A 70,873-nucleotide genomic window follows, 5' to 3' on the forward strand; every position below is an offset into this window, starting at 1 on the left:
TATGTCAATTTGATGATTTAGAACAAATTTTAAATTAATTTTATTAAATAACCTTAATACTTATATCAAGAATTAAATAATACATTTTAAGTCTACAAGTTAATTATAATTTAATTTAAAGTCAATTTAAGTCATTAAATAAGTATTAAGTTTTACTAAACTTCTTCTTAATTTAAATAAATAAAAACATAGATTTAAATTTGGGAATGAGACTTCTATACAAATTGAGAATTGAATAATTGGAAAAAAAATATTGAAAGATATTAGCGATAATATATTGGTTATAATTTTATTAGGAATATTATTTAATTTTATTATTTATAAATAATTACTTTTTTTACCAATGTTATGATAGATGGATTAAGAATTTGAGTAATTTCTCTCCTTAATAGTATAACATGTTATTTTATAACTTATTATTTATTTTTCATCTATTTTTTTTTAAATGAAAATTATTAAATTCCTTAGAATGGATTTGGCAATATTTTTTTAAATATAATCTAATTTGTTTGTTATATTATAAAAAAATAAATAAAAATTGGCAGTATCTTATTTGCTTGTTATAATTTTTATTTTATTCTATTATAATTATTTTGAAACTTTAGTTATCAATAACTCTAGTTGATAAGAGATTAATTGTTGTAATGGGTAGTGATGTAGCACAACCTGTTGGTATATGACCAATAATGTCTTTTCCGATTAACTTCTTTAGAGCAATCGACGATTGTACTTACAATAAGATGTGTTCAGATGGTCTTGACTTGGGTTTTGATACCCGACGGCTATTTATCTTAACTGAGTTACAACGTTTTCCATGCATTTTAGTTGCTTTAAATGTCAATAATTTGCTTTATAAATAATGGTTTCTCGGCTTAAAGTCAAACATTTGAGTGACCTTGATGTAATAATATAACACTTAATACTTTGGTAATTAATGCCCACAAAATAATAATTAGAGTTCGTTTGGTAATGATTTAAAAGGTGTTTTTTAACCTTTCGAATACTTAAAAAATTTTATCTTTCCAGCATTAGAAGGAATAAAAATATTTCTTAAAATCATTACCAAATAAACTCTTAATGATGTTTGAATAACTTTTCGTCATATGATACTAAGATGGAGAGAGATCTATGATGGATGGATGCAAGGATCCCACAAAACCCAATATAATTATTAACATTTGATATACTATTGATGGTAAATCATTTATGTATGAAGAGAAGTAATTGCGATTAAAGATTACATTTGGTAGTGTTTTCATTTTTTTTTTTTAATATAAGTATTTTCTTTATAAGTGCTTTTTGAAAAATCGTCTATAAAGTGTTTTTTCAGGAAACACTATAAGTGATTTTCTAGATTTTTAAAAATGTTTTATAATTTTTTGTCAAACACTTATTTTTAGAAACACTTTTCAAGATAAAAGTGTTTCCTAAAATTATTATTAAATGAACTCTAACTACTTAATGTAAAAGTGTATTTGACAATATTTTTATTCAAAAGTGTTTTTATTAAAAGTATTTTTTTAAAGTGTTTTATTGAACAGTCACCTATCAAGTGTTTTCTTCATAAAATATTATAAATGATTTTTTCAGATTTTAAAAAATACTTCCCAAATTTTGCAAAACACCTTTTTTTTTTTTTCAAAAACACTTTTTACAATTCTAAAATCATTATCAAATGGATTAAAATAAAATATTTTTTATGTAAATTTTTTAATATGAATTGATTTGCATCGTTTTTTTTTAAATTAATTTTTGAACCACATTGAAAATAAATTTATGTCATTTGTCGGTGCTTATTTTTCTAAAAAAGAGAAATTTATTATAAAACTAAATAATTTTAATTTTTAACTGATTTTTATAAAAGTGTGATTCTTATCCACCATCCTTTTTATGTGCTATTTCTCTTCACCCCTTAGGAATCATGTAATCCATCATTTCTAAAATTATTATTTGAAGTGTTTCAACTTAAATCAAATTAAGGTAGATTCATATTGGCAACTAAAGCACATAAATTTCTGTGACTATTTCAGTATTTGCTCTTCCACTGGTTTCATAATTTCCAAGCCCAAGCCCATCTGTGACGCTGCTGGATCTTTGAACTTGTATAGTCATTGGGCCCTATTTGTTGGGGGCCTTCCTCAGACACCCATAGTTGTTTAAAGAGGCCCTAAAAGACCCAGGCAGCCCAACCGAGAAACCCAAGAGGCTCTTTGGAGAAAGCCCTCGTGACGGCATACAATACAACAACCAACATGGGCTTCCAGTGAAAGTAATCTATACCACACATGAAAGTCTTAAAAAAGTCAAAAACCAAGGGAATGGATAGCAATTTTTAAAAACAATTTGTAAAAGAGTGATTAATTATTTGCGAGAATAAAGTTTAATTTGAAAATTTAAATATAAAAATAATTTTTTTCGCTTCTTCCCTATGAAGTTGTAGGCGTAATTCAAAAAATTTTAAAACATAGTTTTTTTTTTTTTTAAAAAAAAACTATTATTATTTTGTCTAATTTTTTGGACTTAATATTATTTAATTTTTATAGGATGTCAAGATAACAAATAAATAAGACTTAATAACTAAAATATCAACCCTACTTCTATCAAAACAGTAGAACACATTATTTTTATTTTTATACAATATTGCACTTAGATTTCCAATTTGATAAATTTGAATAACTAAAAAAATAATAATAAATACTAAAAATATTAAAATAGAGGATAGTAATAATATATCATATGTTGATGTATTTAACAAATATTAATTAGATATTTTACGGTTAATTAATGAAAATAATAGTTTGATAAATTATAAATATTTTTATAAGTTATCATTAATTTGAGTTATAAATATCCTTTTAGAATTATATTTTTTTTTTCCTTTTTTTAATAGTAGTATAACTTTTTGTGCACATTTGGATATATTTACGGTTTTTTATTTTAAAAAATAGAATTTCTTTTCATATAAAATATAAAAACTCTTACAAGTTTACATTAAAAATATAATAAGTTTTAAAAATTAAGATATTTTAAAAAATTAAAAAATTTTAAGGCATATATATATTGGGATCATACTTTTATCTATAGACAATTTTATTCTTTTTCATTCTAATATAAAAACCTTTTTATATAATGATTTATTTTCCATCCAAAATTTAAGGTTGTTATTTATTGATCAAATTATTATAGGTAAGTCTAAAAAAGTTTGTCAATGAGAATTTAGTTTTTTTAATAAGGTAGGATTGAATAAAAAATTTTAAAATTGAGCTAAAATGTCTTTATTATTTTTTTTTTGTGACAATTTTCAGATATTATTTTTTAAGAAAGTTCTTTTCTTAATTAATTAAATTTTAGAAAGTTGATATTTTATTTTTTTAATGAAAATTATTTTTTAATTAATTTTTTAAAAGTTGAGATTTTATTTTTTAAAAGAAAATTTCATTTCTAACTCTCTAGGCTCTCACCATATACTCTACCTAAACATGTTTTTAGGTTGGATGCTTAGAAAAATCAAATCTCAACTTAAGAATTAGTTGTGTTGAATTCTAAGTTGTTGGAAAAACCTACATCTTTTCGAAAAACTGAGACAAATAGTATTAGAGGTGTTACTGTGGACTTTAATATATATCATATACTGGATTATTAAATTAGAGACATCCTGCGGTTTTTATCTCCATAATTATTGTTAGGGTTTTTCATATATATATATATATATATATATATATATATATATATAATTTTTTTATATTAAAATTTTAACTAAAAATCTCCATGGCAGGATTTACCAGTTTGTTTAGAAATAAGAAAAGATAGTGAGATGCATGGATTTACAAAAAGAGACTTATCTTCACAGAATCTGAAGCTCTCCAACCTTAACCACCAATGTGATAGTCCACCAATCTTCTCCACCCATTCTATAATCCACTCAAAAATGTTTTTGTCATTTTTCACTTTTTGTTTCTTTCTTCTTAATTCTTCTTCTTCTTCTTCCGATCCTCACAACCCCACCGAAATTCTTCTCTCTCTCATTTTCTTCAACAAAAAATCATGGCTACCGCTGTCAATGCTGCAGTCTCTCTTCCATCATCGAAGTCATCTTCTCTCCCCATCAGAAACCATATAATAGTCTCCCCAGAAAGAATTAACTTCAATAAGGCATGTTTAAATATTGATGGGAATTTGATGTTCTTCTCTGGGTTCTTGTTTTTCTTTTGTTTCTTCTGGAACTTACGACATGGGTTTTGTTTCTGCAGTGTTTCTTGTACTCGAGAAACGTCTGTGTTGGCCGGAAAGTAGTTACCATTAAAGCTCAGGTCACTACAGAGGCTCCTGCAAAAGTAGAGAAGGTTTCTAAGAAAAACGATGAGGGTGTGGTTGTTAACAAGTTCAGACCCAAGAATCCTTACATCGGAAAATGTCTCCTCAACACCAAGATTACTGGAGACGATGCTCCAGGAGAGACCTGGCACATGGTATTCACCACTGAGGGTCAGCTTCTTTACCATGCCTATCTCTCTTGATAATTGAAGGATTTTTTTTTTTCTTTTTTCTTTTATAATTTTTTAGTAGTTGTGAATAAATTATGGGATTATTCTTGCATTTGATTGTTGGGTTGGATAATCTGATAAAACAGGGGAAGTCCCATATAGAGAGGGGCAATCTATTGGTGTGATTCCGGATGGTATAGACAAGAATGGGAAACCCCACAAGCTTAGACTCTACTCTATTGCCAGTAGTGCTCTTGGAGACTTTGGGGACACAAAAACTGTAAGGATTTGTTCATAAAATTGCGCATTTTTCTACTTTATCATTTCCTTTTGTTAGAAGCTCCTGAATCATTCAAACCTCATGCTGCCTTTTTGGACATTCTATGTTTGGGAACCTGCCGTTGTTATGAATATGCTGGGAGATCATCCTTGTCATTTGAATTGACCTGGGTAAGTGCGTTTTGGCAGGTTTCATTGTGTGTAAAAAGGCTTGTCTACACCAATGACCAAGGAGAGATAGTTAAGGGAGTTTGCTCAAATTTCTTGTGTAAGTCTCTGAGAACACTTGATTCTTTCAGTTTAGTTTTTCTAACAACGCATTTGATATTTTGGTATTTTCTTAGCCCACCCCCACTCTCCCTCATCTCACTACTTTTTAGGAGCACATGAAAATTGGCACATTGTTGAGTAGAAAATTGGTATCCCTTCTTAAACATTACTAATACAATATGCAGATCCTAATTTGTAAGCCACTTTACTTCATCTGTTGAATTGTTTCTCCGTATTTTCAATTGCTACCCTGTTTTCTGCTGGGTTTGCCTTGTGATGCACATGATCTAGCTTAATATCAGCAGTGGAATGTATGTAATTCCATACTACTTGGATAGCAGATTATCTTCACCAAGATGCATTCATTCTTCACCCCACAATGTCCATATAATCATACTACATTCTATTTCCTGTTAGATTATGCAGTATTGTTTCTAAAATTTCCATTTTACAAAAGTACTAAACAAATCAAGACTATTCCTTTTGAGTTCTTCAGCGATCGTTTGTTAGCCAAAAGCATTGGATTGATTGCAACAGTCACAAGAGCCACTTTACTTCCTCTCATATTTTAAAGAAAATTTATCCGATATATAGTTGAGGACATCTATATTATGTGAAAGGTTCCAATTAAACTTTTGTCCTCCCCTCAAAATTTAGCATTTTCTTTTAGACAAAGGCTTCCATAGAAACAAATGGAACCTGTGAAAGTTGTTTGTATAGAATCAGCTCTATCAGCATCGGTGCTACGATGGGGCCGAGTTTAGGAAATGCTTTGATTATCGTCCTAGCAACTCTGATCCTTTTGTTTCAGGTGACTTGAAGCCTGGGGCTGATGTCAAAATCACAGGACCTGTTGGGAAAGAAATGCTTATGCCAAAAGATCCAAATGCCACTGTCATAATGGTAAGTTCTGCTTCAGTGTCACCAACCATCTTCTGTTGTGTCAATCAGCTGTTTCTTTGAGAAAGTAATGAAAGCAATCATCTTGCAGCTTGCAACTGGTACTGGCATTGCTCCTTTTCGCTCATTCTTGTGGAAAATGTTCTTCGAGAAATATGAAGACTACAAGGTAGATGAGATATCCATAGATTATGTATCAAAGCACTGAATTGTGAATCTTGTGATCATGTTAGAGACTTGTTTCAACTTGTCATGCAGTTTAAAGGGTTGGCTTGGCTCTTCTTGGGTGTCCCAACAACTAGCTCCCTGCTGTACAAGGACGTGAGATATCTTCTTACATTTTCCTGGTCTTCACTCCCCTTTTTGGTGCTAGTCTACCATGTATTAAATATTATACGTAATGTATTTTATTCTTAAAACAGGAGTTTGAGAAGATGAAGGAGAAGGCCCCAGAAAACTTTAGGGTTGACTATGCTGTCAGCAGAGAGCAAACAAATGAGAAGGGCGAGAAAATGTACATTCAAACCCGGATGGCTCAATATGCAGAGGAGCTATGGGAGTTACTTAAAAAGGATAATACCTATGTGTATATGTGTGGGCTGAAGGGAATGGAGAAGGGAATTGATGACATAATGGTGTCTTTGGCTGCTAGAGATGGTAAATATATCCATGCAAAAGTTGACTCTGATTTTTCTGAATAAATTACTAATCATTTTGCAACTGCTCTCTTCTTCTTCCTGGTTTTCAGGTATTGATTGGACCGAATACAAAAGGCAATTGAAGAAGAGCGAGCAGTGGAATGTTGAAGTCTATTGATATCAGTTGCATAGGGGGTTTACAAACATCTATTTACTGAAGAATATCCATTGTTGTATGATTGATTTCTTCCTGTAGTGGGGATAGGTGAACTTCTCTTGATTTGCCTTTTTCTTTTTCTTTTTTTTTTTTCTCCATTTGGCGATTGTATTATTTTGCTTTACATGAGGAGGACATGGATGATAAAATAAGTTGCAAAATGAATTCAAGCTCATGAAAATATGATTAGATTCTGGCATTCTGCATAGAGATGTTTCCAATGTTATGGCAACTTCTGGTTCCTGAACAAGGAAGATCATATAACCCACTGAGCCGAAGAATGACTGGTCCATTATCTCTGGACTAGCACGGATCGAGAATAATCCAGTCCGCCTAAAGAATGGATCATCCACTCAAGATTTCAGCCCATAAAAGTTGTTCAGCTCAGGAACAGCGCAGGATAGGCCTGGACAGAGTTTGGGCCGAGCCTAAATCACATTGACTGTCAAACCTTCAAACCATTATTGTTGAAATAATATCAACATTTGAGAAAAAAAAACTCAGATTTATATTTAATTTATGAATAGATGACAAGTTTTATTTATTATTTTCTAAATAAATATCCTCAAAAATATTAAATTTTCACACATGTATAGAAGCTGGAAAGTCAAGTTTGGGCTAAAGGTGGTCCAAAACCCTACCTGGCCTGTTAAGCATGGGCCGATTTGGGTTTAATTAGCTGAGGCGGCGTCGGGAGAGGAGAGGAGAGGAGGAGAATGGCTCATCAGCTGATACGCCCCCTGAGGCAGTGGCCGAGATTGCAGTACCACTGCATCTCTACCCCGACACTCCATCATTCTCTCTCCTCCCCTTCACTCTTCTCCACCAAAGCCATCTCCCACCTTCTCTCATTCACCAAGCCTCCATCTCTTCATAGCAACCGCCATTTCCGATCGTACGGTCTCAGATTGCCGAACGATCCGGCGCCGTCACATCTCCAAGAAACCGCCGGCGAGCAGGATTCCGATGCCAAAAGGAGCCGCAACGAAAGGAAGCGAGAAGCTCGGCGCGCCGTCCGTTGGGGGATGGAACTCGCCGCCTTCTCAACCCCTCAAATCAAACGAATTCTCAGGTATTCAATGCATATTTTTTTCGAACAAGTCGATGTAATCTTGAAAATTACGAGTAAAGAACTTGAAAACTGGACCTTTATGTTCTTTCAGAATGGCTTCGCTTGAGAGAGAAGTCTTCGATGCTCTCATGTTGGTCAAGGTGTTGTGAATGTAGTTTCTTATCTTCTTTTTTAAAGTTTGTAAAAGAGTATTTGGCTGTTAATTGTTCGTATAAATGTGACAGAGACTAGGGCCTGACGTTCGTGAAGGAAAGCGGAGACAGTTCAATTATATAGGTAATGGAACCATTCCATTGTGATTCCTATTGCATCTGAAATGAATTTATTTCATGTGTCCCTGGTGTTGGCTATAGGCTATACAATCATTAATCATTGGGAACCGAAATGGTAGGCATGATATGAATTTTTATACATCTTCAGTGAGTTTACATGCAATGTGGTATTAATTGTATCATCAATGCATGTTAGGAAGACTGCTAAGGGGAGTGCAACCTGAATTGATGGATGCTTTGATCCAGGCTTCAAAAGATGGTGACCAGAGTAGGCTGCAGGCTTTATCTGGTCTAGATACAAGGGTTGTTGAGGAGGATGGCGAAGAAGATGAAGCAGACGAAGAAGATTATGAGGAGGAAGATGAGGTACACTATAGTCACTTTATCTATAACTGTCTGTTAATCATTAGTAAAAGTGCTTCTTGGAGGTTACATCGGTAACTTGTTAGCAGTTTATTGGTGGTTCGGTTTTGGTTCATTTTAAATTTGGGAGATCCAGAGTGTAATCTCATTTTTTCAACTGTTACTTCTCCTTTCTTCCAATGCATGAACAGTACAAGCCTTCCTCATTCATATACTATATATTTGAATTTTATTTTGTTTAATGTTAGGAGAATATAATGAACCTTTTTTATTGAGGGTAGTTGTCTATTTGAACATCATAACCTTAGGGGTGGTCCATGGAGATATTAAGAAAGGCTTCTAAATTTTGACAACAATGTTGTAGCAGTGGAAACTATGGAATCACAAGTTGTGCAATAATAATAAAGATAGAGCAAATTCACATACAAAGGAACACAAAGTTTAATATGGATGACATGCTTAAATCCTGAGATAAGAGAGAATCAAACTGTTATACCAGAGGGCACATTACAAAGAAAACACAAAAACAAATTCAACGCCTAATTCCAAAATAAATTCATGTTTCCTTCTTGTATCTATAAACCTAAGCCTGATTGTCTTATCTCCTCCTCACATCTTTACATGCCCAGAATATACTCTATGGGCCCATTTCAGTTTTACAACTTTTCCCCTCCAAAACGCAGGATATTTATAAGGATATTCCTAACATTTTTCCCTATGGAAGATGGAAATCTATTTCTAAAGTAGATGTCAATTGAGATAAAAAGTTCTAGATCTCAATGGATCCAATGCTTTTTCCACCTTTTACAATTCAAGAAGTGTATAGGAGTAACATTTATTATGGATCAACTTAGTACATGGCCCCTTGCATCACATGATAAGAGAACAACAAATTTCACCTTCAGTCAAAATTCCTTTTACGATTTGTTTTTATCTTGAGTCTCTTGTACTGTTTTTATATTCTAATTATACAGTTCAAATCTCACCATGTGTAAGAATTGGATGAAATCCATCTCAAATTTTCTCATGCTTTCTTATCTTGGCTTAGAACTCTTCACTTCAGTTTTGCAACAATTGTCCTCCAAGACTTCTAATGTATTCTCCAACCTAGGCTGTTCCAAAATTCTCTAATTTGTTGTGTAAAGCTTTGAACTCATAAGTGGTGCAATAGTAATAAACAAAATCTAATCACAAAGAAACACAAAATTTAATGTGGTTGAGAACATGCCAACATCCGACGATGAAGGAGAATTAATCCATTATAATATAGAGAATATTGTAGATTTAAGAGAAAAAAGATGCAAAACCAAGGCTCAAAACAATCTCATATTTCTCTACTTATGGTATCTCCATCCTAAAAATGAACCCTAGAACATCCCATGTTGTCTTGTTCCATCAAGTGTCTCTCGTCTCTTCCATATATCTCTAACCCAATGCAGCCTTACTAGTCCATCTCCATCTTATAATTTTTCCCCTCATAATTTAAAGTATCATTTCTTAAAGCAATTCCCTCTTCAACAAGAAAACCTATTTCTTCAGCAACAAATAAATAAATAAAAGAAAAGGTCCCCTATGCATTATTCTCTACTAAAAGGAATTACTATGAAATCATCGATTGAACCAAATTAGGAATTTTAGACACCTTCCATCAACTAATTCTAATGGAAGAGAGATCTCCCTTCCCCCTTTCATGTTCTCATAAAAAACTAGTAAAGTTTATTCAATTTTTGTCTCTGAGGACCTGATTGGTCTTATTTCATCTACATTGTTCATAGGAATCTAATACCTACATTGACATAGCAACCAGATGGTCTGACGGGCTAATCAATAAGGACATTGATGTTACCAATGAAGTTTATTCAGTTCACAGTGTTGAGTTTGATCGTCAGGTATGTTTACTGCCTGAAATATGAGACTTTTTTGTTGGTGCATGACCACTCCCTGAGAAAAAAGATTATGAAAGATGGGTTGTATCAGTTTCTTCTCTCCATTCATTTTGTGCTTTTCAGTAGTTATAACTTATATGCTGTTGTTGTATTGAACAGTTGCATTTCTTGTTTAAGAGTTCAGAGTTAGATGACTTCCTCTCTCTGGTTAGGGAGGTGAGGTTTTACCTCATAAACCGACAAACATTTTGAGCTAAAAGGGTTTCACACTTTATTAACATCAATCCCAATAATAATTGCCATCAATTTGCACTCGTGAACTCACGAAACGTAGGATACCAATAAACATTGACAGCCATTATAGTAGCACTGCTTTCTGTGATTTAGGGTTTATAAATTAGTTGCCAGATTCTGTGAATCCAGTTGCCTTTTATTTGTCATTTGGCTCCATGAGTCCTTTGGCCCAACTGGAAGCATTATTTTCCAATGTCCTCCCTTCAGTAAATGTTAGTATTCCATTTTTTATTATATCTCCCAGCACTTGTTCTTTCAAATGTCATCAAATTTAAGTTCCTAATCTTGCCTTATCTTGGTCTTCAATACAATCAACATTGTTTTTTCTAAAATCATTTGAAGTTTGTTTATTTGCTTTGGTAACGCTTGGTGATGGCATGATTACTTTCATGAGGAGAGTCACATCATGCACATGCATATGGGATTGTTCTTGTGCTCTCTTGACATGAACTCTTGTGTCCAACAGAACTTCAGGCAACTGATTATCCTTGTTTTGGTTTTTTCCTTTAATCATCCTCTTAAATAGATTCTTTAAATATCATATGGTTGTGTGAAAAAAATAAAAGTAAAAATAAAATAACAAAAAAGGAAGAGGAGTAGAGTAGTTAGAATGTGAAGTTGACATCTGAACTGCTGAATGAATGGCAGTACTTCTCCTAAAACTTGTCATTGACTTTTTCCATGTTGGGAAAAATTATAATGTAGGGGAAAAAGGCATTACAGTATGAGAGATATAAGAGGTAACAGCAAGTTGCTTATGGAATCTTATTGGAAGCAGAGTGAGAAAATGCCAAAGGACAATGAAATAATACAAGGCATTGCTACCTACCTCTTGAACTGTATGTATTTGTTCTATGCATGCAGTATTGATGTCTATTCTATTAATTTTAGACATTATAAATTCTCTATAGGAACTGTGTAAAAAATTTCTCACGATAAGTTTAGAACTTTTTCCCCTGCCATAGTTTCTTTCCACATCTCGCATGTCTACTTTTGCCTTATAAACCCTGTTTAGTTTCTTATTAGCATGCTGTTTGCTTCTACAATCAACTTTGTTATTTAAGACAACTAGATTATCCAAATTTACTCTTTAACTTTTTTGGTCTCTTTGCCAACTACTTCTGCCGTCCAAAACATTATGTAGCATTCTTTATTTATGTGATGACATATAATCAAAATTTACATTTCTGCTGTCAATTGCACTATTTGTTGTTGTTCACTGTGCAATACTAATTTTTATAGTCCATTTGTCTATCTGGAATTACCATATTATCTCAAACCCTAGTCCATCATTAATTATTTGTATAATGTACTTTCCATTGAAAATCACTGATTTTACTCATATGCCTGTCTTTCCCTTAGGAATGATTGCGAAGGCAACATATGGGACAACTGTACCCCACAATAATTGAATTACTGGTAACTCAAATGAAACTGTCAAAAAGTAAAGTAACTAGTTTTGGTGACATCCACTTCAGATAAGTGTTGGGTCTGGTTTGGAATATAATTATGATCCTCCAGATTTCTTTTTTACTTTAACTTGGTTAACCAATGTTTTTGCTTTAACTTGATAACCAATGTTTAAGATCTTAAATTATGCATTAAATAAAATACGAAATATGATGACAAGGCTATCCTTCCTGAAGGTGCCGGTGGCAGCTTTCACTTAGATATTTTCAGTGGATAGGCTTGGTTGGGCCTCAGGGTCTCAATCTTTAGGCCCAGGTTCAACCTGGCCATGATATAGGATATATGGCTGTAATAGTTTGCTTTGTACAGCATTATCTTAATAGCTTGTTCTATGTTTTGCATGCTACCTATCAGGAAAACAAAAATGTTTTGCATGCTTCCTCCAATGTTGGTCATTTGGTATTTTAGATAGTTGTGGAGGGATGCATGCTCTATTTCCAGACTATTTTTTTTCCTCCTGTGCATGTCACCTTAATATCAACTTCTGCAAATTTGGAGTTGATCCATTACACTGTATCTTATGAATAAATTGAAGTGCGTAAACTGTATCATTTCTTGATATTCAAAGGTTGCATGATAACCATGGTTAAATTGAAATGCTAGTCCTCATACTAACTATTGTAGAAGCTATCTCTGTCTGGCTTTTTGATGCTTTTGTGCTTTCGAGCTATCAAACAGTGCAGCATATCCTAAGCTGAGTCTTGAGACATCTGAGTTTTCCTGTTTTGATACAAAATTGTCTGACTCAAAGTTTCTAAACTATGATGTTTCACCTGCATGGTTGCTTAAATTGTCACCTGCATAGTTTTTATTCTTGTTGTTTCTTATAGTAGCATCCTTCAACAGGAGTTGCGTAAACTTGTACGGAAAGTGCACTCAATTCAAGACCATCAAGCCATTATCAAGGAAGAAGAAGATGTGGCGCTACTTGGTGCAAAAAAGTCCCTATTCCAATTCCTTCACACCCTTGCAAAGCAGTTGCCAACTGAATAAGACATGATCATGTTGATTTATGTCATTTTTTTGTGCCATCATGTATTTTCACCAGAAGCATGTCATATTTGCCTTATAGTTGCACGATAGTGAGTCTCTCCAATTGGTAGGTTCCCAATGTTTGCAGACAACAAACCAATGACACCTAACAAGGCAAGGAGTCAAGGGAGATCATAGATTATGGACGCGATAAGACACATTTGTCTTGATTGAAAATTACAAGGGTGGCTGCTAAAATATTCAATCTCTTATACTACATAATGGCATTATTTTTCCAAGTTGGCTTGCTTTTTATGCCAACTGATGTGATTAAAAACTGGAGAGCTCACATCAAGATTGCTTAAACATTATTATCACTCCCAGGAAGGAAGAATCCAAAGTGAATGGTTCCATTTGTTTCAGGTATTCTTATATCAGCTGACGTTCTAAGTTTTCATAATTTTGGTAATTGACAGAAGACCCTAGTTCTGTGAGGTTTCCACACTGTGAACTAGATCCTTAAGAAAGGCATATCTTTATGGTTGTGATTGTATATCATTTGATGCTATAACACCATTTACTCTCGCTTCAGTCACATTCAAAATTCAGCAATAATTCAATCTTGTCCATTTGTATTGCTTTTGTTATTCAATTCCAAATTTTCATTCAGTTTCAACCTTTTGTGTAAAGATTATTTTTTTTTCCCCCTTTTTTTACCAATTGGATTCATAATGATTTCACAGCAGAGAGGATTTCCACTCGGAGCTGTTGTTTTCCCCTTTGTGATGCAGATGATTCATTGTGTTGAAAGTATTTGCCATTTGGTTCATGCATGCGTATAGGAGTGTTATATCAGGATTGCTGTTTGGTCAAATTGGGCCCATGTTGTTGGGCTTTTGCTAGGATTTTCATCATCGAAGAAAAATTTAATTAGCCGGCTGTAAACTTTTGAGTTCTATTGGTTTGAATAAGAATAAGAAAAATAGCCGGTCATTGATTGTGATGTCCTTTTCTTTGTTAATTGGCAATGCCAGCTGCATAGCATCTTTTATTATTATGATAAAGTGGAAATGCTTTATGACAAATGACAATCATATTAGTATCCTTAGACGACCCCAACGGCCCAACAGTGAATGAGACCCTCTTCTGCTTCTGCCCTCAGAATTTACAAATGGGGTTGGAAGGCTAGCACAGCACACCTTATGATTGGTTAAATGTCAAAGGAGAGAGAAAGAGGAGAGTCAAAAGAGAGAGGATGAACCAGTGAAGTAGAACTTCAACTGATCTCGCACCTGGTTATGGGCTATGGCTTAAAAAAATGCGCCCGCCCCACTCGGAATATGTTCCATTGGAGTGTTTTGTGTCAAAGTAGAAAGAGGCGTAGCATCTGGAAACTCATTCTCTAGAGGAGGGTGTTAGGTTTCTCTTGTACCGTGGCCCAACGCCAAAACAGATATACATATACCCCACCGGGGAGAGGATAAGAGGAGATGCATTGAATGGTACAGCGCTGCTTTTGCTGTTCCACCCTTTTTGCTTTCAGACAGACCCCCCTCCAATTCTCATCGTGGTGATATTATTGCCACCAATTTAAAGGACAACTATGGCAATGCCATTTCTCTTTCTCAATATTTTTTTTTTGTTTCTTTTTCCTTTTTAATCCATAATACATTTAGGCTAGGTTTGTTTATGGAAAATTTGAAGAAAATATAAGAGAAACAAAATAAAAAGGAAAAAGTTGAAGAAAAAAAAAGAGATTTTAAATCAATAAACTATTTTTTTAATGTTATTTTAAACTTGTTTTTATTTATTTTAACTATTTAATATAAAAATGAAATAATTTAGAAATACATAAGTTTTTAACTATGTAAATTATATTTAATGTTTTTTTTATATTTTTATGGTACAATTAATCATTGGAAAAAAAAAATCATTTTTTAAACTTTTTTAAAATTCTTTAGTAGTGTGTTTCCCTAAATCATAGCTTAAGGATGCCCTTTTGATGGCTTTTTCCAGTTGGATGCAAAATTTTCTCAACTCCAAGGGAAATGGAAAGTTGATTATAGTCCTCATTTGGGGATAGAATCAAAATTGCCAGAACTTAATAGTCCTTCAAACTTGGTATCCTGGGCCTTATTAAATCTCCATGATATTACGAGTTCCAGTTCAATTCATCTAGTTTTAGGCAAAAGTCAAAGAAATAATATTTTATAATTCAATCACCAAATGGCACCAAGATCTGGGCCTAGTCGGCATGCTAGGTTTACTGGTCTCTGCAGGTGAGGATGACACCATGCCCAATCAGGTTGGAACGAGAGTTACGTTTGGTCTACTGAGTCTATAGCAGCCTGAAGTCGGTAAGACGGACAAGGCATTCTCCTTAGTTGAGAAAAAGATACTTTGTTTGAGGAAATACAATATCTAATCGGAGGAGGTTGACATATATGTAATAGAACAAGTGTCTTCTAAAACAGGTGGCCGAAACTGTTGAATTTGTTGGGGGTTAAGTGGGAACATTTATTAATGTGCCTCATTTCTACAGTTGAAGCTAACACTAACTGCCTCTCGGGAATGTTGAATGTTGTATTAAGATCACGATATAGACCCTTCCAGTTTGGCTTATTCAAACTTTAGCCAAATAAGACTCTTTCTCCAGGTAGTTAGTATCTGCTACCCACATTTGACTTTGTCCAATTTAGGATTCATCTGCTTTAATTTCTTTTTTTTGATATAATTTAGGTCTTTAAACTTAGAAAAGCATATATAAACCACTTATTTCAGAAGAAGAAAAATAACAAAAAGATATAAAAATTAAGCCTAAACTTAATAAATTCCCTTTTTATTGTTATTGGAAGTCATTATTTAAATAGAGTGGGTTACTTTCTCCGTTTGTTAATTTTTCTATCCACGAGCTCAATATGATATTGTTGGGTTAGTGAACAGTTCATGTAAAATGATAAAATCGTTGGTAAAGTATATGAACAAATACCCATGGAATCGCATCTTTTACACGTGAAATGACCTGCATTAATAAGAATACGATTGAGCTGAAGCGGTGGCAGGCCCTGCCGCCTGAGGTAGGTGGCTTTGTTTCCCGTTCCTCCAGTAATTGCCATGTGCTGCCCACGTACTCAACTCCGCGCAACAGCGACTGAATGGGCCAGACATCTACATCTCGTTTCAGTTCCATCGAGTTCTCATTGCGTCTCAAAAGAATAAAAAGAAGAAGATTAAAAGGGGAAAAACGAAGTGGTAAGGGTGTCGTTTCTGAGTACTTTTCAGAAATCCTTCACTTATTTTGATCATTTGACGCAGATTCCAACGTCAAACGGATGAGGATTTGAATAAGACAAATGCCTGGAAAAGGGGATTTTTCATTTCACCTAGGGGGGTGAAAAGAGAAAATGAATCATGGTGGTGATTTTTGACCGTTACAAGGTTGTCCAGGATTTTCTGACATTGCGAACGTTAAAAGGGAAAAGTGGCACTTCATTCTTTCATTACAGCGCGTCCCTCGATTCTTGTTCCCTTGCCTTGTCTCACTTCACTGGTTCATTACTGTCTTATCATCCAACTCATAAATTAAAGTATCAGCGACCGACATTAACCGTTAGTATATACAAAGATATATCTTCCTCCCACCTACCATTCTGCCACTCAAAAACTACTGAAAATGAGAGGTTTTCTGAAACTGCATTTTGCTGCAAAATTTTGATTAAAACCCCACATGCGGTTGCACCTTCAATACTCACCATGAGTAAGTCGTGACTTTCTTCCTCATTCCAATTTCGCTTGTTTTTATGCGCAACTCCAAGGTCACTTTTAAGAAACCCAAAATCGTATAAATACGTATATCCCTTAGATAATTATTTTTTTATATTTTATAAAATAAAATTTTATTTAAAATTTTAAAATATTTTAAACTTATTTTAAAAATCATTTATATATTTAATATTTTATTTTTAATCATTCCACGTAAAATTATTTTTTAAAGCCAGTAAAAAATAATTAAAAGATATTTTTCGAAATTATTATATTTTTTGTTTTTGAAAATATAAAATAAAAAATAGTTTTTAATTAAAAAAAATATTTTCTTAGTTTTTCATTTTAAAATATTAAAAAACTATTCTAAAAAATAATTATTAAACAAACTTTATATCCCTTTACTTCAAAAACAAAACTGACATTTTTCCATTTTTACCTTTTTCAACCATTTCCTATATTAAATCAGTTGTATCACATCCAAATTATATAATTCGAAAACTTTAATAAATTAACAATAGAGGCATTAAATACTATTACTCTTTTTAAAAAATTACATAAAAATGTATTGTAATAAGTATCGTATTAATTTTTAAATTAGAGAATCAAATATTATGCTCTTGATTTATAAAAAATATTGTCCAAGTGGATTCTATTATGTTATTAATTCTATGCATTTCTTTAATTATTATTACTTCTTATTATTTTCTCATTGTGTTATTTTTTATCATCTTCATTCTACCATTTTATGTACTTTTATAATTATTTCCCTTAATACAAATCATATCTAAGCCAAGATTCGGTAAACTTCTAGTCGAAGACGTCTAGTTAGACAAGAGTTCATTTTGAATATGACCACATCCTCCCAACTCGATATATCTAAAATGGAGCATAGAATAAGCTTGTGTCCATCAAGCTTTTTGTTAACAAGCCACCAGTCCCTACGGCTCATATGTGCTTCACGATAATGAAGAAAATTATTGCATATGTTTAAATTAAAATTAAGGGGCAATAAAGAATCCCCAAATAATTTTCAAATTTCCTCAAATTAGCCATATCAGACTCACTAAATAAAATTTTAGGCCTACAATTGCCACTTGTGACTTTTCAGTATATCACGGACTCACTATATTAAAGCGTCATGTAGGATATATTTTTATGAAAGTCCTGGCGCTGTCAAAACGATTTGGGAATAGTCAAGATATTGAAACTAAGAGTAATTAGACACGTGACTGAATAATTCAGTCAAAGTATTTAGCTTCCCTCGCATTGACTAATATCAAATACCGTAATGACTGTATTAATCGTGTGGTTACCCTAAAATAAAATAACTGGAGAGAGTAATGTGCTCATCAATACGTTATATTTTCATTCGGTTCAGGTGGGCCCAGAGCACACGTAAGCGCCTCTTGTATAAATGCCCGTCCCACCCTGCGTTACAGAACCCCCCATCCCATTCTTGCTTCATTTCAAGAAAGACAAGGAGTCAATTTGAAGGCACGGCACTAGCTGATTCTTCTTCATCCTTCATTTCCTCCATTCTTCTTCTTCTTCTCCCTTTTTTTTTTTTCTTCAATATTTTTTTCTTTCTTTTCTTTTTTGTCTCCTCTTCATTCTTTCTAGCTTCAAATGGCTAAGTTATCAATAATGTTAATTTCTGTCTTCACAATTACTATTCATCATGTGTGCATATCAGGTAAAAATAACACCCCAATGACTACAACAAATTTCTGCAAATATTTTCCTTTTTTGAACTCTAATATTCACTACAATATTACACGCTTACAGGAGTGTTATCAGCAACTTACACTATAGTAAACAAATGCGACCAAACGGTATGGCCGGGCATTCTTTCAAACTCTGATTCAGCACAGCTCTCAACCACTGGTTTTACCCTTCAGAAAGGCGAGTCCAAGACCATAACAGTGCCTTCCTCATGGGGCGGTCGCTTCTGGGGCAGGACCCATTGTACCCAAGACTCTAACGGAAAGTTCTCTTGTGTCACCGGTGACTGCGGATCCGGAAAGCTAGAATGCGCAGGTGGTGGCGCTGCTCCCCCTGCTACACTTGCGGAGTTTAAGCTCAACGGCTACGGAGGCCTCGACTTCTACGACGTGAGCTTGGTTGATGGGTATAACCTTCCTTTGATGGTGGTCCCACAGGGCGGCACCGGGGGGAACTGTACCAAAACCGGGTGCGAGGTGGATCTGAACGGCGCATGCCCCTCTGAGCTCAAGGTTACGAGCACCGACGGAAAAGAGAACGTTGCGTGCAAGAGCGCGTGCGAGGCGTTCCGGGAACCTCAATACTGCTGCAGCGGCGCGTATGCGACTCCCGATAAGTGCACTCCCTCTTCGTACTCTCAGCTGTTCAAGAGCGCCTGCCCACGCGCTTACAGCTACGCATACGACGATTCCACCAGCACATTCACTTGTGCCGGCGCAGATTACATGATCACCTTCTGCCCCTCTCCTAAAACCAGGTACCACCGCCTACCCTTTTTAGCTGTATCACTTTTTTTCCTCAATCAAGGGCATTTTCGTCCCAATATTTTTTATAAAACCGGACAAAACAAGCGATTAATCTCCCTTCACGGCTTCGCTTTTTTCATGCTGCCAAAGAATCTATTTCGTCAGCTCTTTGGTGTTTCTTGCGATGCATTTATGTCAACCGACAGTTGCGCCATTTTTAATGAAATGAGTTAAACTCGAGGGCAAAACAGTCCTTTTGTATAATTCATTTTATTGATTGAAAATAGGATTCCAAAAAATAAATTAATATGCACGTCGTTCGACTGCCGACTCTCCTAGAGATGCGCTTCACTTTCTGTTCAGTTTTCACATACCACCCAAACCGGTTTTTCCTTTTTCGTTTTTTTTTTCTCCAAGTGGGAGTCGAGTCAAAATTGCTAACATTAAGTTTTATGCACTACAGCCAGAAAGCATCGCAAGGGCAGAACGAGGAAACGCCGGCGACGACTCAGATCAACAGCACAATGGTGTACGAAGGCGCTCTAGAGGATGACAGCGCTTCAGCGTCACCCCCCACGTGTACAGGATCAGGACTGATTGCCGGTGCCGTATCCATCGGGACCGCTCTTCTAACTTCCTGGCTGACCTTATAGAACATGCCCATATCTAACTTTGTCGGAAACGGGGTGTTGAGTGACGTGTGGACCTTGTGGTGAGGTGGGTTGGGCTTGGCCCCACAGAGTTAGGCCTCCCTGACGAGGAACTGACTCAGGCTGTCACACCAACCATGCCCTCTCATTTTCATTTATGCTTATAATGGAGTATGGGTGAGAAGCTACTCTCATGGAAGAGGTGGTTGATGGGGGCAAGTATTGTTTTCAGATCAAAAAAGAAAAGTCATACGTGCTACAACAATATAACACAAACGAAATGAAAACTTATGCTTGTCATGGATCAATAGGATATAATTTTTTATTTTTTTTAATTGGTGTGGTGAGAGGATCAGCACCCACGAAATATAAAGATATTATAGCCATTAGGATTATAGTTCTTTTTAAAAAGGAATTTAATAATATTAAATGAGGGGATGGGATTCATTTGTTGTGTTCTCCTTGTGTAAAATATTATTTGTAATACCACCAGATTTAATGACATCAGCATAGAGTTTTATTATTTTAATCGAAGCTTTTGTCTCTTTGTTTCACGAGCATTATTGCCTGTGCGCCTGTGCGAAGTGTATGGCTTTTTATATTTCCAGGTTATGACAAAAATGAGCTGTGCATTCATGTTGATGGTACAACCGTACAAGTGGGCTCTATAAACTATGAAAACTCTAAAGATCAGAAGGCAAAAGGGTAAGTTAAGAGTTAGGGATCTTATTGTAAATTTACTCTCTATCCATGCCGTTTGGGCCCGACCCGGTTAAGAGTTCTTAACCAGACCTACTCTTAGATTAAGCCCAGAAATGAAAAGATGGCTACAAAAAGTCAAAACTCAATTCAAGAAAAAGGTGGAGACAAAACATAGTGCGCCAGCAGGTTGATGTCCAATTATTTGACTCTAAACTTATCTCCTTATGTTACATCTGCTGAATCGTTTTCCCACTCCTAAATCTAGCAACAAATTATTCCCACTCTTCTTACAAATTAACATCAAATCTACAACGCTTCATTGTGTAAAACGGTGGTGTCTCTAGTTTTTGGAAACCAAACACGCTTTTGCCCAAACGGTCCCTTCTCGCTTACAATAAAATTGCTGCTCAATGGAGCGCCGGCCGATCCTATGCGTATTTGATGGGTGGAAGAGGCAGTAACATGTAAACATCAAGCATGTGACTCCTCCACATTCTCAGATGGTTGCGTGCCGTATTCATCAGCATGTTAAATTCATGCTTCCACCCTACTACTCCCTTAAATATCACACCATTCAGAAGCATTTTAATCAAATGTTGTGTGCCCTCTTGGCTTGCTGTGGAGAACTCTGCATCGTTAGTTGCAATAAATAAATGGAAATTTCTATCTTAAGTATCATATGAAGCGCCTCATGTGCTCTACCCACTGTTGGTATCATACTCTCAGCGTTCAAGTCCAATGTCAAAGCATATGATTGGGTCCAATGACGAAGGTAGAACCCAAACGGAATCCGGCAGCTTTCCATGTGTCTGAAATCGGATGCAACTCTGATTTTGCATTTGAAAAATATTAAGTGGTTTTTGTTTTTTTACTTAATTATAAATAGAACCTTAATGCTTAATATTATTAAATATTAAATTGTTTGTTTTTGTAATATTTTATTTTTATTAAGTATTAAAAAGTAAAGAAAAATTAATATATTGTTTTTTCTTTTTTATTTAATAAAAAATTTATAACAAGTTATGAAAAAATAGAAAAATAAATAATCTTAATTTTAAAAATAAATTACTTTTAATAAAAAGCCAAAAAAACAAATGCCATTAAGTTACTAAATGGGTATTTCTTCAAACGTCAAATTTGAATATTTGAATATATATGATTAAATTTAATTTATTAAATGAAGGTATAAATAAATAGAATCAAAATATAAAAATATAAATAAATAAAATTAGGGTATAAACGATGATACTTATTTGGTTCCTAATATCTTTTTGATATGTCATTAATAGACCAAGTCTCTGTATTTTGAGGTTTTGAAATGAAAAGAATATCCCACTCAATTAGGATCTACATGTCCCAAAATCATCCATCACCATTTGATTCATAATATTTTCTTGATATGCTATTAGTAGACCAAGTTTTTGTATTTTAGGTTTTGAAATGAAAGGAGTATCCTCTCCATGTCCCAAAATCATTCAATTAGGATCTTCACATCCCACACATCCCAAAATCTTGTTGAAAATGTTGGTTGATGATGTCTTTTCATACCCTTGGAAAAAAAAAAAAGTACCATTTAGATCGAACTTTTGCATTTGGAGGTCTTCAAATGAAGGAACACCCCACCAAATCTGGACCTCCACATCCCAAAATCTGGATAAAAATGGAGCTTTTTTGTGCGTTTATGAGCATCCATTACTCCTTTGTTATTTTGGTAGGTGGATATTTAATTAGGTTATTTTTTTGCTTAAGATGCAGCACTACTCAACGCATAAAACGAGGCTGCCGACTGGTCGAGCAGGCAAGGAAAACGTTAGCACATGGGGGGGCGTTGGATAGGCACCTGTGACACCATGTGGTCAAGTGGGATGGACGGAGGAATTAGCTTTAAAATAATCATATGTGGCACCACGCCACGCCCTCCAAAATATTGAAAGGTCAGAGTCGTGTCGTTGCCGAAGCCAGAATGGTATGAATAGTGTGCAGCACAAACGATGGGGTCCACGTTATCCACAAGGGTGGGCTTATAAATTGGTAGTTCCTCTTTTATCATTCTTATTTATGATCTCCCCATTTTGGTTCATACCCTGTCCCGACATACTTCACTAACATGCAACGGATCACGTGCATTCATGTAAACAAGGTACTTAAAATATTTTATTTTTTTAATTCAAGTAAAAGTAACAAGTTGATATCACTTAATATAATTAACATGAATTTATTAATAATAAATTCTGTTAAGAATTTGAGGCTAATCCAAATTATGATAATCACCCTAGAGGGGGGTAAATAGGGCGATAGTTTCTTTTTCACAAATTTAAACTATATAAAAATAAGAGACAATTATATGTAAATATATAATAAACAAAATAAACATAATTGTATATAATTTAAAAGAGTTAGGGAAGAAAGAGTGCAAACACAAGAGTTTATAGTGGTTCGACACTTCCTTGCCTACGTCCACTCTCCTCAACCTCCTAACCGAGTGAGAGTTCCACTATCTTGAAGCTTCAACCAAACTTCTAATCTCTTTACAATTGGATTATGGTTCCAATTCACCCTCTTGGACTTTTGACTCTAAACACCCTTTACACTTCTTCAATAGATATCCCTCTCTTGAACAACCTCTCAAGTGATACCCCTCACTTGAGAAAATTCCTTTCAAAGATATACAAATAATGATCTCACAAAAATCCTAGCACAAGAATTTTAAACTCAAATGATACAAGAGAAATTAGGATTGGATGGTGCACTAAAGATATGCAAGTTTTGGAATAATGGTGCACTCAAAAATATTCTTCCAAGGCTCAAATATAATCAAGAAAGATTTGGAAAGGTTTAGCTTATGAAACAATGAAGTTTGGAGCCTTTTTATAGAAGAAAAAAGTCATACTAGCCGTTGGAGGTTCGACCGGTTGAGTTAGGGGTCGACCGGTTGACTAGCCGTTGGGAAAAGTGACCGTTGGGCCTCAATCGGACCTCAACCGAACCTCGACCGGACCGGTTGAGGTTCAACCTTGACCAGGAAGAGGAGGACACTAGGAGAGAGAGAAAGTTTTTGGCATCTCTCAACCGGTCCTCGACCGGATGAGCACAACCGGTCGACCGGTTGAACCGGTTGAGTTATTTTTTTGGCTCAACACTCAACCTTTTTCAACTTAAAACCTTTTAACACAAGTTTGAAAATCATTTAACAAAAGGTTTTAGTTGAAAACATGAAACCATTCAATTCTTAAGATATTTAAAACAATATTACTCTTAGATGATTTTAGTGCATAAATAAAGAATGAAATGCATGAAAGTCCTAGTGCACCAACAACTTTACAAAGAAATCTTAAGAAACTTTGGTCTTGAAAAACTCTTCTCTTTGAGGTGGTCTTCTTCTTCATGATTTCTCTTTGGCTTGATTTGTCTTTGGATTGCCACTTTGGAAGTCATCTTGCCTAATCACACTTGAAATATGATCATTAGTTCTAAACCTTGTTTTGTTATCATCAAAATCAAGATTAACCAAACCTTGGTTTCACAGATTCACTTTATTTATGTTGAACGATGTTAATAGGTTACTTTTAGTTAAATAAAAAAGTCAAATATTTTGATTTTTTCTATTTAACTAAAAACCAAACACTAATATATAAATTAAGGCTACGTGTAATGATTTATGAAAATAATTTCCAATTATTTTTATTTTTATTTTTTGTTTTATAAAACAAAAATTTATTTTAAAACTAAAAATATTTTTAATATTTTAAAAATAATTTTTATATTTAATATATTTTTTATTTTTTTTTATCATTATACATGTTTGTATAATTATTTTTTGAAATAGTCTTAAAAAATAAATAAAAATAATATAAAATAAAAGACAATTTTTTTTGTTATTAAATGTGTTTTCCTATTGTTTTATTTTGGAGATTGTTCTCAAAAATAATTACCAAACAAGTGCTGAGAAACTCTTCTTAAAATATTAATTCAACACATATTTGCATAATTATTATTCTTAAATAATCATAGAAAAACAAATAAAAACAATAGAAAAAAAGAACAGAAAACAGAAAGTAAAAAACAATTTTTTGTTATGAAACGTGTTTTCTTTTTTTTCTTCTTCTAAATATTGTTTTAAAAAATACTTACCAAACATACCTTAAAAACTCTTCTTAAAAAAGTAATTCAACTAAATAAATAATTTTTTTCAAATAAAATTTTAGGGTTTATTGAATCATCTCAATAATGTTTTTCTAATTTTTTTCAATACTATTTTTTTTTTTTTTGACATGAAGGATAAAATATTTTTTAAACATTCTTCTTATTATTAGATTCTAGTTTCTTTTATATGGTTTTTGGTAAATCAAACTTAAAAAAAAATAAAAAACTAAGATTCCATTTTTTTTCTCCTTCCCTTACATCAAGCCATGCAATTACTAGAAGCTAAAAATGAGGGTAATCTATTTGTATAAAATTTTGTTATTCATTTTCTATAAGTAACACTAGTGAATGACATATTAAAACACCTTTAGCCATCAAAAGGATTTGTATACTATATGATCTCAAGGAACCTACTTTCAATACAAGCCACTTAAAGTTTGAAACCCCTTTTCAATGTCGTGAAAGTGCACGGAACTAAATTTGTCAGACTTCGAGCTTTCAAACGTAAAATTTTCTCATTGCATTATCCAGAACCATGGTAATAGATGGTACGTAGCGCCGTCTAGGGTCTCCATGAAGCTGGAAGTTACAGACATAGCCGCACGCCCCGCAAAACAGAAATCAAAGCGAGACCCAAGGGTCAACGGGCTGGCCTTGGACACCCAGTTAATTTACAAACTCAGAATTAAATTAAGATCAGCTCTAAGATAAGAACCCATAATCTGGTGTCTCTCCAGCAACCAGCGTGCTCAACAATAACAAACCGCATCAGGAGAATGGTCAATGCATGCAAAGATTGTATATCCAGTATCTCACAAGTCACAAGAATGGTCGACAGGAATGAAGGCTGCTACCTACTACTTCTGGTCCCCATGATTAATGTATCCAATCACTATTATGGGTGCTTTTATTAACTTCAAACCCAATTCAAATTTGAACTTTTAAAGTTGACTAAAATGTGGGCAGTCACAGTTTCCTCATAACCAGATAACCTCTCGACGGCCTTTGCGTCCTTGACCCACTCCTCTCCCATACTCAGGAAAAAGACACTTTACCTTTGGCCTCCACCAACAAATAACAATTTGTATTGTAATCTTTCTTTTAGGAGAATTGTCAAACTATGACTCATAATTTTGACCCCAGAGGAATTGGTAGTGGTCAAGCAAGGGCTGCAATTTGAACTGTTTTCATAAATGTGAGAATAAGTAGATTCCACGGCGTGCTAATCATATGTTGATTAGAATAATAATCAACCAACTCCTTACTCAAGTAAATTGGTCTTCACATACGAATTAAAAAGCTTTGAGACAAAAGTTTTGACCAATCTGGACAGGTTCTTGAGAAAAACTTTTCTAACATTGAAACATAAAATATATGCAAAGGATCAAATTTGGTTACTTGGGAAGAATAAGGTTATCACCCATGACTAGACTGGTATTGAGTATCGTATGGAAACTGAATTTATACGTTGTCTTCTACAAGGGAATGGAAATTAGTTTTTTTTTTTTTAATTGCATTCAGATCTATTGTTCAACGACTCTGAGCCATCCGAATCCCTCCCACCAAACTGGGCTGATTCTTCTTTCTTTCTTTCTGACATGTCTAACCTAATTAGGCTTGAATTGTTTCACTTCTGGTTTGGACCGAATCATGTACTACTTTTTTGTTTTCAGTTTCTTTTTTCTTACCAAATCTGGTGACCTTGATAGCTTGCTTTGTCATTTTTCATGGACTGATTGACATGAGATTTTACACATTCTTCTTACTGCTGGGAGGGTGGGAGGGTGGGCCCTCTGCTGTTAAAGTGCATACCTATCAGGCCAGCCCAGCCCAGCCCAAGTTTGCTTAGAAATGTGTTAGAAAGGAAATATGCGCTGGCCATGAATGACAAGCCCATATAGGCAATTCTCTCGAACTGCTGAACCACTTGCCGCCTTTAGCACAAGAAGATGAATTCCGGACTTATATTTTTAAGAAAGGCAGGCGTGATTCTGATAGGATTTTATTGGGCTTGAGCTTGCGGGCTGAATTGATCTTTGGGCCCGAGGTTCAAGACTGATAGTTGAATTAAACTATTAGTATTATACTTTTGTCCCCATGGCTCACCAAGTCATCTTCTTGCACAAGGCATTATGGCCTTGTGCCACCTTGTTACTGTCTCATGGGCCCAAATATTTACTGGATTATCTCCCATGAAAAGAAGTAAAAAGTTAAAACCACGTAAACTTAGAACCCATTTCGCTGTGGATATATAAATGAGGTGGAGAAGTCATCTCCAGGGGTCAAACTGATAATTGTAACTCATGTCAAAATCAAATTTTTATAACTTATCGTATCATATTAAAAAGCATATTCCTTGGTGGTCTCTAAAGCGTAGACAGAAATAATCAGGCTTGATCTTCTCGTATGTGAAAAATAAAAAAATAAAAAGCATTTAATCTCAAAGCACAGTGACCAAATCATAAATCCTCCTACCCTGCTTCCCCTTAAAACTTTAGAAAAAAAGTAAAAAAGAAGTCTAAAAACGTATCTAGCTTTTAGTTTTTCTACAAGCGAATCAGAACACAAGAACAGATCTGATAATCTTTGATCCTCACAGAAATTTTTATCTTACTTTTAAAAGAGAAAACCATGAAAACTTAGCTGAGAAGATAGATGACATAAAGGAGATGTTTAGGCTATTCAAAAGATAAAATGGCACTGCATTTGTAGTATATCCAATATTGTTAGACAAAGTGGGATTAAAGGTCAAACGACCCTTCTTTAATTTACATTCTATACCGTTATTTTTGCTGGGATCGGCCTCTGGCCTCTCGTCTTCATATATATGTCCTTTCTTGACCTCTTCTTCCAATGGATTTCAATTAAGCTCGTGCATGTTTGTATAAATTAAAGAAGCCTTTTTTCCGCATTAAAGACTGTCATTAACTTTGTACAACTATTGGCACTTCTGTCACATCGATCACCCAATCTTTGTATTTCTCTTTATCAATCTACTTTAATTGGAGCACATGCATGCATACTCCTTATCAAATGGGATACCTAGTTCCCTCGTCAGGACACTGAATCTTATGATATAAGCAGTTCGATCTCTTCAATAGTATTTTTCCAGATTGGATTCAGGCCCAAGCCCAACTCCATTGGATTGAAGGTACCTACGCTATGATCTTCCCAAAAGCTCAGGCTGATGATCAGTTCTATGTTCTCCTTCAATGAAAACCCATCTGCGTGACTTGCCCAGAACTCTAGGAATGGGAGGGGAAAGAGAAAACCCTCTCTGAAAGGTTTTAAAATAAAAAATGGGTATTGTTTGTGTGATGACACTCATCTTTAATAAAGAATGAGAGGGAGAGGAGAAAGAAAGTGAAAAAGAAGAAAAACCGATTATCCGTTTTGGCACTTTACACGACAGATGACACGTTCCATAGACTTTGATGGCCGTTGAAAGGACTATCACTTCGAAAGTGTGGTGGTTGGGTTGAATGTTAACCTCTTTGGTGTATGTTATCCCTACTATTTGATACAAGAATTTTGGCACGTTTTGACAAAGATTAAATATATATTCATTTTGATGAAAAAACTCAGAGGAAGAGTCGTCTAGAATTGTGTTTTGCATGCATGGATATACCTTTAATATCATGAACAGCTCTTAAATCAACTTCTTATCAACAAAGCAGTGTAGATTTTCCACTTTCACGCATCATATTGGGCTTGATTCAATCTTTTAGCCACTATTTTTTATTTTTTATTTTTTATTTTTGCATGGTCAACAACAAACTAGGCGGCTTAAATGCTTTATCAAATCTCAGTCTAGAACATACATGCATGCATATAAAACTTTAAACCAACTTTTCCACTAGCCTTATAGAAAAATGCTGATTGTGTTCTCCATTAAGTACCATATTCTAATGGATGTTTATAGACGAGTGGATTGATCATGTTCTTGATTAAGAGGCATATATCCCAAAGTAAAACTTATAGCTTCTTCTTCTCCATTCGTATGAAATCCTCAATATTAAATATTCATGGCCATAGGTGGGAATATATGCAACTCTTTTGGGAAGATGATCATGAATTTAAGGGAAGCAATTGTTAATTGGGACTTTAGAAACAATCACATTTGCCATCGTATTTAAGAATGTGACCATACAAAGTAGTAGGATTTTGGTAAGCGAAGGAAGCAAAGTTAAGGCATAAAAAGCAGTGAACTTTTCCACAGGCAGTATGTGTAAGCATTCAACTTTTCCACAGCATCAACATGTGTGACTGCGCATAATAGTGGGGTGGAGATGGATATGTACACTATCTATATTAATCGGTCCATTGCTTTTTATATATGTAGATGGCCATCGCTTCGAGTCTTCGACACTGACGATTCCAGATTTTCACACCTTTTCTACGGAAGATTCTTGGTCAATGTTGTGCAGTAAATCAAAGCTACTTTTATACTCGTCTGGATTCTTTTAAAGAACTTGAAAAGAAAAGGGGGGCTAGATTTAGTTGTCAGAAGTTGATTTAGAGAAGAACTCAAAAAAGATGGAGAGGAAAAACTCTTTTCGAATTGGAGATTCAGAATAAATTTTGAACAAAAATGTGGGGTAGGTCTAGTTGTCGGAAGCGGATTTGGAGAAGAACTCAAAAAAGAGTAGAACTGGAACTCAAAAGGGGAGAAAAACTCTTTTGCAAGAAATGGGATTTCATCGAGATAAACTCACACCAGTCGGCCATCCTGACTGCGGAGATGTCATCAAATTTTGAGTTTCTGAATTTCATAAAATATCTGCCAGTTTTGTCAAATTTCAATTCAGTAGGTCCCAAGATCCAGTGCGTTCCACGCAAGTGTGAACATAGTGACGTGGCGGAGCATCAGCCATCTCTTTATAGTACCCTTGGGATTTGAAAGCAACGTGAGTTGCCACCTTTTGCTTTCAAGGTTCCACCACCCTAGCCCCTCTTTACCGGATTTGCTCAACACCCAGTTCCTCTTCATCTCCAAGCTATCATGATTCCTTTTTGTTCTTTAATCCAATACATGGGATAATGGTATTTAAATTACCACCCAACAACGCCGCCGCCCCGCCCCCAAATTTTATTTTTTTACTGTGATTCATTCCACTGCCTTAAAACAGGAGCTAAATCTGTGAATTGGTGACAACAACCCACCCCCACCCACCTCTACTATGTAGATAGTAGAATAAAAACCTAAGATTTCATGGCTCCCACCTGTCTCCTCAATGGAGATGTTAAAAATTTGAACACTCTAAATAAGAGTTTTAACACTTATGTGGTTTTGACTAAATACATCTAATACCTTTGAAATTCTATTAAATATCTTCTTTATTTTTTAAGAAGAGGGAAGATAAGTGAAAATTAGAAATAAGAATGATATAGAAAATATTTAATAAAATTTTAAATTAATGAAAATGAGGTGTATTTAACCAAAATATCAAGGAAAATGAATTGAATTAACCCTTTAACATATAATAATTCCCTCCCTTCCATGGTGGTATTATTCCTCGTTAGGTCCAATCTTACTTTAAAAAGAGTACACACGGTTAAAAAGAGTTTCTACACATGTAGTGTAAATTTTTTTTCTCATATTTGATGTGATATATTACAATCATTCGTCATGCAAACAACAATATCCTCATTATGTCCTATTGGAAGGACACCGATGTACAATGTTTCATAAAATTATAAGATCAAATAGACAAATATCCCTGCTAGACATCGACTTTAAAATATATTTGCATGGTTAAAAAAAATTCACACATATATAATAAAACTTTAATCATTACCCAATATAAATATCACATAATTTATAGATGAAATTTTTTTATACCATTGATTTTTAATTTTATGAGACAAAGTTTGATTGACTTGAAGTTATGCACAAGAGTAGCCATAAAAAAAAAAAAAAATTAATTTGCATTAAGGGCTAAACCATCTCTTTAGTATGACAATGAACACTTGAAAGAGTAAGATCTCTATCACAACATAAAACAAGTTCCCAGTGCACACTACTATTAATCATCTTAAACCCCTGTACGTTATTCCTAGTTAAGTTCTTTACGTACATCCAATGCTGCCATCATGCAAGCCAACATGCATGGCCTTCAATTTGAATTTCAAAAAGTTCAAGCAATCAACACAGAAAATTAAACTAATCATGAAAAGGGTAATAGAAATGCAGATTTGAAACTTGTATCCTTCTCATTGGCATTCCCTTTGATAAAAAAGTTAGACGTTTTCATTGCAATAAAACCACGCATGGGGACACAGTTCTCCATTTTGTTCTTAAGTTAATCATTCGGAATGATTATAATTTGCTTTGGGAGTGCATTTGAAATGATAATGTTTTTTTTGTCCTTTTTTCTTTCCATATAGCAAGAATTCCATCATGGTTTTGATATTTGAAGAAAGGGTGGCATCCAATCCAAAAACTTTTTCCATTTGCAAAAGACCTGATACTGGACCATCAATAATCCAATATCTGCATTTCCAATTGGTTCCCAGGTCCATGTGTTTGTTTCCTGAGAAGTGGCTGAGAGAAAATATTATGAACACTTCTTATTTTACTTGCACGTTGCCGACCAAACTACTGGCAATGATACCAAGGTCACCGGCCTCCGGGTGCGTTAATCAGGTTTTGAGTAATTAGGAATCATGGGACGGTGAAGACGGTTGCTCTCTGAAAATCACATTTAGATAGCCTGCTTTTTCAACCAAAGGCCCATTTGATTAACACATGAGGCCAGAATCTGTCATTTGTACCGAACCTTTTGACATTTTGATCCACTTGTCACCTTCTCAGGGATCTCTCTTTTCTCTGAACCAACTTTCTTATGTGATTATGTATAATTGGTCGGACATCAAAGTGTCTAATTTATTATCAGATTTTTTGGAATCTAATTCCATCAAAAAAAGCAGTTGTCCAGACAAACACTGGAAAGCCAAGATTCTTCAACAAATACTTCAGTACACGTTTTGTTTGGTGGAAATCTACGATGCTAGACCAAAGAAGCCAAGATGCTTTGACCTTAATCAGGACAACAAATCCCAAACTCCTTAAAGACATGAAATTAACCAAGCTTGGTTTGTCTGGTTGGAAATTATTGGTATTTAAAACTCAGTCTGTTGAACACTTTTTTCTCCACTTTTGATTTGTGTGTACTGATGGGAATGTATCAGATTTTAAAGTTTTAACGTAGTATATTTCTCATAGTTTCAGTCAAAGTTCTGAATGGTGTCGTATGTTAAGCATGTGTACTGAATTCCATTACCTCATTTGAATTAGGAACCCAAAGTGAGACTGGGTGAGTCTAGTCCAAGAGCAAAAATTAATTTAAAAAAACGTTTGCCTAACACGCAAGGTTGGGTCCGGCGGGGCATATAACCGCAACTTTCCAAGCTTTGGTATCCCCTAACATTTAGTATGGTACTACAGTAGATTTTATTCTATTCCACCTCCCCCCATGCCCCCCACATATTGTAAACGGTACAAAGAAGCTGCCCCAAGTAGTTATATCTTTTTCCCTATCAACAACCACCTTCCTTCTCCATTCCTCTCATAAAAAGTCATAATTTGGTGATCTTATAAGTCGGAAAGCCCAACCCATTTCTCCATTCCTCTTCCTTCACTGCAATCACCTCTTCAATGCACCAACCCTTCTTCCATCCAAGCAAGATTTAACATTCACCTTCTACAGAATCTATATCAGATAGATAGCTAGCTAGACGGTATATCCATCATATTTGCAAGCATCTCTTCAAATGAATCCCATCTTCTCCGGTTTCTTCTCTCGGTGCTCGGCTCTCGTCTTGATTCTACTCTTGAGAGGTAAAAATGCGAAAAGATTTTGACTTTACAATCTTGGTTTGTATGACACCATTTTGATGTAGTGAAGCTTTTACTGTTGAACAGGTGTTTCGGGGACCACGTTTGCGATCACAAATAGATGTGATTTCACGGTGTGGCCTGGAATACTATCCAATGCGGGAAGCTCCAGATTGGAAACTACCGGATTCGAACTCTCTTCCGGCGGGTCTCGTTCCCTTGAAATTCCGGTAGGCTGGTCAGGGAGGTTCTGGGGCAGAAGCGGTTGCACATTCGACGCCACCGGCCACGGGAACTGCACAACCGGGGACTGCGGCTCAGGCCAGGTGGAGTGCAACGGTGCTGGCGCAATCCCTCCGGCGACTCTAGCCGAGTTCACAATCGGCTCCGGGAGCCAGCAAGACTTCTACGACGTCAGCTTGGTAGATGGCTACAACCTACCCATGATCGTGGAAGCGAGTGGTGGCACCGGCTCATGCGCGTCAACGGGCTGCGTCAACGACTTGAACCAGCAGTGTCCGGCGGAGCTGAAGGCCAACGAGGGCCAGGCGTGTAATAGTGCATGTGGGGCATTTGCGAAACCGGAGTACTGTTGCAGCGGTGCGTATGGATCACCGACGACTTGTAAACCGTCGGTGTACTCAGAGATATTCAAAACAGCATGCCCCAAGTCGTATAGCTACGCTTACGACGACGCTACGAGTACATTTACGTGTAGCGGAGCAAATTATATGATTACATTCTGCCCTTCATTGACAAGGTAAGGATTCTAATCTTTCCCTTACTGTGTGCCTTTCAAGCTTATTCATTATCAGCATCTTTCCACATTTAGAATCCGAATCCTACGTGTAAATTGCAAAATTCTATGCTTCCTGCTGTGCCTCTTAAAAGACTCCACTTGTTTGTTTAAACCCACCAATCAACACATTTTTAGGAAATAAATTATTAATTGCCAAACAATCATAACAAGGGGTTGACTAAGATACCTAAATCACCGACTCAACCGTAGGTTTTGGAAAGTAAATTGACAAAACTTCAAGAATAAAATGTACTTGAAGGAGAATATTCATGTACTTAGTACCAAAATTCTAATCATTATTAGAGAAGGTAATGATAGGTTTTGTATTAGATTGGTACAACTAAATAAACTCAAACATGGTGTATAAATTGTCTTTTAGAAGGATACTCTGAGAGATAAATTGGACCAACTTTTTCCTATTTTGAGATAAAAATATAAATCTAGGAAAAATAAAATAAAATGTGAGGGTGCATCTTAGGTATGCATTCCCTCATCTCAAATAAATAAAAGGCCTTTCATGTGAGGTGGCATGTGATGTCACTAATTAAAGTGACTTAATGTCAGCCTTGTGTAAGGCACACGAAGACAGGGTTTGATGGATCCTGTGCCATTCTAATTACTGGCTTTGGAAATCCATCCATGTTTCTTCATCAAAACACAAGCTCTTGTGGGCGCCATGACTACAACCTTGCAACAGATGATTCGCTTGCCTAATCAAACTCCAAAGGACTGTTATTCAATTTTTTATTTTTTTTTATATTAATTTCTTGAATTTCAAATGCACGAGTAATTGGATCTCTTGAGAAAATGGTTTAGAATGATATGAATATTTGGACAGATGCTTTCATTAAATAATAAGTCAACGATGCTAACATTCGAATCCTTTTTCAACTCTCGTGTGTACAGTCAAAAGTCTTCAAGGGATTCATCCCCGGTGACCACAGGAACCCCGGCAGCTGGGTCATCAGCGGAGGACCCGACGGTGCTCAATGCTCCATGGTTATCAAACTTCATCACTGGGGACTCCTCCAGGACCCTTTCTTCTTTTGCACTGCATTCTACATTGATTGCTTCTGCAATTTCCTCTCTCCTTCTCTTTTTTCTTTCTTTATAGTTTCTCTGTCCATTCATATCCAGCTTTAGCCTTTAGCATTGGTGGGTTGGGATCTGCAACATCATTTTAGACCCCAATTTTCCATGTGCCACATGTATAGGCGATTGAATTTTCATTCAGAAACACTGAAATATATATAGATATATATATATATGTTAATTTTCGTTGTTTTTTCTCTTTAGTTTAGTGTGAAGCCAAGAATCAAAAGGGTAAAGCTTATATGATATTAAATTTAGAGGAAAGAGAGACAGCGTTTGCTTTACTGTGAATCCGAGTATAATGATCAATGGCTGCATGAAGAAAGCCTACTTTGCTGGAATTGCAAGGCTGGTAGTGCTGTGATTTTTTTGGCTTCATAATGAATCAAGCCCCATACTCCATCATGTCTTCCCCCTTTTTTCTTTATATTAAATTTCTCCATTAATTTCTAGGTGTCTGGTTTCTTTTTCCTCAAGAATACACATACAACAATCGGCACCGACCTTCATCGTCCTCATTTTTAAAATCCCAATAACTACCAACCTGCCTTAAGCTTTGCGCTGACTTCGATCCACCACCCGCCGGCCTCTCATCAATTTGGCTTGCCATGTGATGATGCCAATAAAATGGGTTAAGGGAATCTGTAATGAAAAAGTTAAATCCTAATATTTTAAATTTTTTAACATATAACTTATTCAACTACCCATTTTTCTAAAAACTTAAACCCGTAAGATTTGAATCTAATATGCATATTATGCTCTTAAACACACGTGAAGACAACGTAAAGAGAAGAGGAAAGAAAAGAGACAAATAAATGCAATTAACCCTTTTGGACCACAAACATGTGAATGATAATCTTACATTCAACTGATATCATGTTGAATTATCAATGTTCTTAAAAACTTAATCCTAAGAAGGATTTCGATGTGCATATCATATTCTTAACAATTGATAATTATATACACAAATACATGAAAATATCTAACAAACATGAGAAGATGGGAGAGCAGACGGGGGAGAAACTTGCGGTTCTCCGTAAATGGTAGTTGCGTGCATATAAAACTTGAATGCTGATTGAAATGCATGGTGGACAATCTCCCTCAAAGTCTAAAGCCTATGGTTGAATTAATTCTAAGTTCGTTGCGAGGTGGGTGCAATATGCGTATTGTCTTTTGTGCTACCGGAACCTCATCTTCCAATGGCTTGCGTTTCCTTCATTTTCACATATTAGATTTTTCATTTTTAAAGTAAATTAGTTGAATTTATAAATCATGGTAGGCAGTTGAACTAAACAAAGACAACAGTAGTAGATCCATTCCCTAAGATTTAGGTAAGACAACGACAACTTGAATTTTTAGTCACTAACCATAATCACATCACACTAATATGTAAAACATTTTTAATTTTTATGAATATGGTTTTACATGTTATGGTTTCCTAATGCAGATTTGTATTGGTTCATAGAATTAGCACGTAGAAATGGAAGACAGGAAAATTAAATACTTTCATGTCAGTGCTCTGTTTGGGCGTGAGGAAAACCAAGGAAAAGGAACAAAGGGAAAATGAGGAATCTGAACTAAAGCAACGGCAATGGCTTGGATAAACTATAGGTAAAATTTTAAAAAGCAAGAAGAGATACTCTTTGTTAACAATGGTGAAATAATTAAGAGTGGCATTATCTGAAGAGAATCATATCAGCTTCTTTTGGGAGTAGGCAGCTTGGAAATGGGTCTTTGTTTATTCATGGCCGGCTGCATTTAAATATGCTTGAATGTGTGGGTTTAGTGCCCGAATAAAAGCTAACGAATCTTCGATTTTGTCCAAAGTTCCAATGCGCTCTATTAGCGTTTATAATATAAGCAAGACTAGGGTCTAGTAATGATGGTGTCTAAAGTATTTAGAACGCATCTTCAAGATTATATGATTAACTTGTATCTTCAAGATGAAGTAGACAATGTACCTCAAATTGTTGAAAAATCAATTCCTAGATTCCTCCGATTAATTGAAGATTTAAATTAAATTTTGATGGTTCCAATGATAAAGAATAAAAGCATATAAGATGGGTTATTAGAGACTTTAGTGGAACAATAAAAATGACAAGAAGTAAATATATTGATAATGATACTTCAATAATTATTGTGGAATGTATAACTTAAAAAAGGAAATGATGTGTTAACTATCAAGAACAATAAGTTCTTAAACCTAAAGATTGAAGGTGACTTAGATGGTGTTTGTTTTTTTAGTTTTTTGCTGAAAGTAATTTGTTTTTAGAATTTAGGTTATTTATTTTTCTACTTTTTCATGATTTATTATAAACTTTTTACTAAATAGAAAAAGTTAAAATATGTAGCTTTTTCTAAAAAAAAAAATAATAACATATTGTTTTTTTTTTTTTTTGCTTTTTAATACTTAATATAAATAAAATACTACAAAAACAAACAACCTAATATTTAACATTATTAAGCATTAAGGTTCTATTTAGAATTAAGTAAAAAAACAAACACCACCAGAAATAATAATAATAAAAAAAAAATATTCCTAATTTTATTATGTTATTAATTGTGAATATTAGAAGTTATTTCGGGATCTAAATATTTATGATTATGGTTATATTTATAGGGGAGTAAATAGAACGATAGATTGTTTAGTTAAGAAATGTATTTATAATATAAAGTTGATCATTTGATGGTTAAATTTTTCTAAAAATATTATAAAGTTTGGTTTTAAAGATTATTATAACTCATTTTTCAATCCAATTTATAGATATTTTGCATCGTAGTCTCTTTTCATTGAAAAAAGAAAAAAAGAAAAAAGGTATTAATATGGGTGCCATCCATGGTGTTTAAAATGTTAATGGGCCTGTGTAACGATGGCGTTGAAATGTGGCCTGCATTCAGGCCCAAATCTTAACGGGCCTGAGTAATGATGGTGTTCAAGCGTAAGACCCATCACAACAAATGCACTTACTTTCCAATTCTCATTTAACACATTAGATGTGTGTTCACCCTAGCCCTATGACCAAGTCAAGTCATACTATTTGTGTAGCATCATGAAAAAATAATTTTAGCTTGGAAGGAACTGACAACTATAAACTTTTGTGCAAGCCCAACTCTATACACTAATTCATCTATAATCCAAACCCTAGATGCATTAGTAGACTATTGATCATGCACTAAAATAAATAAATTGGTCCATATTTTGCAATGATTCTCATCATCTACCAACGCATTATCAAGATAAATGTCTATAGAGTATTTGTTTTAAGCGCACAATCCCAATAAAAGTTGTAGGCAAAGATAAAAATGATGCCAAAATGATGTTTGAAACTTGTAGATGAAGATAAACGAGTTAATGAGAATCCTATAAAACCATCGATTCAACCTCGATTGAGAAGATAAGATCCACTGGGATAAGAATCATGGACAAGAATCGTGAGATACTTAGTATGTGATTATTAATAAGGGACAAGAAATAAAGACTTACTAGGAGGTCTTGTTGATTAAAAGCAATTGAAATGGAGAGAGATATTTATGTGGTGTTTTTTTTTTTTTTTTTTTTTTTGTTGCTTAAAACAATTTGTTTTTAGAATTTAGGTTGTTTGTTTTTCTACTGTTTCATGATTTATTATAAATTTTTTACTAAATAGAAAAAATCAAAATATGTAACTTTTTCTAAATAGAAAAAATAACATATTGGTTTTTCTTTACTTTTTAATACTTAATAGAAATAAAATATTATAAAAACAAACAACATAATATTTAATACTATTAAGCATTAACGTTCTATTTAGAATTAAGTAAAAAAATAAACACTACCTAAATGTCATTTAAGAAGAGATGAAGTCCTTAAATGAGAATCTCCTTTTATAACTTAGATGATGTTTGTTTGCTTTTTTTTTTCTTTTAATTTTAAATGGAACTTAAAACTAACTAGAGCTTAACAGTGTTAAGTATTAAGTTATTTTTTTAATATTTTATTTTTATTAAGTATTAAGAAATAAAAAACCAATTATGTTTACTTTAGTTATGGTGATTTATTTTTAGCATTTAGAGAAAACCAAATATTTTAATTTATTCTATTTGGTAAAAGAAAATTTAAAAATAAGTAATAAATAAAGAAATTAAAAAATAAATTATTTGAAATTTGAAAACAAGTTACTCTTAGTAAAAAGCTAAAAACAAACAAAGAAATAACACTTTAGTAAAATTACTTAAAGAGTAAGGGATATTGGAAAAACAAAGGATATTTGTATTGAAGATATAAAGAAAGTAGCTCACAATATCCATGGAACAAATCAAGATTGGTTGTGAAGGGATTATCATATAAAGAGTATCGACGGTGAAAAAATATTTTCATCTATTGTGAAGATAACTTCATCATAATTGTTCTAGGATTAACTGTCAATTTGGATATGGAAGTTAAACAACTTGATGTAAAGACTGAATGTCTCTGTAGTAACCTAGATGAGGAAAGCTACATGGAGCAACCTAAAGGCTATAAAGCTAAATAAAAGAAAATCTTGTTTGAAAGCTGAGAAAGAGCCTACATGGGCTCAAGAAAGCATGTGGGGAATGGTACAAAAAAAAAATTCAACTCCTTTTATGGAAGCTAATGGTACAATAAGACTACTCCCGACTAGTGTGTTTGAAAAGAAATTTTTTTAGTAATGATTTTTGTTAATCTCTTTGTCACACCCCAAAACCCACTACAATGGCATTATGATCATTTCACACCTCAAACTCAAAGGCTCAAAGTGAAAACAATATAAACATTCGTATTATAACCGAAAATTTACCAATTACCAAATTCTTATTCGGAGTAGTATAACAAAATTCTAAAATCTCCAAGTATCAACTTCAAAAAAAAAAAACTAATACATCAACCAAAGTATTATTGTCCAAATAACTCCAAATTCAAAATAATTCAAACGAGAATTAACTTTTAACATCTAAACAATGTCCAAAATAAAGAGAGTTTAAACAAATGTCCTAATAAAGCCAAATTTCTCTCTTAATGATCACTCCTCACCCGAACTGAGGTTACCTAAAAGATTATCAATAAAGAGGGATGAACTCAAAACCCAATAAGGAACATTAATACAGTTTCATGGATCAAACATTTTCAATCATGCTTACAAATAAAAGGTATAACATATACTTATTTTCATAAAAACTTGAGTTCAAAATGCTAATACAATCAAACTTTTCAAGAAAACTTTTTCATATCCATTCCAAAACAATTTCTCATCAAAACCAAATCAAATACATTCAAAATATCTTTACTTTGATTATTAAATAATAAATGGTGTCCACTTAGGTGGAACTTCACAAATGAGTGACTAGTTTCAAATTTGTTTTAGTTAAGGTGAACAAAACCAAATGTCAACAATTATAACTCATTGACTTAAGGTCATAAGGTCTGTTAGAAAAATTAGGTTAATCCAACCTATGGTAATCACCCTAGAGGAGGGGAGGGGAGGGGGGGTGAATAGGGTGATGGTTTCTTTTTACAAATTTAAACTATGTGAATGTAAGAGACAATTATATGCAAGTATATAATAAACAATATAAAAACAATTTCATATAAATAAAAAGAGTAAGGAAGAGATAATGCAAACACAAGATTTTATAGTGGTTCGGCGCAACCTGACCTACATCCACTCTCCTCTAACTTCAATCCCAAACTTGAGGTTCCACTAATTCAAAGCTTCCAAACCAAGTCTTCAAGCAATACAATTGGATTATGGTTCCAATTCACCCTCTTGGACTTTTGGCTCCAAGCACCCTTTACACTTCTTAAGAGATATCTCACTCTTGAACAACCCCTCAAGTGATACCCCATACTTGAGAAACTTCCTCTCAAATATAGACTGGTTGAGCTGGCGGTCAACCGGTTCCTCATCCGGTTTAACCAGTTGAGCCATTTTTGGCTCAACAACCAACTTTTTCAACTTAAAACCTTTTAAAACAAGTTTGAAAAACATTTAACACAAGGTTTTAGTTGAAAACATGAAATCATCCAATTTTGAAAATATTTCAAACAAATAACTCTTAGATGATTTTGGTGCATAAGTAAATAATGTAATGCATGAAAATCCTAGTGCACCAACAACCTTTCAAAGAGATCTTATGAAGCTTGAGTTTTGAAAAACACTTCTCTTTGAGGTGATTTTCTTCTTCATGATTTCTCTTTGGCTTGATTTGTCTTTGTGATTACCACTTTGGAAATCATCTTGCCTAATCACACTTGAAATATAATCATTAGTTCTAAATCTTATTTTGTTATCATCAAAATCAAGATTAACCAAACATTGGTTTCACAAGGTTAACTATTATAACCCATTGACAAGGGTCATATAATATAAACTATTATAACCCGTTGACTAGGGCCGAAAATGTCAACAATTATAATCCGTTGACTAGGGTCATATAATCCAAAGTCAAACACTTTATTTCATTAATTCAAACTTACAAAACAAAATATCATATCTCCTCAATTTTTCATTTTTCATAGACAAAGAAAATTCTCAAATATACTTTCCATACAAAACACATATTTGATCCATGTGAAAAGATAAAAATAATATTTTTACACATTTTAAAATACAATATAAAAAGCAAATTATTTTCTTTTATAAAAATCTGCATTAATTTTCCTTACCTTAAAGAAGCGCTCAAAAACTTGAAGTGTTTAACTCTGAAGAATTTCCTCCTCGTCTAACATAATATCATACACAATATTGATTATTAATTATTTATCTAAATATATAAATTTTAAAATCCAAAAAATATTTTACTTAGTATTAAGGATTTTAATTAATTTATCATGCTAATATTATTACTATCCAATATTATTTTTCAACTTACTAAACAATAAAAAATTAATTTAGTAAGTTTACAAATTATTGTAAAATTCATTTTCTTTCCTAATCTTACTCCCACTATTTATTTCTTTATATACTTAAATTAAATTAAAACATATACAGGAAACTATTATTATTATTATTATTATTATTATTATTATTATTTTCATAATCCAATTGTCACTTAACCACAATTCCACCCTGACACCCCATTATATATATATATATCTACAACACCATCATTCCAAGCCACCAACTACACCCATTATTATTATAATAATAATAAATCTTTTTTTTTCTTCTTTTGTTTTTTCCTTTCTAGACGTCCACACGCATCCTTGTTTTTTTTTTTAAACCCTCTGCTACACGACACACATCTACATTATTTTTCTTTTCTTTTCACCATTCCAGAAAATCACACTACTCTTATTTTATTATTATTTTTTTCTAGATCTATTCATTTGAGTAATTAAAAGTTGTCGATCTTGTTAAGATTTTTAGGCTAATCCAACCAATGGTAATCACCCTAGAGAGGGGGGGAGGGGTGAACAGGGTGATGGTCTCTTTTTGCAAATTTAAACAAGTGAATGCAAGAGACAATTATATGCAAGTATATAATAATCAATATATAGACAATTGCATATAAATTAAAGAGTAGGGAAGAGATAATGCAAACACAAGAGTTTAGTGGTTTGGCGCAACCCGGCCTACATCCACTCTCCTCTAGCTTCAATCCCGAGCTTGAGGTTCCACTAATCCAAGGCTTCCAAACCAAGCCTTCAAGTAATACAATTGGATTATGGTTCCAATTCACCCTCTTAGACTTTTGGCTCCAAGCACCCTCTACACTTCTCAAGAGATATCCCTCTCTTGAACAACTTCCTATCAAGGATTTACAAATAAAAGATCTCACAAAAATCCTAGCACAAGAACTTTAAGCTCAAATGATACAAGAAAAACTAAGATAGAATGGTGCACTAAAGATATGCAAGTTTTGAAATAATGGTGCACTAAAAAATACTCTTCCAAGGCTCAAATATAATCAAGAAAGATTTGGGAAGGTTAAGCTTCTTAAACAATGAAGATTAGAGCCTTTTTATAGAAGAGAAAAGTCAAACTAGCCATTTGGGGGTTCGACCGGTCGAGCTAGGGGTCGATCGGTTGACTAACCGTTAGCATTTAATGCTTGGCAGGTGACCGTTAGCCTCAACCGGACCTCGACCGGGAAGATAATCAGCTCGACCAGGAAGAGAAGGTCACTGGGAGAGAGAGAAACTTTTTGGCCTCCCTCAACCGGTCCTCGACCAGAGAAGCACAACTGGTCAACCGGTTCCTCAACCAGTTGAGCCATTTTTTGGCTCAACACCCAACCTTTTCCAACTTAAAACCTTTTAACACAAGTTTGAAAAACATTTAACACAAGGTTTTAGTTGAAAACATGAAATCATCTAATTCTAAAGATATTTAAAACAATATTACTCTTGGATGATTTTGGTGCATAAATAAATAATGAAATGCATGAAAGTCCTAGTGCACCAACAACCAAAGAAATCTTATGAAACTTGGGTCTTGAAAAACTCTTCTCTTTGAGCTGGTCTTCTTCTTCATGATTTCTCATTGGCATGATTTGTCTTTGTGATTGCCACTTTGGAAATCGTCTTGCTTAATCACACTTGAAATATGATCATTAGTTCTAAACCTTATTTTGTTATCATCAAAATCAAGATTAACCAAATCTTGGTTTCACAGATCTTCATTAATAAATCAAACTATATTCATAAATTTTTAATCTTTTTGACCTATAAATTTATTAAAAGAACTCTAATCAAAATTGAGATATTCCAAAGAATATCTAAAGTGTTCAAAACTAATTAACAAATATAAAATATTAATTTAAGGATTAAAAAAAATCTTACCTGAAAAATTGATTTTCAAACCCTAAACCTTCAAATCTTCAGCCATATGATCTCTTTTTTATCTCTTTGTAAAAAAGATTTTGTGAATAGAGAAGGTATGAAAAATCTAATTTATATCAAGGGGTTTTAAATACGAAAAGATATTTTTACCCTTATTAAATTACTTTAATTAATTAATAATTTTTAAATTACAATTTTACCCTTAAATTGGGTTTGGGGCATTACACTCTTACTTTATGTGGATGATCTATTAACTGGTAATCATAAAACTGCTAAAGTTAGAAGAAAGAACACAGTAAATTTTTTTCCACAAAGTATGAAAAACTTTGGTTCTGGTGGGAAAGGTATATGGAAAAAGTTATGAAAGGCTTCAACATAAGCAAGTAAAACCAGTTGTATATCTACTTGCTAATCATTTAAACTTGTTCCAAGCAATGCCCTCCAAATGACAAAGAGAATGAAGAAATGAATAATATGCCTTATGAATACATAATTGGTAGCTTGTTGTATGTTATGGTATGTATAAGAGCTCATTCATGTAGATATTGTCCGCTTTGGGCCCAAAAGGGCTCTCACTACTTTAAAACGCGTCTACAGGGTTACGAGGAGTACGAGAAGTCCATACTTATATGGTGCCAAGAACTTTCCCCCCTATCCGATGTGGGATGTTACAAACAACCCCCCCATGTAAACACAACGTCCTCGTTGTGTCCCACGGGATTGTGGGGTCAAATAGACAAACACCCTTACAGGGCCAAACAAACTCCACATTGAGGTCGGGGATCGGCTCTGATACCATTTGTAATGACCCGCTCTCAACAGTGTAGATATTGTCCATTTTGGGCCCAAGGAGCTCTCACAGCTTTAAAACTCGTTTATAGGATTATGAGGAGTTCATACTTATATAGCGTCAGGAACTTTCCCCCCTATCTCATGTGGGATGTCACAATTAGTATTCATAGTCGGTGGTTATCTCTAATTTAGACAAAGAACATTAAGCAACAATGGAATAGATTCCCATGTATCAAGAGCTACTTCCGAAGTATGTTTATGTTTTAGAAATGGAAAACATGCATTAGATGGTTTTATAGATACAATGAGGCTAGTCATGTTGATTCTAGAAAGTCCATATTGGAGTACTTGATTACATTTAAGGAAGGATAGTTTCATGGCATTCTCAACTACCATATATATTGCTTAATCTATTAATGAGGCCTAGTATATTGCTATATTAGAGTTTGTATCTTATGGACTTTCAACCCAGATAGTTTCAATTTCAACTATCTGTATAGAAGTTCATGCATAAGCCCTGAAACTTCCTAGACCTAGCTAAGCTCTATATACAAATGAATAGGATTTAGAAGCTCCATGGACGAGGTTCAGGCGTTTGTGCAAAGAGTATTCGTTTATGGAAGTAAGGCATACTAAACGAATTTCCATTTTTTGTTCTGATGGGTTTCCAATTTCCAACAAAAGAGGCTTGAGTCCAATTTCCTTCTTCATTTGCACCAGAAAGTGTAATATCATTTGAAGCTATTTCTTTAGGCATTTAAGAGTAGAATGAAATGAGAAAATTGAGGAACAAGACTATTTTGCATAGAAAGAAAAACAAAGACGGCAGCCACTTGTCTGCACCTTCCGTTGAACTAAATGCTAGAGGCAAAATTCTTGTCAACTATGTTTACATTGATCCTATAATTTAGCATCCTCACCGGACCCCACAAAACACAAACCTAAATGCAACATTTATGTCTCAGATTCTCTCATTCGACTCGATTACAGAAACCCCTCTCACAAGAGGTGGAAGTGCCATCCATCATTCAAGCTATCTACAACTCATCCTTGAGTGTGTCTGCATCAGCAGCAGCATCATCACCCTTGGAAGTGGAAGCTTCTTTCGATTCTGCCTCAGCCTCAGCCTCAGCCTCCTCTGCTTCATCTTCCTCTTCCACTGCTGCATCAGGGCTGATGTTTAGGCTTGACTTCACTGAATCATAGATATTAGAGGCAAAATGCTTGGGGTCACTGAGCAGGAAACCACTCTCCATGAGTGCTGTTTGGTACATGAGCTGTGCTGTTTTCTTTACGCCCTCATCCTGAAGGGAAGGCAAGTAAGTCGTTGTGAGTAGCAGACTAAAGATATATTGCATGTTCAATTAGTTTTTTTAAGTAATGCATATAGGACTCTGCTATACACCATAGCATGCAGAAGAACAATGATGCAAGTCATCATTTACAAAGCCTAAGAACAGTCACAATTAAATTCTTTTTCCAATATCCTAACATTAGAAAAATAAGAAGGCACTCAATGAATCCACCACCTTCATTGATCCAAATCCAAAACCTAGTAAAAGACCCAAAACCACCCTGTGCATCTCAAGTTTCTCCCTAGAAAGTATTAAGACAGATTTATTCTACCTTGCTATTGAAAATATCACATTATTAACCATTCTAAGCATCAAGAGGATAAGAACATAGTTCAGACCAAGGTAAAATATCAGAATTTCATGATACACCAACCAAATAAAGAACATAACTTTCCAGTTATTATAAATAACAACCAAATGTGGACAAAGATCAATATATTAGAAAGATGCATGAGATTGAAACAACTTTTTTCATTGACTGTGCATCATGTATTCATAAAGATACATTTTAAGTGTGCCATGCTCCTACATAACCAGGTGTATACTTCTAAGAAATGCATAGACAATTAAGTGAATGACAAAAAAGTCTCTAAAACATACCTCACTGTCCTTAACTACTCTTTCCTGAAGCTCCTTGATGATCGGATGCCTTGGGTTTATCTCAAGCACCCTCTTGCCACGCATATATGCTTGCTTGCTGGCATCTGAAAGAGTCTGTGATTGCATGATTCTCTCCATGTTTGCACTCCATCCATATTTTGATGTAACAACCACACAAGGGGTGTCAGCCAGACGGTTGCTTATTTTCACATCATCAACATTCTCACTGGCAAGAGCACTCTTCCACCATTTAGTCAGATCTTTGAATGACTCTTTAAGATCCTTATCTTTTGAGTCCTTCCCAAGTTTCAGGCCCTCCTTTGACACATTCTGGAATTTTTTGTCTTCATAGTCCATCAGGTATTGCATCAGGTACTCATCCACTGGGTCAGTAAAGAAAATAACCTGCAATAGAATGATTCAGAAAGAAAACAAGAAGTTAAAAACCAAGGATAGTACCTTAGGAAAAGAATAAGACCAGACTAATCAAGGACGGTTGAAAAGCAAGTAGTTATCTTTTCCAATCATACCTCATAATTCTTCTTTGTAAGCCTCTCAAGGAATGGAGACTTCTCCAACTGCTCCTTGCTGTTACCGGTGATGTAGAAGATATCCTTCTGTCCTGGTTTCATTCTTGAGATATATTGATCAAGTGAAGCCAATTTGCCACCTGACTTTGTGCTGTAAAAATAGAGCAAAATACCAAATAAAGCACGTTCAGGGAGATGCAAGTGAATCAAAGAACAGCTAGAAAACTAAAACAGAATATGCTGAATGCAAAAAAAAAAAAAAAAATACCTTTCAAATCTGAGAAGCTTGGCCAAGCGGTTTCTGTTGGATGCATCTTCAATAATACCAAGTTTTATGGACTTGCCAAACTCATTCCAGAACTTTGCATACTGACCTTTCTTCTCATCATCATCACTGGACTTTTCAACATCTGCAATATATTGGAATTCAACATCAATAAAGATGGCAAGAGAAATGAGAGAGCAGCAACAGTTACTAGAATCCATTGCAAGATAGGCAGCAATCAATTAAAATTTAAAAGCAAATTGCTTCTGGGAAAAAAATATTTACTGGAAGTTAGAAACAAGATTGTGACATTAACGACACCATACCTTTCTTGTCTTTATCATTAGACTCATCAGGATCCTCATCGGCGATCTTACGAATCATATCAAGGGCCTTGCGGATAAGCTTCTTCTTAATTGTTTTCAAACTGCTGTGTTGTTGAAGCATTTCTCGTGAAACATTAAGAGGTAACGTGTCGGAATCTACAAGACCCTGCTCAAAACATCACCCATTTAGAATCACTTCTAAACCTAATTCATAAATTCTCCAGTTTACAAGAACCCAATAGGAATTTATAAATTGATTTATTACCTTCAAAAAGTTCAGATACTTAGGCAAAAGCTCATCAAATTCTTCAGAAATGAATACACGTCTAACATACAACTTCAAGTTGGATTTCTTGGTGTTATAGTAACTCTCATATAGATCCTGAGGAGCCTTAGGAGGCACAAACAAAACAGCCTTGAACTCCACATCACCTTCAGCGGTGAAGTGACTCCATGATAGAGGCTTCTCTTCACTAAAATCCTGTTGAACAAGATAAAATATGTTATCCAACTGATGGAGAGAGTGATACTTGGGAAGCCAAAAAAAACAATCAGAGTATTTTGAAATGTAATGAAACCAAGGGAATTGGAATTTGCCTTAGCTAGAGACTGGTAGAATTTTGTGTACTCTTCCTCCGTCACCTCCTTTGGATTCCGTAACCATATAGCCTTCACATCATTCAAAAGCTCCCACTCATAAGTGGTTTCCTTCACTGTTTTTGATTTGGGTTTTTTCTCAGCATCATCTTCATCTTCCACTTCTTCCTCAGAAGAGCTGCTGTCAGCTGTTGCAGCAGTTGAAATAATCAGAAGGAGACCAGGAAAAGGTGATGAGATTATATGCAATTTTGAAAGCATGAGATTTTCATAACATCGCTAAAAAAAAATTTAAATTAAAATTAAAAATTTTAAAATTGACAATTACATGTTTCTTCTTCATCACTTGACTCATCTTCATCTGCAGGTACCTCTACATCAACCTCTTTGCTTGCCCAGAGGTATATGGGAAAGTTGATGAATTCAGAATATCTTTTCACCAACTCCTACAATTATCAAGGTAGCAAAATTAAAAACCTAAACCAGATATTTACAGCACAAGAATGCTCCCATATTCATTGGAAAAATAAAAAGCAAAAAGTAACTCTCTGATTATGTCAACAATTCAGAAATGGACTGTTTAGCAGCTTTAGCTTCCAGTAAATCTGATACATGTAAAATCAAGAGCTTCTAAGCAACAGAGGCTTAAAAAGCACAACAATTAACAGAACAAATTTAAACAAATTAATAACTGAGCTTGTTACATTCAATTTTTAATAATATGTAATAAAAAAGATTAATCATAATCCAACCATAAATTTTCAAGTTTGCAACATTTAACAAAACAAATCTGAGACAAACACTAAAGGAGAGAAAAGAGTCATATCTCAGACTGATTATCAGTCAATGAAAAAATATCATTAACTAGAAGATAAAAATCCTTAAATGCATTAAAAGTTCATAAACTTCTGCACTCTTTAGGCTTTTCTAACAACCATAATGGTACCTAATTACCCACCAGGGCGGAAAGAGGGAAGATAAACTTCAATATTGAATGACCCAAATTGGAAATTAGATCAATTCTAAAATGGCAAGAGCAATTCCATATTCATGTGAGGAGAGCCCACCAACATCAAGAAATGTTGTTCACTCAAGCAGCAGATAATCAATGTAAGGTAAATGATGCATCAGTGTTTTCCATATGCGGATAAGTGCATGATAGTCTCCCTTTCAACATTGCAACAATATGTATCATAAAAAACCAGCGCAGCAAATGTATGCCAAAGCATCGAGGATCAAGCGTGATACAACCAAAATTCATTTACCAATCAAAGACTTAAATATGCATACCTTTAATTTGGCCTCCTCCAAGTATTCCCCAGCTTCTTCTCTGAGATGCAATCTGATCTCAGTTCCACGTCCAAGTGGTTCATTCCAAACATCCTCAGAAATTGCAAAAGCTCCATCAGCTTTAGACTCCCATACATACCTGAATGGAAATTTGAATGATCATCAATCCATTTCATAAACCTCTGGTTCACAAAAAAAAAAAAAAAAAAAAATCTTCAAGAGGCTCACTGTTTGTCATCATTGTGTTTGCTAATGACTTCAACATAGTCTGCAACAAGATATACAGAGTAGAACCCAACTCCAAATTGTCCAATGAGATTAAGATCCCCACTGGTTTGCATTTTCTCCACAAAAGCTATATAAAAGAAAATTTAAATTAATATTCAATGATTCATTAAACCCCAAACTTCAGAATTCATTTCAGAACAAGATATTAGACATTGCAAAATAAAGATACCTGACGTTCCAGATTTTGCGATTGTTCCTAAGTTCTTGATTAAATCATCCTTTGTCATACCTATACCTCTATCACGAATTGACAGGATTTTCTTTTCCTTGTCTAATTTAATCTGCATTTTATCATATTATAAGAATTCAAACTGTCAGAAAAATTATAAACAAGAAAATACAAAATTTTTACAACAGTAATATTAACTAACCTGGATATCAAGCTTTGCAGTATCACCTTCACCTAAAATCTCCTTATCTGTGAGGGAAAGGAACCTAATCTTATCCAGTGCCTGAAATCAAGCAGAATTACCATTAAGTAACAGCCTCAGAAAGAAAGTTCCTAGAAACAAACAAAATAATACAAAATAATACTTACATCAGAAGCATTGGAGATCAACTCCCTTAAGAAAATGTCTTTGTTGCTATAAAGAGAGTTGATAATGATATCCATGAGCCGAGACACCTCAGCCTGAAACTCAAACTTCTCCGCATTGGCACGGAGATTTCTTTTGGAGATAGACTCAGCTTCCCTAAATCAAAACAGAAAAGCACTTGAGATATGTAAAACAAAAACAAACGGAAGAAAAAAAATGATTCACTAGAAAAGTAAAAACCTCTTTGCGACATCAGAATCAGTGGATAAACCATTTGGAACAGCTCCAATTTTCTCTTCAACCTTTGGTGGATTCACCAACTCTTCAGAATCAGCTTCTGCATTGGCGTGTATCTTCCGCCCTAAAGAAGCCAAGATCACGACCAGTGAATTCAGAACAAAACAAAAATTATCAAATATCAACATATTAGTAATGTAAATCAACACACCACATACAGGAAACTCAAATCTCGACCTAAATCATATATGAAGGCAACGATGTTTCACGAATAAAGAGAACAAATGCATTAAATAATATTTCTAGCATTCGCTTTTCTTTTTGCTCACTGTTTTGGAGAAGTAAAGGCTAACAATTTTCATCGACCTTCATTTCTTCACCCTCATTTTCCGAAGAGAAATGCAAGGTAAAATAGATCGGCTAACAGCGCAATGCAAGATCCGAAAGACAAGATTAAAGATCCACAAACAAGAAAAACACACAACAGTACAACAAGATCCATCACAAACTGCACTCACTAAACCTCCAAATATCTGGAAAAAAAAAAACCCTTGATCGAACATAAACCTAATTTCATTGTCCGGGAAACCCTAAAATTTGGAGAAGACATTGATAGCGAGTAACATTGCATACCTTGATCTGGAAGAAGGCAGAGAAGGCATAGCAAAAGCAGAGCGGAAGGGATCGTCCACTTCCTCATTGCTCTCTCAACGATTTCTTGTAGCTTCGCTCTGTAAAATGATCGCCTCACCGAAGGATGATGGATTAAGGCTTCAGTACTGCTCTTAATTTATATGACTAGATTATTATTAAGAAGAAAGAACAGGGTTGCCACGTCGCTGCAGTCCGAGATAACTCCTCCGATTGGCTTAATGTTTCCAGCGTGTATGATCTGACGGCTCCGCTTTCTTTTCGAGACAGGTGGCTTACTTCTATTGGAAAACGTTTTCCTCTTTGACGTGGAGGAACCAGTATTGTGGAGGACCCGAGGAAAGACTCGATGGCAAGACTTCGGGTCATCCATCAAGTTTCAAACTTTCAATAGTTCGGAAATTTCTAAGAATTTCGATTTTTTTTAATAAAGACGTGTGGTTTAAGTTCAAAAAGTTACCTGAATTCATAATTAAATCGGATTTACTTTAACATTCTGGATAATTAAAAAATATTAATGGATTATATGATTTCAATTATTCAATTTACTTGTCTGAACTAGAAATTAATTCGGATTTACTCAACAATCTGGATATGGAAAAATATTGATTGATAATTTGATTTCAGTTATTCAATTTACTTTTCATTTCTTATAGGTGTTAATCGATAGTGTGACTGATCCTCACGGCAAAGTATATTGTTCGGGTTATTTTTTAGAGATAACTAAACCCAATCATTCATTATAAAGGAAAATAAATGTGCTCTCAAATTTGTTAAAATGATGTCTAATTTATTGCTAAAAGTCAACAGACCAAAAATGAAGTTAAGAAAAAAGGAAAAAATCTTGAAGTTACATTTGGTTATCAGAAAGTACCAAAAATGATCTATTTTTTCTTCTCCACCATCTTCCCTCTTTATTTTCTTTCCCTCACATTTTTTCTCAAATTTTCCAAAAACCAAACTAGCCTAAAGCTCTTTTTGAAATGGCAATTAAGCCAAAAGTCATCATGTGTGATAAGAATTTATAGATTATAAGTAAGAATTTTTTATTTTTTATTTTTCACGCAAAATATATTTTCATGATATCAAAATTACCCTTTTAAAAAATCAAGATTTTAGCTTACCTTTATGATTAAAACCAAAACCAATTGCCATCTTATTAGGTTTTGCTGGCAATGAAAAATATAATTTAAAAATTTTCAACATTTACTTAATAATCAATCAGAATAAAGAAAATTATTCATTTTATTCTTGAAAGGAGAAAAACCAGAAAATTTCCATTACCCTATTTGAGATAAATGGTGCAGTTTATGGCAGAAAATGGTGAAGCAAGGACCTTAAAAGCTATTAGAACCTTTAATCCTAATTGTTCTATGAATTAGGAATTGAACAAAAGAATCAGACAGAACAGAGGTCGTGCTTCAAACAACATGAAGCAAGAACAGAATGGATTTAGTTTCAATCCTATGTTCTCAGTTCCATGAAAGGCTGTCCAACCCTTACTTATTCTGCTGATTTTCAGCCATTGTTACCTGTGCCAAAGTGAATAGCTTACCGCTAGGGCTCATCATCAAACCACGGTAATCCAATGGTTTGTTATCCAACAAGCAGCTGGAATGGATGACATAGGATATCATGCAATACATGTAAGATAAAAAAAAAAAAAAAAAAACCTTCTGGATCTCGGGCCAAAAATTGTTGAGATTAGAGCCAAAACTAAAAATCCTAAAACTGCAGTTACTTCTAATAGAAATGCCAACGTCCCTCCCTGGTGACAAGCACCAACTCAAGTGTTTGCGACCAACTGCTCAGGAGCATCAACATGTGAGCTCCCTTCCAGAACTCTTGCTGTGACCTCATTGGTTTCTTGAATGTCTGCACCTCCTTCCTCAAGCTGCACCTGTTTGCCAGACCCACCATATATCTGTCTTCTGGCTTCTCTGCGAGCTGCTCTCTCAGCTAGTTTCAGTTCTTTAAAGCCCTGTTCAAATTTTACTTCATCCTCAGGTGAGAAGAAAACTACATCCATCTCCCCAAGTTCTTCGTACATCTTCTCGATCTTTGCTTTCCAGAAGAGGCCCATTTCTGTGTCCATCTTGTGGTAAGGCGTCTTCAACAGGTATTCATCAATCCCACCTGCTTTGTCTATGCATCTGAGTGCATGCGTAGTGACCTTAACTCGAATGTGGCGGTCTAGGATGTAACTGAAGAGCCGCTTCTCCTGGACATTTGGCTTCCAACTCCTCCTTGTCCTATTTACCACCATTAAACAAAAAAAAAAATGATGAGCATGATGTACTCTGTCTTTCTTGTTTTATGAAACACATTTGTGTGTGTTTTGGAGGGGGGGGGAAGGTGGGCGTGGAAATGCTGGCAGAATCACAAGAGACATAAATGGATGAGGAAAAGACTGCCATTGCTACTGTAGTTGTAAAGGTCCCATCCAAGTTAACCACAATGCACAAAATTACACAACCAATGGTTATCATCTAATACTTACCTGGTATTGGCCCAAATCAAATGACACTCATAGTATCATGGAGCCAACAATATAATGTCACACAAAACTTAGCTGAGTGCCAATTAAGAATGAGCCCCAGCATTTCATTTTCAATCACTTTTCCAATCCTCCCCATTTCCTCTCTTCTCCAGAACCTAAGTTCTTCTTGTTTCAATTGAAGTCATTTCCTATCAGTAATTTGATGTTTCAGTCAGTTAACTCATCAAACAAGATGATCCTAAGATTAAATAATGGTGTTTTAAACTGAATTTATGGTTTCTTTTCTTCCCTCTTTTTATATCATGTAATGTTCTCAGTCTATCTAGAACATTTGTGTTAAGCTTCCAAATTTAGCATTTGATCCAAATAAATCATGTCATATAATCTGAAAGGGAAAAAGAACAATATATCTTGAACCATGGCATGGAAGGTTGCGATCATCATCAGAACAATCTAAATGAACCATGTGATTAATGAGATAACAATCATAATATAGCAACTTGTGGTAAAAAAACCCAGGCTGACCAATAAGATTAATCAACTTGTACAAAAAACCAATTACATACAGAAATCAAGCACCAACTCTACAAGCTCTTGGATAATACATCTACAAGTTTGCCCAGAAAAACTGAGAAAAAGTAAAAAATAGTTATGATGTTATCAATGCCTCATCCGAGCAGTAAGGATATGTCCATGCTAGAATTCATTTCCAATGAATTAGGCAATCCAAGGAAAATTTCCTTCTGCACAAGCTACCAAGTGATACATGACAAAGTTCTGAAGAACCATATCATGCACATAAACATACAGATGAATTATCTTTTGTCATCTCTATGTTTATGTGCATACCACAACCCTAGTGACACACAATATAGAAACCTCATATAGGCATTATTGGACCTGATAATATGCATTCACAGTTAAGATGGCTGAGATTGTGAATGATGAATGGAACTATAAATGAGCAGAGTGGCAAAGAGAGTGCTGGTCATACCACAACCCCTAATTCACCAAGACTTTCCTACCATGAACCACCAACCTCTGGCTCATATATCTACAAACCCCAGACAATGCCCATCACCACCAATGCTATAAAGCATCCAAGGATATTGTTTTACTGTTTTTGAGGACATTAGGGATACTAGGAATGGCCCAACATCTGACAAGGAGCAAATGATGTTGAAGTGATCATTAAGAAATGCCAGGGAAAGACTGCACATAGCGAATTAAAACAATTCTGGTGATTGTCAAAAGTGTCAACAATAAAGCCAGCAGACACCATTTGGGGAGCACATGGAGGGGCATGGGAACCATCAACCATTTCAGGATTTGGGCAACCTCTAATGAAGACGAGAAGTGTCATAATGTTACTGGACAAGTAGAGCATGGTTCTTTCGTGGGCAAAAAGCATAAGAAGGCTTGGAGAGTAGCACCCCTATGCTTCTTTTGGACAGTTTGGAAGGAAAGGAACATAACTATGGACTAAGATTTTATAGAAGATGATCTTTAGTCTCTAATTAGCTTCTTTGATTGTCATTATGGACAGGTGGTGTTTTTGGTAGCCCCTCTTGTTTTTTGTAGCTCTTCGTTTTTTCTTGGTTTTTCCTGTACAATTTGGGTCGCTCTTTTGATGCCTCCTTTTAATATGTATACTTTTTTACCTATCAAAAAAATAATAATCTTACTGGACAAGCAGAGAATTTTAAGAATGAATGCCTCCATAAAAACAATCTTCTCAAGCTGTCCAAATAATAGACTATTAAAAAAGCAGTTACAAGAAATGAGATATCACGGATATGGAATCTCCTGCTTTTGCTTAACAGAAATCTACACAGCTAACCACGTCCAAAGCACCCTTTAGAAGGAACCCTTGCCGCTCCAAATTATTGAACCTACATCATTTTATGCATGGTCGAATAATAATCCTACTCATAGCATCTCCATTTGAGAACAAAAGCCCCTCATTTCCCGGTTTCAAGCTTCGTAAAGCAGCATTTCACACTCAATTTCTATACTCTGTGCACCAATCAGCACAAAACCAAAAATCCACTAATTTCTACTAAAACCAAAATCCGAAGTAAAAATTTCCTCATTCAGCATTTCATCATCCCATACAGATCACAATATCCAGAGGCAATAAAAACATCCACGATTTTCACCTTCACTCAATTAAAGAGGCAGAATATAGACTGATGTTTTTCGAGATCTTCAGTTTTATCAGCAACCAAACATAGGCAAATTCCAAAAAATAAAAAATAAAACCTAAAAAATCAGTGTATTGAGCTACTAATTGAAATAAAAGGAGAATGAGAGGGACTAACTTGTTACCGCCGTCTTCGCTGACGCTGTTGCCGAACTGGATGTGGCGACCAGCATAGATTCCACGCTTGGCTCTACCCATCACCACCTTGCTGTCCGGAACATATTTCTTCAGCGATTCCTCCAATTTGCTGTCTCCCATTTTTTTCACGATCTTCTTCATCATCTCTCTCGATCTGAACGCCATTGATTGGCCTTCTAGTGTTCTGTGTACAGTTCTTGTGCTAGGGTTTGAGTCCGTCTAACATACACGCGACAGTATAGGAAATTGAAGCACTCAGCAAAACTCAAATGAGAACGGTGAGAATCGAGAACAAACGAGTAGCAAACGCTCGGCAAAATCCTGTACTACTCGTTTTTAGGGCCTCGGATCCTCGCCGATTAAAATATATATATAAATTACTTTTAAATTATGAGTGATTAAAAAAAAAATCCAAGTTTCACATTTCTTTGTTCATCTTTAATTTCCTTTTATATTTATTTTATAATATTTTTCCATTTTCCTTTTCATAAAAAAAAATATAGGAAGGAAAAAGATAATAAACATATAGTTTTAGTCATATCTTTTTACTTTTTTTAATTTATTTTTGTTTTTATATTTTATAATTGAAAAAGTTAAATTTTTATTCTTAGTTTTATTTTTTATTATTAATAATATAACATTTTAGTGACATTGTTGAAAGTAATTTACTTTCATTAAATTTAATATTTATAATAGTATTTTTAAAAAGTAATTTTTCATATGTTTGAAAGGGAGCTCTAACAAATTTTTTTTTTATAATTTTATATATATTTTAAAATTTTTATATGATATATATATATATATATATATACCATATTAAAATCATCTAAAAAATATATTTTAATATTTTTATTTTAAATTATATATTAAAATAAATTTTGACATGTTCTTGTATTTTCTTGAAGATATTTTTATTCAATGCATCCCCAATGTCCTTAGCTACTTTGTATATTAATGGTGTCCCTAGGCAAAAACCCAGAGTTATCCTTATGTTTTAAGTTAGTCAAAACATGTTCCATGTTCACAACATCAATTATAGAAAAAAACACTTTTTTATCATCTCTTGAAGAACATCTCAATAAAGAGACCGATTTTAAAGGTATCAAGATGAGTGTGAACTAGGGAAGTTTCCATTTAAAGAAACTATTTTAAGGTTGTTGGTTCAATAAGTCTCCAAAAAATAAAGAGGAAATCATGTAACCATACACTAACTACAAAAAATATGAGATTTTAAAACTTTGCTTTTTCCTTTTTAATTTTGGTGTAAAATGGGAAAAAATAGTCTCTAATAGTGCTTTCAAATTTGTTCCACAATTACCTTCAAATGTAAAGGATAAAATACACACCAATTTAATACCACCTTGACAAGTATATGTGTAATTTATTTTTATTATTTCTCTCACATCAATATATCTCTCTGACCACATGTCATGATCCCTTTTTTTTTTCCTCTCCTGCCATCATAATCCATTATCACCTATTATAGTTTTTATTATTATTTTTCTCTTTTTCCTTTAGATTCTTTTTAATATGCTCGTGTATTTTCACATAAAACTTCTTTAATTTTAATTTATTTTTAGTCTCTAATTTCTCTATATTTATTGATTTTAATTATTTTTTTGACATATTAAACTTAAAATGATAATATATATAATAAATAATTAATATAAAAATTTTAAAAAAAACAAAATATATAATGGACAAAAATGAAAATATTATCCCACAAATAATAATGATTTTAAATATTAATTATAATAATACATTTTATAAATTAAGGTTTAAATTTAAATTTTCCATTTTATTATTTAGAAGTTTATGATATAAGATTTTTTATATTAATACTAAACAAAAGATTTATTTATTTTGTAAATTCTATCACATGTAAAAGTAAAAATATCATTGTAATACTATTTTATTATTTACATTATTTTTCTTTTAATTTTCATTTTAAATTTATTATATCAAAATCACAATAAGCGATGGTACTTTTATCATTTTTCTTATGATTCTAAATTGATCGTGGATTTAACTTTTTTTTTTGTTAAAATCTTTAATTTTTAATTAAAATAAAATATAAAAGAAAATATATTTTTCATAAAAAAATTATATTTAAACTTTTATATTAATTTCATAAAAAAAATAGATACATCCTTAAAAAAATAGGTAAATTAATGCTTAGAAGAACCGGAAACACTATCATACTTTTCATGGTGTATATATTCCTTTGGGACCCTCAATAAGTAATTGGATGTCTTTATCCACCCCAAAAAGAACTTTGGAATCCTAGGTATATCCATTCTTAGAGAAACCAAGACCCCCTATTTTCATTTTCATGGTTCATATGTTCCATTAGGGACCCTTGAGAATGAATTAGAAGTTATTCCCCGCTCTAAAACGGACATTGGAACCCAAGGTACATCCTAAAGACAATTTGGTTCATATTTCATAAAATTTGGCACATCCTTAAAACAATTTTGTACATCAAATCCATGAGCTACCAGGAACTCTATATTATTACCCGTGGTTCGTTTATTTCCGTAGGGATCTTTAGGAAGTAATTAGAGGTCGTTCTCTACTCCGAAACGAACTTTGGAACCCTAGGTACATCCTTAAGGAAATTTGGTTTGGTACATCCAATCATCGGCCTATCGAGACCCCTATCTATCTTCCCATGGTCCATATTATTTTTTTAGGACCCTTAGGTAGTGATTGAAGGTCATTCCCCACATTGAAACGATCCTTGGCACTCTTGGTACATCCTTTACAAAATTTGGTACATCCTTAAAAATATTTGGTACATACAATCCTTAAGCTATTGAAACCTCTATTTTATTACCCATGGTCCGTTTATTCCTTTAGGGATCTTTGGGAAGTGATTGGAAATCGTTCCATACTTCGAAATGGACTTTGGAACCCTAGGTACATCATTGAGAAAATTTGATACATCCAATCTTTGAGCTAACGGGACACTTATATCCATTTCCATAATCCATTTCTTCCTTTGGAGACCCTCGGGAAGTTATTGAAGATCGTTCCCCACCTCATAACAGATTTTGGCAACATTGGTACATTTTTTACCAAATGGTACATCCTTTACAAAATTTGGTAAATCCTTCACAAAATTTGGTACATTATGAAGGATGTACCAAATTTTGTGAAGAATGTACCAAGGGTTCCAAAGTGCATTCCGAGGTGGGGATCGGCCTCCAATCACTTTTTTATGGGTTCCAAAATGAAATCATGTACCATCCATGTTCAGATAAGGGACTTGGAAACAATAGGATCGAATGTACCAAATTTAATGAATGATGTACCAAATTTTGTGAATGACATACCAAGGATTCCAAAGTGTGTTTCGAGGTGGGGATCGGGCCCCAACAACTTCCTTATGGGTTCCAAAATGAAATCATGGACCATCCATGTTCAAATGGGGGTCCCAGAAACAATAGGATCGGATGTATTAAATTTAATGAAAGATGTACCAAGGGTTCCAAAGTGTGTTCTAAGGTGAGGATCAACCCCCAATCACTTACTTATGGGTTCCAAAATGAAATCATGGATCATCAATGTTCAGATGGGGGTCCCGAAAGCAATAGGATCGAATGTACAAAATTTAATGAAGGATGTACCAAATTTTGTGAAGAATGTACCAAGGGTTCCAAAGTACATTCTGAGGTGGGGATCGAACCTCAATCACTTCCTTATGGGTTCCAAAATGAAATCATGTACCATCCATGTTCAAATGAGGGACTCGGAAACAATAGGATCGGATATACCAAATTTAATGAAAAATGTACCAAATTTTGTAAAGGATGTATCAAGGGTTCCAAAGTGCGTTCCGAGGTGGGGATTGGCCCCCAATCACTTCCTTATGGGTTCCAAAATGAAATCATGGACCATCCATGTTCAAATAGAGGTCCCGAAAACAATAGGATCGGATGTACCAAATTTAATGAAGGATGTACCAAATTTTGTGAATGATGTACCAAGGGTTCCAAAGTGCGTTCCGAGGTGGGGATCGACCCTCAATCACTTCCTTATGGATTCCAAAATAAAATCATGTACATTCACGTTTAGATAGGGGACCTGAAAACAATAGGATCGGATGTACCAAATTTAATGAAGGATGTACCAAATTTTGTGAAGGATGTATCAAGCGTTCCAAAGTACGTTCGAAGTGGGGATCAGCCCCCAATCACTTCCTTATGGGTTCCAAAATAAAATCATGGACCATCTATGTTCCGATGGTGGTCCCATAAGTAATAGGATCGAATGTACCAAATTCAAGGAAGAATGTACCAAATTTTGTGAATGATGTACCAAGGGTTCCAAAGTGCGTTATGAGGTGGGGATCGACCCTCAATCACTTCCTTATGGGTTCCAAAATGAAATCATGTACCATCCATGTTCAGATGAGGGACCTGAAAATAATAGGATTAGATGTATCAAATTTAATAAAGGATGTACCAAATTTTGTGAAGGATGTACCAAGCGTTCCAAAGTGCGTTCCGAGGTGGGGATCGGCCCACAATCACTTCCTTATGGCTTCCAAAATGAAATCATGGACCATCCATGTTCAGGTGAGAGACTCAGAAGCAATAGGATCGAATGTACCAAATTTAATGAAGGATGTATCAAACTTTGTGAAGGATGTACCAAGCGTACAAAACTGAGTTTTAAGGTAGGGATCGACCCTCAATCACTTTCTTATGGGTTCCAAAATGAAATCATAGATCATCCATGTTCAGATGGGGGACCCAGAAGTAATAAGATCGGATGTACCAAATTTAATGAAGGATGTACCAAATTTTGTGAATGATGTACCAAAGGTTCCAAAGTGTGTTCCGAGATGGGGATCGACCCCCAATCACTTCCTTATGGGTTCCAAAATGAAATCATGGACCATCTATGTTCATATGGGGGTCCCAAAAACAATAGGATCGGATGTACCAAATTTAATGAAGGATGTACCAAATTTTGTGAAGGATGTATCAAGCATTCCAAAGTATGTTCTGAAGTGGGGATCGGGCCCCAATCACTTCCTTATGAGTTGCAAAATGAAATCATGGACCATCCATGGTAAATCCTTCACAAAATTTGATATATCCTTCATTAAATTTGGATGGTCCATGATTTCATTTTAGAACCCATAAAAAAGTGATTGGGGACCAATCCCCACATCGGAACGCACTTTGGAACGTTTGGTACATCCTTCATTAAATTTGGTACATCCGATCCTATTGCTTCCAGGACCCCCATCTGAACATGGATGGTCCATGATTTCCTTTAGCACCCCATAAGGAAGTTATTGGGGGTCGATCCCCACCTCGAAACGCAGTTTGGAACCATTGATACATCCTTCACAAAATTTGGTACATCCTTCATTAAATTTAGTATATCCGATCCTATTGCTTTTGGGTCCCCCATCTGAATATGGATGGTCCATGATTTCATTTTGGAACCTATAAGAAAGTGATTGGGGGTCGATCCCCACCTCGGAATGCACTTTGGAACCCTTTGTACATCCTTCACAAAATTTGGTATATCTTTCGTTAAATTTGGTACATCCGATCCTATTATTTACGGGACTTCCATCTGAACATGGATGGTCCATGATTTCATTTTGGAACCCATAAGGAAGTCATTGGAGGCAGATCTCCACCTCGGAACGCACTTTGGAACGCTTGGTACATTCTTCACAAAATTTGGTACATCCTTCATTAAATTTGGTACATCTGATCCTATTATTTTCGGGTTCCCCATTTGAATATGAATGGTACATGATTTCATTTTGGAATTCATAAGGAAGTGATTTGGGGCCGATCCCCACCTCGAAACGCACTTTGGAACCCTTGGTACATTCTTCACAAAATTTGGTACATCCTTCATAATGTACCAAATTTTGTGAAGGATGTTCCAAATTTTGTAAATGATGTACCAATGTTGCCAAAGTTCGTTATGAGGTGGGGAATGACCTTCAATAACTTCCCGAGGGTCCTCAAAGGATAATATGGATCATGAGAAGATAGATAGGGGTCTCGATAGCCCAAGGATTGGATGTACCAAAATTTTTTAACGATATACCAAATTTCCTTAAGGATGTACCTATGGTTCTAAAGTTCACTTCGGAGTAGGGAACGACCTCTAATTACTTCCTAAAGATCCCTAAAGAAATAAACAAATCATGGGTAATAATATAGAGGTCCCGGTAGCTCATGGATTGGATGTATCAAATTGTTTTAAGGATGTGCCAAATTTTATGAAATATACCAAATTTTGTAAAAGATATACCAAATTGTCTTTAGGATGTACCTTGGGTTCCAATGTCCATTCCAGAGTGGGAAATAACCTCCAATTCCTTCTCAAGGGTCCCAAAGGAATACATGAATCATGAGAATGGAGATGAGAGTCTTGGTTCCTCTAAGAATGGATATACTTAGGGTTCCAAAGTTCCTTTTAGGGTGCGCGAGGACCTCTAATTTCTTATCGAGAGTCCTAAAAGAATGTATACACCATGATAAGTATGATAATGTTTCGAGTTCCCCTAAACATGAATTTACCTATTTCTTTTAAGGATGTACCTATTTTTTATGAAATTAATATAAAAGGTTACATACATTTTTTTATGAAAAATATATTTTTTTCTATATTTTATTTTAATTAAATATTAAATATTTTAACCAAAAAAAAAAAGTTAGATCCACAATCAAGTTAAAATCATAAGAAAAATGATAAAAGCACCATCAATTATTGTGATTTTGATATAATAAATTTAAAATGAAAATTAAAAGAAAAATAATGTAAATAATAAAATAGTATCACAAAGATATTTTTACTTTTACATGTGATATAATTTACAAAATAAATAAATCTTTTGTTTAGTATTAATATAAAAAATCTTATATCATAAACTTCTAAATAATAAAATAGAATTTTTAAATTTAAACCTTAATTTATAAAATGTATTATTATAATTAATATTTAAAATCATATAATATATTATTTGTGGGATAATATTTTCATTTTGTCCATTATATATTTTGTTTTTATTTATTTTTTTATATTAACTATTTATTATATATTATCGTTTTAAGTTTAATATGTCAAAAAATAATTAAAGTCAATAAATATGGAGAAATTAAAGAGTAAAAAAAATTAAAATTAAAGAAGTCTTATGAGAAAATGCACGAGTATATTAAAAATAATATAAAGAAAAAAAAAAAGAAAAATAATAATAAAAACTATAATAGGTGTCAATGGATTATGGTGGTAGGAGAGGAAAAAAAAAAGAAAAAAAAAGTGGAAACGTGGCAAGTGGTAAGGGAGATACAATGATGTGAGAGAAATAATAAAAATAAATTATACATATACTTATTAACAGGTAGTATTAAATTGGTGTGTACTTTGTCTTTTACTTTTGAGTGTAATCGTGGAACAAATTTAAAAGCACTATTGGAGTGCATGAATAGACAATAATTTTCCCTATTTTACATTAAAATTAAAAATGAAAAAGTAAAGTTCTAAAATCGTTCTAAAATCTCATATTTTTTGTAGTTGGTGTATGGTTACATGATTTCCCCAAAAATAAATTAAAGAACTTGACTAAGCTTAAACCAAATAAACAAGAAACAAAAAGACTAGAATAGGGTACTTATTGGATATAAATACTAAAGTGTGAAAAGACATTGCCCTTAAAAGTAGATTCGTTCTCTTCAAAGATGAACCTCAATGAAAAAGGGAATGGTCCTACCTTTAGGACGCAACAGTCAATACCTTGTGCATTCTAATGGCAAAGTGTATAGTATAACTATAGTATTGAAATTTGCTTTGACGTGAAAGAATGCAGAGGACTTGGAAATAGTAAACTTATGGCTATAGCAAATCGATGACTGCGGTAGAACATAGGGTAGTCGCTACAGTAGATCAATGGCTATAGCAGAACACGGGATAGAGGTTGTAGTAGGATCCAAAAGAAAACTACCACCAAAAAAAAAAAAAAAAAAAACAAAACAAAACAAAAACAAACGATGGAGATCAAAGAAGGGCAACAAATCAATCTTAGGTATGTAAGGGAATGAATGCAACAACAACAACAACAACAATGGGATGGTAGGGAACAGTAGGAATGGGAAAACATTAATATCTGGAAGGACTAGAATGCTCTGATCTCTGGAAAGACTGCTCTATTGGAGTGTGTTAGTAGGGAGAAGAAATGGGAAGCAGAAACAAAACACCATGACCTTTACATAGACAGATTCCAATAGGACTCTCCTATAAAGGTTGAAGGAAAATTCTACAGTACCACTTCGATACCTACCGAAAAAACAGTTTTGGCCATGAAGATGGTTCAATCCGGACCGTCCAATTGGCTTATGTATTTTAAAATTTTTTAAAAACATATAAAAAAAATAAAAGCAGGTTGCCGGTCACCTTGATTTCCCACTTCTATCTTGCTTAATCTTGTCTAAATACAAAAATTTGTCTGATGGGTACTACACTTGACGCCTATTTTCAGAGAGGTGAGCTATTAGTTTGATGGACATTACAACTTTTCCCGGATTTTATAGAGTTAAGCTTCAGAAATTTGAGATCCAATTTACTTGTAGAATCCGCCCAAAACAGGTTTGCTAGACGGTTGTCTTCATCAACATTATACTTGTAATAAAATGATGGATCCATTTCAAACTTTCCACACAAATAAGCCAAAGCACCCTCTGTATCACCATCTCTTAGATGAACTCTACGATCAGCATCAACATGGTTATATAGATCTTTTTTTGTGAAGCCAACATTGTTATATCCACTTTATTATTGTACCATGTAATCCATAATTTGGCTAGTTCCCATGCCAACACCTCTCATTACATTCAATTGAGCCTTATTTGCATTTTTAATGACCCTATGGGATCGAAGGAATTGGGTATTTTTTTGTTCCACCAAATGATGATTATGATCAGCCATAAACTCTTTCACAACCCACTTGTTCATTTGTTTGTTAAACCCAATCCAAAATGTTGTCTCACAACCAACTCGAGTTACTGCCTTAGGTTCTCATTTTCGATTTTCATTCTCTAAACACACTCTATGTCGATATCCTTCTTTCGAGCAAACCCACTTACGAGATACTATATTTTGATTTTTATCTCGTTTCACATCATCCTTTCTAACACTGAATCCGGTAACTTTAGCAAATAAATTATAAAACTCTTTTGTCTCCTCTACTGAGCTAAACTCCATTTTCCATACATCTTCAACAGTGAAATCATTAAAAATCTTTTCTGAAACTAGAATGGCCTCTTCATCAGACTCAGTTTTAACAATGCTATCATATTGGTAATCAAAGTCTTCATCGTTCAAATCAATGATAAATTCCTTTCCTTTGCCTTTGTCCATCATATCTATGAAGAAACTGAAATATAAAAGATAGAGTAGTTAGAAAATTACATTATCTAGTTTGTACCTATCTTACAAAGTTCGTACATTCTTAAAAAGTTCGTACCTTCTCTTACAAAGTTTGTACCCTATCTTAAAAAGTTCGTACCCTATTTTAGAAAGTTCGTACCCGCTCTTAGAAAACTCGTACCCTCTCTTAGAAAGTTCGTACCATGTATTAGAAAGTTCGTACACTCTCTTAGAAAGTTCATATCATGTTTTAGAAAGTTCGTACCCTCTCTTACAAAGTTCGTGTCTTGTCTTACAAAGTTCGTACCATGTCTTAGAAAGTTCGTACCCTCTCTTAGAAAGTCCGTACCCTCTCTTAGAAAGTCTGTACCCTGTCTTAAAAAGTTCGTACCCTATCTTAGAAAGTTCGTACACTCTCTTAGAAAGTCCGTACTCTGTCTTAGAAAGTTCGTACCATCTCTTACAAAGTCTGTACATTGTCTTAGAAAGTTCGTACCCTGTCTTAGAAAGTTCGTACCTTCTCGTAGAAAGTTCGTACCCTATCTTACAAAGTTCGTACTTTCTCTTAGAAAGTTCGTACCATCTCTTACAAAGTTCGTACCATCTTTTACAAAATTCGCACCATGTCTTAGAAAGTTCGTACACTGTCTTAGAAAGTTCGTACCATCTCTTAGAAAGTTTGTATCCTCTCTTACAAAGTTCATACCCTATCTTACAAAGTTCGTACCCTCTCTTACAAAGTTCGTACCATTTCTTACAAAGTTCGTACAATCTCTTATAAAGTTCGTACCCTCTCTTAGAAAGTTTGTACCCTCTTTTACAATGTTCGTACTCTCCCTTAGAAAGTTCGTACCATTTCTTACAAAATATTGATGACAATTTCATAACAAATGACTAAATGCTCTCAATTTGATTAATAATAACTCAGAAAAAAATTAAAAAATCTAGATGTTATAAATCAGTACATATTTAAATGTCATTTAACATGACATTTCTACCTAGAATAGTTATCTGTAAATGGAAAAAAAAAATCAAATATTACCTTTTAACACTTGTAATCACTTGACATCCTTCAAGACATATAAAACTTCATCTTCAAATTTAATATATGAACAAAAAAAAATTATATAAAAATATTAATAACAATTTGATAACAAAATTTTATAATAAAGTCATAAAAAATTCTAAAATCGTTATTTAACATCACATTTCTTCCTACAACAATTATATTTGGATAAAAAAAAAATCAAATATTACCTTTGACACTTGAAATCCTTCATCTTCTTCATATAATACAAATTTTAAATTTTCTCTCTCAAAAAGTTTTAAACTTGATCTTGAAATTTGATTCATCAAAATACATCTTACATATTTTGTAATTTGGTAGTTGAAATTATTTAATTTTTATATTAAATTATTATCACTTTTTTTATATATGAATAATGAGAGTATAAGAGTAGTTGGTAGGATTTTCTTTTTTTAGATAGAGTTAGGTAATGCATTAAATAACAAATTATATTTGATATTTAATAATAAATTATAAAAAAAAGTTGTAATATTTAGATATATATGAAATGCATGTGATTATTTCTCATCAATAAGTCATCTTTACCGATTTGATAAATTTTTATAAATTTTTTAATGATATATACTTTATACATGTCATCTTTTTATTGGGGTCAAATATAGGTAGGTACCCTAAAATGAAGAGTAGGTACCATAGAACAACCCAAGGTTGAATTGCCCATAACAAAAGAAAATTAAAAAAATTAGCTAACCAATTAAATTAATGCACTCACACATATGCAGGGTGTGTAATCTGTGCTTATCTATTTACTTTCTTCACTTGTACGCAGTGAGAAAAAATCTTCTTTTTTATTTTATGTTTTTGAAGTAAATAAAATAATCATGAATATAAAAAATAGGTCAACGAGCAATTAAATTTTCATATTTTATATTAAAACTTAAATTTATACTTACTTAATGTTCATGATGCCATGTTGCCATGTTGCTTCTCATTTTTTTGAGAAGAGACATCGGTCCAAACCCCGTGCCTCGTGTAGGGACCCCTCCTCCGATTGACATGTGGCGCACACCTCTATCCGGATCGACCCTGGCCGTACCCCCCCAAGAGGACACGTGGCGCACACCTCTATCCGGGTCCCCCAGGGAGGAGCACACGGCACTCGCAAGCATCATGCCCGGACGATAATATATCCTACCCGGATATATTGTCCGGATCATTGACTGTAGCGAGCAAACCTTGCTAAGTCATCCCCGACAGCCTGCCACAGCCCACGTTCCGCCGCCTGCAGAGCGAAAGGACAGGAGCGATGGCAAGTCGCCTCCCACGATCTCTGATAGCCGCCTGCAGGGTGATGATGGCCCTGCCACCATCTCGAGGGCATCATGACGAGCCAAAAAGTCATCCCACCATTAAAGAGTGAGACAGAGCTTCTGACACTATATAAAAGGGTCTTCACACAAGGAGGAAGGTAAGCTTGCTATCCCTGAAAAAGGCCGACAGCTTAATCTCTAGAGCCATGGCTAACAAAACCATCGGAGGGTGTGTCCGGACATCCTATCCGGACATCTTTTGCAGGGACAACTGAGCCAAAACTCAATCTTAGTTGAAAGCGTGCGTCCCTTTGGCAGCAACGTGGATCCCTGGGACACAAGGCATCAATACCTCATGCCACCAACCTCTTCTTATTAGATTTCTTAACTTCAAACTTCTTGAACTATATTCACTGTAACAAATTTATCTATTTGCATTCATACTTTCAGCTATAAAGATGTTCATGGTAAAGAAGGGTTTATTCACAACAATGTTTTTTTCCATAGAAATAGAGATTTTTTAATTATTAATTATTTGTCTCGGGCACAAAAAAAAAAAAAAAAAAAAATTGCATCTAAGGTGTTTGATAAAATTTAATATTTATTAGTTAATGATTGAAATTGACTTTAAGTTAAATTATATTTAAGTTGTTAACTTAAAACTTATTATCCAATTTTTACTTAAAATTGTTTGATAAAATTAATTTACAATTTATTATAAATCATTAAATTGACATATCTGTTCTCATAAATTATAATTAGGATAAAAGAAGTCAAATATCAGTAGAGGTTATGGAGTAGTAAAGAATATCGTGGAGGTAATTAGGTAAAAAAAGTAAAATGAAGATGTGGATTTAAGAACAAATTAATTTTCTTATATTTTTTTTTAATTAATTTTAAATAGTACTTAATAATGCTAAATACTAGGTTATTTTTTTTGTAATATTTTATTTTTATTAAATATTAAAAAAAACTAACATATATTTTTTTTTATTAAGCCAAAATTTTATAATAAGCCATGAAAAAATAGAAAAACTAGCAACCTAAAGTTTAAAAACAAATTATTTTCACTAAAAAACTAAAAAAAATAAACATCATCATAAAGTCGTTTTTTACTTTTAAGTCATACTATTAAATTATTTTACTAAATATACTTACTTTATTTAATAACTTAAATTAAATTATTAAGTAACTTTAAGTTATTATTCGGTATACCAAACATTCACTTAATCCTATATATCTACGCCTTCGGTTATAAAAATATTTAGGTGGTATTAAGGATTTTTTGCAATGATATTTTTTTAGAGTAAAATAGTTTTTTAATTATGAATTATTTGTTTATTGTCACATTTAACCATAACTTATACTTAATAATTTGTCACGATATTTATTTGCTATGATCAAGTTTCTAATAAAAAAAAAAAAATCACTTTTAGAATATATTATACAAAAAGTTTTCCATAATTTGTTGGCCACAACTTTTATTCTGGGAGAGAAGTCATTTTCAATGGCGATATTTTTGTTGGTTGCAATGTATTTTATTTCTCTATTTCCATTTATGAATTTTATTTCCCTATTTTGATTTATCATGGGCCTAGAATATTCATGCCAGATGGAAAATGAGATGCCATTTGTTAGAGAATTGTTGAACACGTGGACAAGCATTTTCTATCCCTGTAGCAAAAAGTGTAAGTGATTTTATTGATAATTGAAAAGAGAATAATTTTTGTGTAGCAAAAAATTAAAAATAAATAAATAAGGATAAGAATAATAAAAAAAATTTGCTTCACTTTAGGTATGTTTATCTTCTGATTAGGAAAAGGAAAAAAAGGAAAAAAAAAATAGAAAGGATTGGAATGTAAATCATAATTATGAATTTTAGTTGAATGGATGATTATAAAAAAAGTTTTTATTGATAAAAAAGTCTTCTCATTTTATAGAGAAGTACATGAAATATGCGGGTCTATAATACTATGTTTAATAAAAAAATATATGAAATTTTAATTATGTTTAGATAATTATTTGAAATTTATATTTATAAATCGAATTCCTATTATATGAGTTTTTTCATATGAGTCTATGAAAATATGTTTTTCCCAAATCCGACCATCACCTTATTTTTTATTATTACTCGGGTTTTAATAATAAGGTTATTTTTTAAGTAATTACTATTTTAGTTATCTTATTAATGTTTAGTGATGAATGGTGTAAAATGCTGGTAAAAAAATAGCTTAAAAAGGAAATTATCATAGAAGATAAAGAAAAAGGGAGAAAGAAAACAAGTGAAAGAATATTCAAAGGTTAAAGATTGAATGTCTTCTCAACTTTACTATAATCTTAGATAAAATTTCTAAAATATCTTCAAAATATTTTTCACCATAAATGAAATATTTCAATCCTTCAGCGTATAACAAAAAAAAAATGCTTGAAAGCATCACTTATAAAGTGCTTTTGTAATTTTCCAAATTTTCGAAAATTTAGCCGGTATCAAATTCTACAGCTCAAAAGCCTGTCTTTCAACTCCCAATGTCATCCATTTTGTGTATGGTTTTCAGCCTATTTTCTTTGAAAATAAGCAAAAATATACCTTATCCATGTGCAGAGATGGCTATTAAGGATTGAACAAATATCTCCCATCCTCAACAAAGCCAGAGCTCCATCATTAAAATCTTATCCACGCTGCTACCATTCCCATGATCCAGGATTCGAGCATAGGCACTCATTCCCATAAGCATCAAATATTAATTTTCGACGATGGCAAGTAATCAGTTTGTCAATTCATCAATCACACAAAAGAAATAAGAAAAAAAAAATTGTAGTAAATACTCAATACTCGGAAATTCTGAATTATGGATGTTAGATATTTTTTTGATGTCCCACATGACATGAGTGTGACTTTAGTTTTTTATTAAAATGAAGTTATCTATCTAATCTCTAAAATATTAGTTATGTAATTTTAGAAGTAATTTCCTATTTTTACTCATTATTTTGATGGAAAGTGGAGTGACGATTACTAAACCGTTTACAGTTATCAAAAGGAAATAGGTCCTCTACTCATTTAAGTAGCATTGCACGGTTTCCACTATTTTTGTGTGTGAAATATAATTTTTCATTTAAAAGAAAGGACTAAGAGAGAGAAACCTATCTCCTGAAGAATTTTACATTTTCGGATAGGTTGTATTTGATTCCCGAAAAATACTAAGGAAAGAAAAAAAATATAAAGAAAAATGATTTTTTCATGTTTGGTTGTCCTATGAAAAATATAAAAGAAAATAAAATATAATTAAAACTAATTAAAAATTTATATATTTTTACATTATTTAATCTTTATATTAATGAGTTAAAATAAATAAAATGAGTTTGAAGTAACAAAAATAATAATTTATCGATTTTTAATATATTTTTTATTTTCCTTCACTTTTTCTTTCCTTCTACTTTTCCTTTATATTTTTTTTCTCTTGCATTTTCTTTCAA

The 70,873-nt window shown here is 33.8% G+C and overlaps 6 protein-coding genes across 9 annotated transcripts; 4 read left to right on the top strand and 2 right to left on the bottom strand.

The window, feature by feature from the left end:
* The first annotated feature begins 3,978 nt into the window (after nt 1–3,978).
* Nucleotides 3,979–6,994, top strand: LOC117906824 (ferredoxin--NADP reductase, leaf-type isozyme, chloroplastic-like). Its single transcript, XM_034820051.1, has 9 exons — nt 3,979–4,152; nt 4,251–4,485; nt 4,631–4,764; nt 4,953–5,031; nt 5,845–5,936; nt 6,025–6,102; nt 6,192–6,254; nt 6,356–6,590; nt 6,682–6,994. Exons 1-9 carry the CDS (start codon nt 4,045–4,047, stop codon nt 6,747–6,749), a joined length of 1,092 nt encoding a protein of 363 aa, XP_034675942.1. The 5' UTR covers nt 3,979–4,044; the 3' UTR covers nt 6,750–6,994.
* A 484-nt stretch (nt 6,995–7,478) lies between these two features.
* On the top strand, nt 7,479–13,746 carry LOC117906826 (UPF0307 protein SG0165). Of its 4 annotated transcripts, XR_004649906.1 has the most exons (8): nt 7,479–7,860; nt 7,952–8,000; nt 8,085–8,136; nt 8,329–8,498; nt 10,271–10,384; nt 11,381–11,514; nt 12,038–12,094; nt 12,992–13,074. XR_004649906.1 is itself a non-coding variant. In XM_034820052.1 (6 exons), exons 1-6 carry the CDS (start codon nt 7,505–7,507, stop codon nt 13,136–13,138), a joined length of 888 nt encoding a protein of 295 aa, XP_034675943.1. In that variant the 5' UTR covers nt 7,479–7,504; the 3' UTR covers nt 13,139–13,746. The 4 variants fall into 4 exon arrangements, 1 of the variants encoding a protein (XP_034675943.1); XR_004649905.1 differs by lacking the exon at nt 12,038–12,094 and having other exon boundaries at nt 12,992–13,080; XR_004649907.1 differs by lacking the exon at nt 11,381–11,514.
* A 4,583-nt stretch (nt 13,747–18,329) lies between these two features.
* LOC117907683 (thaumatin-like protein 1b) lies at nt 18,330–20,534 on the top strand. The gene is made up of 3 exons (XM_034821310.1): nt 18,330–18,575; nt 18,668–19,361; nt 19,814–20,534. Exons 1-3 carry the CDS (start codon nt 18,509–18,511, stop codon nt 20,001–20,003), a joined length of 951 nt encoding a protein of 316 aa, XP_034677201.1. The 5' UTR covers nt 18,330–18,508; the 3' UTR covers nt 20,004–20,534.
* An 11,783-nt stretch (nt 20,535–32,317) lies between these two features.
* LOC117906264 (thaumatin-like protein 1) lies at nt 32,318–34,772 on the top strand. Its single transcript, XM_034819241.1, has 3 exons — nt 32,318–32,685; nt 32,770–33,442; nt 34,388–34,772. The coding sequence occupies exons 1-3, from the start codon at nt 32,619–32,621 to the stop codon at nt 34,593–34,595; spliced, it is 948 nt and encodes a 315-aa protein (XP_034675132.1). The 5' UTR covers nt 32,318–32,618; the 3' UTR covers nt 34,596–34,772.
* A 10,143-nt stretch (nt 34,773–44,915) lies between these two features.
* On the bottom strand, nt 44,916–50,939 carry LOC117906696 (endoplasmin homolog). Its single transcript, XM_034819838.1, has 15 exons — nt 50,802–50,939; nt 50,172–50,292; nt 49,934–50,087; nt 49,767–49,847; nt 49,565–49,676; nt 49,336–49,462; nt 49,108–49,246; nt 48,146–48,263; nt 47,818–48,005; nt 47,486–47,701; nt 47,221–47,386; nt 46,898–47,039; nt 46,630–46,780; nt 46,100–46,504; nt 44,916–45,448 (listed from the first exon to the last, which is right to left on the bottom strand). The coding sequence occupies exons 1-15, from the start codon at nt 50,866–50,868 to the stop codon at nt 45,182–45,184; spliced, it is 2,454 nt and encodes an 817-aa protein (XP_034675729.1). The 5' UTR covers nt 50,869–50,939; the 3' UTR covers nt 44,916–45,181.
* Nucleotides 50,940–52,224: 1,285 nt separating this feature from the next.
* Nucleotides 52,225–55,988, bottom strand: LOC117905952 (54S ribosomal protein L24, mitochondrial). Its single transcript, XM_034818845.1, has 2 exons — nt 55,641–55,988; nt 52,225–53,071 (listed from the first exon to the last, which is right to left on the bottom strand). Exons 1-2 carry the CDS (start codon nt 55,823–55,825, stop codon nt 52,606–52,608), a joined length of 651 nt encoding a protein of 216 aa, XP_034674736.1. The 5' UTR covers nt 55,826–55,988; the 3' UTR covers nt 52,225–52,605.
* Between the last annotated feature and the right edge of the window lie 14,885 nt (nt 55,989–70,873).

Source organism: Vitis riparia, chromosome 18 (genome assembly GCF_004353265.1).
Source record: "Vitis riparia cultivar Riparia Gloire de Montpellier isolate 1030 chromosome 18, EGFV_Vit.rip_1.0, whole genome shotgun sequence".
NCBI classification, from domain to species: domain Eukaryota; kingdom Viridiplantae; phylum Streptophyta; class Magnoliopsida; order Vitales; family Vitaceae; genus Vitis; species Vitis riparia.

Excerpts from the sequence above, each read along its gene's own strand:
- LOC117905952 (XM_034818845.1), bottom strand. The coding sequence starts at position 55,825 with ATGGCGTTCAGATCGAGAGAGATGATGAAGAAGATCGTGAAAAAAATG. Across the intron at positions 53,072-55,640 it reads AGCGAAGACGGCGGTAACAA|GACAAGGAGGAGTTGGAAGC; the intron begins GTTAGTCCCTCT and ends GGTGGTAAATAG.
- LOC117906824 (XM_034820051.1), top strand. The coding sequence starts at position 4,045 with ATGGCTACCGCTGTCAATGCTGCAGTCTCTCTTCCATCATCGAAGTCA. Across the intron at positions 4,765-4,952 it reads ACTTTGGGGACACAAAAACT|GTTTCATTGTGTGTAAAAAG; the intron begins GTAAGGATTTGT and ends GCGTTTTGGCAG. Across the intron at positions 5,937-6,024 it reads CAAATGCCACTGTCATAATG|CTTGCAACTGGTACTGGCAT; the intron begins GTAAGTTCTGCT and ends ATCATCTTGCAG.
- LOC117906826 (XM_034820052.1), top strand. The coding sequence starts at position 7,505 with ATGGCTCATCAGCTGATACGCCCCCTGAGGCAGTGGCCGAGATTGCAG. Across the intron at positions 8,001-8,084 it reads ATGCTCTCATGTTGGTCAAG|AGACTAGGGCCTGACGTTCG; the intron begins GTGTTGTGAATG and ends TAAATGTGACAG. Across the intron at positions 8,499-10,270 it reads ATTATGAGGAGGAAGATGAG|GAATCTAATACCTACATTGA; the intron begins GTACACTATAGT and ends CATTGTTCATAG.
- LOC117906264 (XM_034819241.1), top strand. The coding sequence starts at position 32,619 with ATGAATCCCATCTTCTCCGGTTTCTTCTCTCGGTGCTCGGCTCTCGTC. Across the intron at positions 32,686-32,769 it reads CTTGATTCTACTCTTGAGAG|GTGTTTCGGGGACCACGTTT; the intron begins GTAAAAATGCGA and ends ACTGTTGAACAG. Across the intron at positions 33,443-34,387 it reads TTCTGCCCTTCATTGACAAG|TCAAAAGTCTTCAAGGGATT; the intron begins GTAAGGATTCTA and ends TCGTGTGTACAG.
- LOC117907683 (XM_034821310.1), top strand. The coding sequence starts at position 18,509 with ATGGCTAAGTTATCAATAATGTTAATTTCTGTCTTCACAATTACTATT. Across the intron at positions 18,576-18,667 it reads TCATCATGTGTGCATATCAG|GAGTGTTATCAGCAACTTAC; the intron begins GTAAAAATAACA and ends ACACGCTTACAG. Across the intron at positions 19,362-19,813 it reads TGCCCCTCTCCTAAAACCAG|CCAGAAAGCATCGCAAGGGC; the intron begins GTACCACCGCCT and ends TATGCACTACAG.
- LOC117906696 (XM_034819838.1), bottom strand. The coding sequence starts at position 50,868 with ATGAGGAAGTGGACGATCCCTTCCGCTCTGCTTTTGCTATGCCTTCTC. Across the intron at positions 49,677-49,766 it reads CTGCAAAGCTTGATATCCAG|ATTAAATTAGACAAGGAAAA; the intron begins GTTAGTTAATAT and ends GATAAAATGCAG. Across the intron at positions 47,387-47,485 it reads AGTATCTGAACTTTTTGAAG|GGTCTTGTAGATTCCGACAC; the intron begins GTAATAAATCAA and ends TGTTTTGAGCAG.